This window comes from Heterodontus francisci, chromosome 35 (assembly GCF_036365525.1).
Source record: "Heterodontus francisci isolate sHetFra1 chromosome 35, sHetFra1.hap1, whole genome shotgun sequence".
Lineage (NCBI taxonomy): Eukaryota > Metazoa > Chordata > Chondrichthyes > Heterodontiformes > Heterodontidae > Heterodontus > Heterodontus francisci.
Window position 1 is genome coordinate 18498161 of NC_090405.1, and position 52996 is coordinate 18551156.

Sequence of the window (52996 nt, forward strand, 5' to 3'; positions counted from 1 at the left end):
GCTGCTCCGAAACATCCTTGACCCTAGTATTAGGGAGGCAACATACCATCCTGGAGTCTCGTTTGCGGCCACAGAAACGCCTATCTGCACCCCTTATGATAGAATCCCCTATCACAATAGCTCTTCCACCCCTTTTCCTCCCCTGCTGTGCGGCAGAGCCCTCCGTGGTGCCACGGACCGCGCTGTTGCTCTTTTCCCCTGGGAGGTCTTCCCCCCAGCAGGAACCAAAGCGGTGTATCTGTTTGAGAGGGGGATGGCCACAGGGGACTCCTGCACTACCTGCCTGCTCCTACTATTCCATCTGGTGGTCACCCATCCCTTTTCTGCCTGTGCATCCATTACCTGCGGTGCGACCACCTCACTAAACATGCTATCCATGACGCCCTCAGCTTCGTGGACGCTCCACAGTGAAACCACCCGCAGGTCCAGCTCCATAATGCGAGTAGCCAGTAGCTGCAGCTGGATACACTTCCTGCACACATGGTCATCATGGAGACTGGGAGGGTTCCTGAATCCCCACATAGCGCAGGAGGAGCATATCACGGGGCTGAGCTCTCCTGCCATGACTTACCCTTAGATTAATTAGTTACTCCCTTAATTAAAAAATACTAATGACACTAGGGGCATTGCTCTACCCACTACAATCTAAAGTCCTTCATAAGCTACACTGAATAAAAAAAACACTTTAGTAGTACTCATCTTATCAGCAGAGGTTTTTTTTTCAAGTAAAAAAACTTTGCCCTTTTCTTTAAGATATTTAAATACACTAACAGCAGTGACTCACCAAACAATCACCTTGCAGCTCTCCTCTGACATCACAGTTGGCTTCTTTTTTTTCAAAACTCCAGCACACTGGAAGATCTCCACTCCACTCCTGGAAGGTAAGAGACTGGGCCTCGATCCTCGGATTGGATTTATAGGCTCCGCTCTCAACGTTCTCCTCATATCGGTCCATATAGGTCTGCTCCGCTCCGCTCCTCTCCGCTCCCGGAAGGTAATTCACCAGCTTTTGCAGAAAAGTCGGTCTTAAGCTGTTGCAGTACCTGTTAGAAAGATAGTCTAAGCTATTCTGAAGTCATCTTCCAATGTCATCTACATGGAAGCAGGATTTTAAAGGATAAGATGTAGTTTTTAAAAGTCACTTCAATCTTGCTCAAGAGTCTTTGCAAAGAAGCCAAGTAAATCTTGATAAAAAGTCATATACATTTAGAGATCTTTTAAAAGCACTTCAATCTTGTTAATAAAAAGTCAGATGTAAATTTAAGAACTCTGATCAGGCTATGCTAAAAAGTTACATACAATTAAGAAATAAAATACAACATTTAAAAGCTCTGAACTCCTTCTGAAAGTTGACCACTGCTGCTGCCGGTGTCTTCCTGGAATAGTGGAGCTGTTGTGTCAACAGAAAAGTCCTTCCCGAGCAGCTCTGAGCCTGTTGGTACCGGCTTTAATCAAACTCAGGTAAAAATCAGGGTACATTGTGGGCAACGAGCACAAATTGCTGAACTACAGGTCCCTGTCACTTTAAAGAGTGGGCTGGTGCGATTATGATCAGAGGCTCCTTCTAAGCACATTTCTCACCACCACAACTTCCAGATGCTGGTGTTAGTGTGTGCATGTACCAGCAGTTGCAGTGCTGTTCAGACCCTCAATAGCAGTGAAAGTCTCAGAATTCACCGCTATTGGGGCTGTAAAATCCAGGCCGATATCTCACAGTCCTGTTAGATTTGCTCTCCCTCTGTACAAAATCAAACTCCACACATTGTCTTTCACTCACTCCTGTTTCCAGCCCTGATGGTGCAGAAATCCCCTCTCAAAGGTACACAATCCAGTTGATTTCTGATCAAATACCTCCTTCCTCATTCAATAGAGGAAACAGAGACATGAACAGGAGTCAGGTGCAAGAAAGTTTCACCAACAGAGCAAAGAAAGGCACCAACAAAAGTCACACCTAGTTTCCAATTCATTTCACTGGAATATTCTTTCACTTGTTTTGTCGGATGACTGCAATAAATCTGAAAATGAGCACCATGAGGTTTGTGTTCACTAGTCACTTGTTCTCCTGTGTTTGTCTGTCAGGTTTGTAATTCAATTTGTATTGGATATTGAAGAGAATCTCTTTTCAAGATGATTACACATCGTACTGTGTTTAAAGCAACCAACTTGTAAAATGGAAGATAATGAATGTTTCAATACCTGTGTGACCAGATTCTTCCAATGCTTTTCAACAGCTCGATTGATGATGCTTGTAATCTGTATCCTGTGGAGAATGGGAGAGGAGAATAAAAACATGGTGCATGAACAGGACAGACTGTGTAAAATGGGAGCACAGAAATACTGCCACCTCATTGAAAGTTAATGAGATTTATTCGAAGTCAGACACCTGTCCACAATGAACAAGTGAATACATTAATTGTCCACTTTCAATCTAAATGGGACTGAGGTTCCAACAGAGAAGTTTTCTGGAAAATACCTGCTGCAGTTTTAAAATTGATGAACTGGAACATCTTATACTAACTTTCAAATAACTGGAGTGATTGTATAGTTCTCATAGTGGAGAGAAGGAGTTGTTTATAAATATAAGCAGAAAGACACATTTGTGGATTGGTGAATGAGCTTTATCTTTCTGAAATGTATTTGTCCATTGGTTGCAGGTCACTGGAAATTCTTTTTTACATTTCAATTGTAGCAGCAGCAGTTAGCAGCAAAATGTCTGATTAATCAGAGTAGTGGGTCTGGGAAATACTTAAACAGCCGAGACCCTGTAAAACAGAACTCCAAGTAATAGTTTAAATAAGGCACTGAACTGACAGAGCGGTAAAGGCCTGCTCAGGTCAGGAAAAAAAACCTGACACGAACCTGACAGAACCACATTGGACCCGAGCCCGACCCGGCCCGAGTATCTCCATTTATTCCCGTGCCCGAACCGACCCGAGCCTTACCCGACCACCGGAATGTTCACTTTATCTACCTCCTGATTCCGAATCCACAGGAAGCTGCAGCATGAGCGCAATGACGTCATAGAGATGCTCACTTGCTCACTGAGCAGACTCAGAGTTTCCCTCCTTGATGACCCGGACTCCCAGCTTAGGTTGGCTTTTCAACTTTTGACACTTATTAAACTCAACTTCCCAGCAGAGTTAAATGTAATACTTACTGTGTGTGTCCGACACGGACTCAGCCCGACCTGGACCCAGCCCGACCCGAACCTGGCCCGACCTGACCCGAGCCCGAAAGCCAGACCCGGAAGAGCGACCCAACACGACCCGGACCCGACACAGGTCGTCGGGTCCCGTTGGGTTCAGGTCGGGTGGCCGGCCTTTCCAGAGCGGAGGTCAGATGAGGATTGAATTAATTTCAATCACTGAATCTAAACAAGAACTAAATCTGCCAGGAATGGAAGACTTTGCTTTATCTGTGAGCTTGTGGTGCAACAGTAGCGCGTCTGACTCCAGATCAGAAGGTTGTGTGTTCAAATCACGTCAGTCTCAGTTGTATTTTACAGCAGTTCAAGTTCCTGGATTTTATATTAGAAGAGAGTTCGTTCTCTTGGAATGTTCGTGCATGGTAGAATTTCAAGATCAACTTTAATAGATTAAAGTCCTGATTTCTGGTTCCGTTCCATTTCCATGCTCAGTTCTTATTTCACACTGTTTTATATCAGAACAATGTTTCAGGGATGTGATGTGTCCATTGTTTGTACAATCGCTCTGTCACCCAGTGTGAGAAATAAAACACAAACCGCACAGCGTGCGGCTCAAACCCATACCTGGCTCTGTCTATAGGCCGCTTAGTTCAGTTGGTTAGGACGCAGTGTTGATAACAACAAGGCTGTGGATTTGATCCCCATGTGTGCTGTCACATGGTCAGTCATTAATTTGACACATTTTTGTAACACTTAAAATCCAACTTTTAGATGCAAACAAGTTTACATAAAATGTCAAAGGGAATTTATTTTGAATAACATCCATTGTATCTTTGTCACTGGTCTGGAGTAACACAGAATTCTTTCCAATTATCTTCCGTTTGCTGATAAACATTGAACTCGTGGCCTGTTCTCGTTAATGGTCACGAGCAGCAAAAACAGACAGAGCGAGTCTGACCGCCCAGAGATGTGGAAAAGGCTTCAGTTTGGGACATATGCAGCAAATCAAATGTTCACCCGGCCCCGAAAGATTCAAAAACTGGGGAAAAGGACACAAGGAGATAGAGAATAAGCTAAAGCAGACAATGTAAATATTTCCCATCCTTGATATCTCTCTATTCCAATCCAACCTTCAGAGTTGGGGAAATAATTTCAGTGTAAATTGTGCAGCTCAAGAGTCAAAACCAAAGGGCGATGCAGAATAAAGGAGAACTGCCAAAACCCCAGATTGAACCAGGGATCTTCAGTCTAACACACTCCCAACTGAGCTATTTCAGTCTCACAGGCTTGGGATGATAAGTGGCAAGTAACATTCGCACCACACAAGTGCCAGGCAATGACCATCTCCAACAAGAGAGAATCTAACTATCTCCCCTTGACATTCAATACCATTACAATCACTGAATCCCCCACCATCAACATCATGGAGGTTACCATGGGTAGCCATACAAATAATGTGACTAGAAGAGCAGGTCAGAGGCTTGGAATCCTGAGATGAGTAATTACAGTGCAGCTGTTGGCACCACCCCAGGGGCTGAATTTGTTCTGTAAACCATGAAGCAGCTTCCTCTCAAATCCCAGGTTTATCAATAAATCCTCTTACAAAAGCCCCAAAGTGTGATATATTCCTCTCACTCATCCATGACTCCTGACTCCCCAAAGCCTGTCCACCATCTGCAATTCACAAGTCAAGAGTGTGATGGAATACTCTCCACTTGCCTGGATGGGTGCAATTCCAACTCAAGAATCTCAACACCGTCCAGCACAAAGCAGCCCACTTGATTGGCACCCCATCTACAAACATTCTCTCCCTCCACCATCGGCACACAGTGGCAGCAGTGTGTACCGTCTACAAGATGCACTGCAGCAATGCACCAAGACTCCTTAGACAGCACCTTCCAAACCCAGCGACCTTTACCACCGAGAAGGGCAAGGGCAGCAAATGCAGGGGATACCACCACCTGCAAGTTCCCCTCCAAGCCACACACCATTCTGACTTGGAACTATATCGCCGTTCCTTCACTGTCGCTGGGTCAAAATCCTGGAACTCCCTTTCTCACAGCACTGTGGGTGTACCTACCCCACATGGACTGCAGCGGTTCAAGAAGGCAGTTCACCACCACCTTCTCATGGGCAGTAAATGCTGGCCTAGCCAGCGATGCCCACATCGCATGAATGAATGAATAAAAAAGTGAAGTATCCCTTGTGTCATTGTTTTGGTAGAAAATATAACCCTGGTGGAATTGCCCCTCCCAATCACACCTCACTTCATAGAACATAGAAAATGGAGAACATTTATGGCACAGAATGAGACCATTTAGCAATCGTGTCTGTGCCAGCTGAAAAAGAGCGATCCAGCCCAATCCCACTTTCCAGGTCTTGGGAATGGGATCTGAACAGATCTCAGAGCTCACATTATGTGAATGTTCTGTTGAAGTGTTGGTGAGCTGATATACCAGGGGAGATTCACACTGTTGGACACAGTGTGAAATACATTCAAGTATTTATAAAACATTACAACATGTGAGTAATATTCCCCATTGATTTCTCAGCACTGATGGATTGTGAAGTGGGAGACAGCCAGAAGTCCCAGTGATCCACACTGACCCTGAGCTGAGAATGAAATGAGAAAAAGTTCAATCTTCAGCAGCGAGATGCTGCAGAGAGGTAAGAGTCCTGAATCAAGGAGAGATTTTCTCATCCTGCTGTTGAATCTCATTTCAAACACTCCTTGAACTCTCTGCCGAGGAATTCAGAGCTGGATAACGCCTGTAAAATCAGCCTAAAAAGGAAATAGAAAACACCCACCGTGGGCTCAAACTCAAAAACTTGAGATTCAGAGTTTCATGCTTTCATCGACTGAGCTCACCAGGCCTGAGACAGTGTCCCCGTCCTGTCTGTTATTGGACGGTGCAGCTGTTGGCTCCACCCCAGGGGCTGAATTTGTCCTGTAAACCATGAACCAGCTTCCTCTCAAATCCCAGGTTTATCAGTAAATCCTCTTACAAAAGCCCCAAAGTGTGATATATTCCTCTCACTCATCCAGAATAAAAGTTACATCTTTTGCTCTTTTTACCTTCCAAACATTGACTTCTATTTTACTCAGCATTTATTTCTCTCTCCTTTTTATGTTGTGCATTTCCTAATAAACATTTCATTTCAATTATTTATGAGGGATGAAATGAACAGAAAAGATTTTCTGCAATGGTACCGGGGTGTGGGACAGAGTGAGTGGTTCGGATCTGGAATACACTGCCTGAGAGTGTGCTGGAGGCAGATTCAATCGTGGCTTTCAAAAGGGAATTGGATAAACACCTGAATAGAGAAAATTTGCAGGGCTACAATGAAAGGGCAGAGGAGTGGAATTAGCTGATCTGCTCTTGCAAAGAGCTGTCAAGGACATGATGGACTGAATGGTCTCCTTCTGTACTGTAACCATTTGATTCCTTGATTCTAACTCTGTCAAAGTTGTTCTGAACTTGCTCTGCTCCAAGGAGAACAACCCCAGCTTTTCCAGTCTCTGCACATAACTGAAGTTATGAGGAACCATGGGGAACCCACTGTAAACCTTCCTCCAGACAGAAATACAACTGTTCACCACCACACTGTGACCCAGCTGTTCACATGATTTGGATGCGGGGACCAAATGTAGTATTTCCAAGTTTGCAGATGACACAAAACTAGGTGGGAATGTGTGTTGTGAGGAAGTTGCAAAGCGGCTTCAAGGGAATTTGGACAGACTTAGCGAGTGGACAAGAAAGTGGCACATGAAATATAATGTGTAAAAATGTGAGGTTATCCACTTTGGTAGGAGAAACAGATGTGCAGATTATTTGTTAAATGGTAAGAGTGTGAATGTACAAAGGGGCCTGGGTGTCCTTGTCAATAAGTGACTGAAAGCTAACATGCAGGTGCAGCAAGCAATTAGGAAGGCTAATGATATGTTAGCCTCTATCGCAAGAGGATTTGAGTACAGGAGTAGTGAAGCCTTGCTTCAATTGTATATAACCTTGGTTGGTCTGCACTTTGGAATACTGTGTGAAGTTTTGTTCCCCTTACCTTAGGAAGGATATCATTGCCATAGAGGGAGTGCAACGAAGGTTCACCAGACTTGTTCCCGGGATGGCGGGACTGTCAAATGAAGAGAGATTGGGGAAACTGGGCCTGTATTCTCTAGAGTTTTGAAGAATGAGAGGTGATCTCATTGAAACTTACAAAATATTTAAAGGGATAGACAGGTAGATGAAGCTAAGATGTTTCCCCCGGTTGAGCAGTCTAGAACCAGGGGACACAATTTCAACGTAAGGGGAAAGCCACTTAGGACAGAGATGAGGAGAAATTTCTTTACTCAGTGGGTTGTGAATCTTTGGAATTCTCTACCTCAGAGGGCTGTGGAAGCTCAGTCATTGAGTATGTTTAAAGCAGAGATTGACAGATTTCTAAATACAAATGACATAGGGGATATGGAGATAGTGTGGGAAAAAGGCATTGAAGTGGACGATCAGTCATCATCATATTGAATGGCAGGGTGGGCTCGACGGGCTGAATGGCCTACTCCTGCTCCTATGTTCCTATCAGTCTGCAAACTTCATATGCATGCTGTCATTGTCCCTTTTATTCCATGGGCTTCAGTTTTACTGGCAGTCTAGTATGTGACATCATCAAGAAGGTTTTTAATAAGTTAAATAAGGAGAAATTGTTTCCAGTGGCAAAAAGGTCAGTAACCAGAGGATGTATTTATCAGGTGATTGAGAAAAGAACCAGAGGCGAAATGAGGAATGATTTTTTATACAGTGATGTGTTGTGATCTGGAATGCACTGTCTGATCGGGTCTTGAAAGCAGATTCAGTAGTAACTTTGAAAAGCAATTGGGATAAATACTGGAAGGAAAAATGTACAGATTACAGGAGACAGCACTGACACAATGGACCAAATGGTCTCCTTCTTTGGGTATCATTCTATGGTTTTATGAACATAATGTTGATACAATTCGCTGAGTTGGAAGGGAAGTGAACTCAGATTCCGGGTATTCTAAACACCAGACCCAAACCAAATGAACAAGCCCGTTGTTTAATCTCTGTTTTTCACACCAGCTTCTCCTCGCTCTTTCTGTGTTTCCTGCCTGGTCTGTTCCTCTAACCTTCATTCCTGACACTCTATTGAGAATGGCCAACTCACTGCACCTCTCACTCACACCGTCACTCCACCCCTTCACCCACTTCCAAACCTCTCTGTTCAACAGTACCTCACATCTGCTCCTCTGCTCCATTAATATAACAGGAAAACATTTTCAAACAGACATTTCCAGACAGTGAACGTTCCAGTAAGACAAGGTAAAGATCAGATTCATTCACTTTAAACACAGAGAGAGCAGCTCTCCCTGTTCAGTCTAAGGAGCAGATGTGGTATCACTCCCATTAGTCTTAGAGACATGGGCCAGAATTTTAAGGGACCGTTGGAGACGGGAATGGAGGCCGGGGAGGGGGAGGGGGGGGGGGTGTATAAAATAGGGATGGAAGACGTTGGACCGGATTTTTCTGTCAGCGGCTGACATGGAGGGCAGACTTCGCACATCCACACGGCAAGAAGGCATTTAAAGTATTTATGAATCCAATTGTCAGCAATTTTATTGACTGGATCCAATTGAACTAATAGCACACGGGAACCACGGGGCTTCAGTACCTCGCCTGGTTAAAGGAGGTGACTGGGAGGTGGGAGCTGAGTGTTGTCTTCACTGGGAAGCTATCGGGTGAGGCAGCGTCACTTGGCAGCAAGGGTGGAGGGGGAAAGGGAATCGGGAAACACTGTCAGGAGTGGGGGCCAATGTGCCAGCTCTGCAGAGGGAACAACACCAGGGTGCCATTGGGGCAGTGCCACTTCATTGAGGATGACAAATGAGGTAAATGTGGCTGGGTGTTGTTTACTGTGAAGGCCTTGCACTCAGGGAGGGGCAACCTGTCATGGGCCTCATTCGAGGCTCCCATTGAGGAGGAGGAGGAGGAGTAGAGAGGAAGGGAGGGAGGCGCAGGCACCAGCAGGGGCACCACAGCAGCTTGGGGGCCCACAGGAAGGCCAGCCTCGAACAGGAGGCTGGAGAAGGAGGCATAGGAACACGTCAGCCGAGGTTCAACTACCTGCAGATGTCCGAGTGACAGTGTCTCCGCAGACTGCACCTCTCCACGGAGGTCGTCACTGATCTCTCTGCCATGATGCAGCTGTGCCCCATGCGACTTGGTGGGCACCTGATGCCAGTGTCACTGAAGGTCACCGTGCCACTGAACTTCTGCACCACCAGATCATTGTGGGGATCCACTGGAGATATGTGTGGAATCTCACAGTCTGTAGTGAATCAGTGCATCAAGGAGGTCACCAATGTCCTGTTCAGGAGGGCCGGTGACTATGTGCACATTGATCCAAACAGTCAAGCTGAGAGAGCTATAGGATTTGGGGCCATCGCTGGATTCCACCAGGTGTAGGGTGTCATTGACTGCACCCATGTGACCATCAAGGCTCCTGCAGACCAGCCAGCAGCCTTCAACAGGAAGGGCTTCCACTTGCTCAGTGTGCAATTGGTCTGCGACCACTGCAAATGGATCCCATAGGTGTGTGCACAAATCCCGGGAAGCAGCCACAACGCCTGCATACCAAGGCACTCCCAGGTGCCAGAACCTTTCCGCGGCCCCATCCACTTTCAGAGATGGATCCTTGGAGACAAGGGCTACCCACTGAGGACATGACTACTGACGTCTGTGAGGAACCCACGCACGGATGCAGAGGAGAGGTACAACACCTGCTGCGGGTCAACCCGAGCGACCATCAAGGAGGCCATTGGTCTCCTGAAGATGAGATTCAGGTGCCTAGATCGATCCAGTGGAGCCCTTCAGTATGTCCCGGCGAGGGTCTCGCATATCGTGGTGGTTTGCTGTGCACAGCACAATCTGGCATTACAGAGGGGTGAGGTGTTGACTAGTGAGGATATCGTGGAGTGTGATGTCTCCTCTGATGATGAGGATGTGGAGGAGGATGCTGCCCAAGCAGTGCCAGATGAAGAACCTCACGCACAGCAGGAAATGGGCCATGAGATACACACAAGGGAGACATGAGACACCCTTATACATTCAAGTTTCCTTTGAGCCTTACCACCTTCTGGAACCACAGCAATAAAGTCTTAGCTTTAAGCAGCCCTGTTGTCGCCTCCTTCCTTCTGCACTGCAGAGTCCAGGTACACATCGCACAGTGACAAGGCCGAAGCTTTGTGAACTCAGGGCTTGGTCCCTCACTTCCAGCCCCTTGGGAGGAAGGGTTTAAATGAAGTCCCAAAGGGCATCAACAATAGGAAGGAGATATAGTGAGAGAACATCATTTCTTTCTTCCGTGTGACACCAAACGCAACCCTATCCATCTGGAATGCACATTCACCATGAACCCTAAGTGAATCTAGGTGCTCTTCTGAAATCTTTTCCGGGTGCTCCTACGTGGTGCTCCCCCTGCTCTGTCAGCTGAGATGGAGACAGGCTGCTGACCTTGCTTGGGATGACATTGGTGGCCGTCCTCTTGCTGCCTGAGGCCTGGAGGGCCCCGGCACACTGAGGGCCTCCTGCACAGGTACAGAGACCCCCCTCTGTCATCGAGGGTGATGGAGGCAGGCACTGGCATCACTGGTGTCACTGGCAGAGGGGCTTTAGAGCTACTGTCCACACCAGGAGCACCCAGAGAGGAGACCCAGATGTAGCAGCCAGCTGCTCCTCCCCAGTTATAAGACACACTTGTACCTCCCTGCTGACCTGAGAGGGACGTGGACCTGGTGGAGAGTTCAGGTGCCTCGTCCCCCCTCTCGCCTTGTCACCACTGGATGGAGCTCATGGACAAAGTGATGGAGTGCAGGTCTGCGCACATCTCCGGCAGCCACTGATTGGTCGGCTGGATCTGGCTCTCCATCAGAGTCACCAATCTCTCAAGGAAGGAAGCCAGACACACCCCCATCGGAGACAGTGCAGCATGCAAGGCCTGGATGGACTCCTCCATCATCCGAGCTTGGGTACACATAACCTCCGGCAACTCTGCCAGATGTTGCCTGACCTCTTGCTGCAGCTGCAGCATTTCCCGTGTTGCTGGTGACACCAGAGGCACGTCATCAGCCTGGGACTCAGCATGGGCCTGGCCTCCCACAGACTCCCAACTGCCAGTGGCCTCGGCTGTCACAGCCTCCGTCAGCTGCCCGGGCCTGTCTGTGACGTGCTCACCAGCTTGTGTGACCAAATCTAACAGCGAGTGGATTCCCACCGAGTGAGGGTTTCTGTGCTGGTGGAGGGTGCAGGGGAATGATGTGACGGTGCACCCTCTGAGGCTCCCACCTCCTCCTCAGAGGTGTCCGGCTGTCCCCCAGTCTCTCCAGCTCTTCATGCTTGTCGTTCATCCTAGCCTGCATGAAAAAACAGTGACATTGAAGGGTTAGGGTCTGCCCATCGCGACATTCCAACCACCCCTACTGTGCAGCTCCATTGATGCAGTGGTGAACAGATGTGCAGTGTGGTTCCTTTGCAGCGGATGCTCCCTTGTGCCCCAGGAGATGTTCAGTCACTCTCTTGGGTAGGTGACCCTGTCTCTCCATCAGCTATGGAGCAGCTGCTTTGCTGCCCGGCCTGTTCCATGGCCTCCTCCTCCATCGGGATGAGGACACGGAGATAAGGCACTCCACCGCCAGTCTTGACACGCTCTTTCCGATTGTGGGCTGTCTTCTCCTGCAGCCACTATGATCAACAAAATTAGTCTCCCAGCGGGGACAAACCCAATATCTCTGATGGTGATAGTCCAGCAGTCCATGATGGGGACACACATATTCCTCCTGCATGTGGCCCCCTCTCGAGGGACTGTGTGAGTTTATACAATGACTGACGTGCACCTCTCACCGAGATGCAGCCAAGCCTCAGGCAGCATGTCCTGCTGCCCTTCCCCAATACACATGACTTAGTGGTCACTCCCTTTCCACCAAACACTCCCTCTCACTCTGCCACATGCAATGTCCAAAGGGTCCAAAGTGTTTGGAGTTCTCACCTGAGCAGCCTGGATCAGGTCATTGACCCACTTCCTGCACTGGATCCATGTCCTGGGGGTGACCCCACAGCTGCTGACTTCACCTACTATCTCCAGCCAGCTTTACTTGGTCAGGTGGGCAGGTCTTCACCTCCCATCCCTGGGAAAGAGGATCTTCCACCTATCTCTTGCCACCTGGAGGCGAACCTGCAGGAAGGCATCGCTAAACTGTGGGACCATGGTCACTGCAGGCTCGCATTCAGCTCCTTACCTATCAGGCAGCAGAGACAGCAGAACGGGTCCTGGGGCAGCAGATGCAGCAGAACAGGTCCTGGGGCAGCAGAGGCAGCAGAATAGGTCTTGGGGCATCAGAGGCAGCAGAACGGATCCTGGGGCAGCAGAATGGGTCCTGGGGCAGCAGAGACAGCAGAATGGGTCCTGGGGCAGCAGAGGCAGCACAACGGATCCTGGGGCAGCAGAATGGGTCCTGGGGCAGCAGAGGCAGCAGAACGGGTCCTGGGGCAGCAGAACGGGTCCTGGGGCAGCAGAGGCAGCAGAACAGATCCTGGGGTAGCAGAGGCAGCAGAACGGATCCTGGGGCAGCAGAGGCAGCAGAACGGGTCCTGGGGCAGCAGAGGCAGCAGAACGGGTCCTGGGACAGCAGAGGGCTCTCAGGAAGACACTCCTTTAAACCAGGCAGCAGTGAATGCAGGTCTGGCAGCCCTTTCAATATGGTGCCAGCACCTGCCGTTGTGTCAGATGTCGGTGCCATCGGTGCCTCGTTCCCTGCCTCTGGTCCTTGTTTACATGGGCCCCACGCCTCCCCTTCATTAATTGGTCGGCTGCTCCGTGATCGGGGTCGGTCGGCCACATTTCACTCGTGTGGTGATGACACCCGCTTCCGGTGCCTCTGCCGAGAGCCGCACCGTTAGTTTAAAATTCAGCCCATGGGATCAAGAGTGGAAAATCTCCCCTCTGATTCTCTCTACTTAAACTGATGGAGACACCAAATTAAAACTGATGAAACCAGGGATTGTATCCTGGTTCTTCAATCTAGTGTTCTCCCAACTGAGCTATTCCGGCCTCACTGTGAACTCATCTTCATTGGAGACAAATATAACTCCAGGCGGAATTTCCCCACCCGTTCATTCCTCACTTCAGGGGAATGGGACCCGACCAGATCGCGGAACTCAGATTATGTTAATGTTCTGCTCTTGATATCTTAATATTATCTTGAGTTTGAGCCACTTTTAATCAGGTTCACGGACAAATTCTTCCATCATCCCTTCTCCCACATTCTCTCTCTCTCATTCATTCTTTATTCCTCACAGTCCAGAAAGGGTTAGGAATCAGAGCTCACCTGCAAACCCTCTGCACACAGACCTCTGTCTGTTACCCTGTTTGATCCAAGAGACCAGTCAATAAATTACACTCTTTATAAACACAGAAAGCTGCCTCACAGTGTTGGACAGAGTTAAAGACACTGAAGTCTTTTGAAAAAAGTTCATCTTACGGGTTGTTACTGAACCCACAGAGCAGGACGGGCCCAGGCTCCAGCTCCAGCCCCAGCCTGTGCTGTGTTAGCTGATGCCACCTGGTGTGATACTGAGCCACACGGAGCAGGAAAGGGCCTGGTTATATTCATGGCCTGTGTTGAGTTAACTGATCCCACTCAGTGTGGTAGGAGCCACACATAACAGAATGGGCCCAGGCTCCTTCCTCAGCCTGAGGGATGATAGTTCTTCTCACACGTTGTTGTACAGAGCCCCACACAGAACAGGGAAATCTCAGGCTCCATCCCCGGCCTGTGGTATTTTACTTCATCGCACCTGGTATGGTACGGAGTCCCCAGAGCAGGAAAGGTCCAGCTTCCATCTCCGGCCTGTGCTGAATTAGCTGATCTTACCTGGTTGGCACTGAACCACAATCAGAGAAGGATGGGCCGAGGCTCCATGGCCTGTGGTGTGTTAGTTATTCTCATTTGGTGAGGTACTGAGCACCATATAGAGCAGGATGGGCCTGTGCTCAGTGAGCTGATCTCACCTTGTTTGGTCCTGCGACCCATACACAGAGCAGGACAGGCCTAGGCCTAATCCTCAGCCTGTGTTCAATTAGCTGATCTCATTCAAAAGATTTTGATAAGGTTCCACACAAGAGGCTTCTCTATAAGATTAAAGTCCCTGGTATCAGTGGTAATATATTGATCTGGATTGGGAACTGACTGGCACGACGTAGGCAGAAAGTAGTTACAGATGGATCTGGATCTGTTTGGAGACCAGTCACCAATGGTATCTCACAGGGATCGGTGTTGGGACTGTTGCTCTTTATTATTTTTATTAATGATCTGGATGTAGGTGGAGGGGGCACCATCTGTAAATTGACAGATGATTTGAAGATCTGTGCGAGTGTTTAGACTGTAGACGATACTCGACTGTTTCAGGCTGATCTTAATGTGTTGGGAGATTGGGTTCATGACTGGTAAATGATGTTTAATTTGGGTAAGTGCAGTGTTATTCATGTGGACAGGGCGAATGCTCAACATTCATACACGCTTCAGGGAAAAACATTAAAGTAGGTGGAAAAAAGAAAATAATTTTGAGCAGAGATCTGGATGTTCTAGTGCACAGATCTCTAAAGGTACAGCAGCAATGCTGTGAAGTGATAGTTGGAGCAAATAGGGGGTTGGGCTGCATTCAGAGGACAATTGAGTATAAGATGAGGCATATTCTTTCATGGGATGTGAGCGACACTGACAAGTCCAGAATTTGTTACCCATCCCTAATTGTCCTTGACAAGGTGGCGGTGAGCTCCCTTCTCGAATTGCTGCACTCCATGTGGTGTAGGTACACCCACAGTGCTGTTAGGAAGGGAGATCCAGGATCTTGACCCAGCATCAGTGAATGAACAGCGATATATTTGCAGATCAGATGGTGTGTGACTTGGAGGGGAGCTTGCACATGGTGGTGTTTCCATGCATCTGCAGCCCTTGTCCTTCAAGGTGGTGGAGGTCTTCGGTTTGGAAGGTGCTGTCTGCGGAGCCTTGGTGAGTTGCAGCAGTGCATCTGGTAGATGGTACACACTACTGCCACTGTGCGTCAGTGGTGAAGGGAGTGAATGTTTAAGGTGGTGAATGGGGTGACAATCAAGGTGGCTGCTTTGTCCTGAACAGTGTCGAGTTTCTAGAGTATTGTTGGTGCTGCACTCATCCTGGTTTGTGCCTTGTAGATGGTTGACAAGTTTTGGAGAGTCAAAAATCACAAAATTATTACAGTGCAGAAGGAGGCCATTCGGCCCATTGTCTCTGCATAGAATCATAGAACATAGAAAGTTTACAGCACAGGCAGGCCAAAAAACGAGCCACCCAGCTGAATCCCATTGCCCAGCATTTGGACCGTAGCCCTGCAGGTTCAGGTACTTGAGGTGCACATCCAGACACCTTTTAAGTGAGTTGAGGGTTTCTGCCTCAGCTACCCTTACAGGCAGTGAGTTCCAGACTCCCACAGCCCTCTGGGTGAAAAAACCTTTCCTCATCTCCCCTCTAATTGTTCAACACATCACTTTAAATCTATGCCCTCTAGTCACTGACCTCCCTACTAAGGTAAATAGACCCTTCCCATCCATTCTATCCAGACCCCTCACAATTTTGTACATTTCAATCAAATCTCCCCTCAGCCTCTTCTATTCCAAGGAGAACAACCCCAGTCTATCCAATCTTTCCTCATCGCTGCATTTTTCCAGCCCTGGCAACATCCTCGTAAATCTCCTCTGTAACCTCTCTCGTGCAATTACATCCTTTCTGGAATGAGGTGACCAGAACTGCACACAGAACTCAAGTTGTGGCCTAACTAATGTTATATACAGTTCCAGCATAACCTCTCTGCTCTGATATTCTATACATCGGCTAATAAAGGAAAGGATTCCATAAGCCTTCTCAACCAACTTATCAACCTGTCCTGCTACTTTCAGGGATTTGTGGACATTCACTTCAAGGTCCCTCACTTCCTCTACACCTCTCAGCATTCACCCATTAATTGTGTATTCCTTTGCTGTGTTTGACCTCACCAAAGGCATCACCTCACACTTCTCCAAGTTGAATTCCATTTGCCACTTTTCTGCCCACCTGACCAGTCCATTTCTCCAGCTCTCCTAATGAGCATTTCACCACGTGCCTTGAGCTGAGTTACTCATCACAGAATTCCCACTATCTGATTTACTCTTGTAGCCAGAGTATGTATATGAATGGTCCAGTTAAGCTTTTGTCAATGGTAACCCCCAGGATGTTGATGGTGGGGGGATTCAGCGATGGTAATGCTGTTGAACGTCAAAGGGAGATGGTTACATTCTCTCTTGTTGGAGATGGTCATTGCCTGGTACTTATGTGGTGTGAATGTTACTTGCCACTTAGCAGCCCAAGTCTGAATGTTGTCCAGGTCTTGCTGCTTCTGGACATGGACTCCTTCGGTATCTGAGATGTCCCGAATTTGTCCTTTTATGAAACCTTGGTCAGGACTCACTTGGAATATTGTATCCAGTCTTGGTCTCCTCACATGATGGGTGATATTGAGGCTTTGGAAAGGGTACAGAGGAGAGACATTCGACGAATTCCCAGTATAAGACATCTTGGTTATCAAGTTAGACTAAAAGATTTGGGACCCTACACCTTAGAGAAACCTAGACTGAGGGGTGATCCGATTGAGGTTCATAAATAATGAAGGGTCCAATTTAGCATGGGAGAGGAGTCATAACTTTCTATTGGAAAAGGCCAGATGGCACCCGGATCACATTAAATTTCATTTTCAGTGGTGGGTTAACGGACCAGGATGGCTGAGTGGTTAAGGTGTTGGACTTAAGATCCAATAGACATGTGTCTGCGTGGGTTCAAACCCCACTCCTGGTATCTGTGCTTACAAAATGTAACTTATTCTGTCCCTGACTTTTGCCTTGCACCATCATCTCTTCTGTCATTTAATCACTCTTGCCTTCCAACTGATCACAACTGCCGATTATTTGATCTGCCCCAGCACCGTTCCTTGGCTCTGCGCTTGCTTATAAACTGGTAAATCTTTAACTTAATCTCCTCTGTACCCTGACAATGACCTTCTCATCCTTCCTTGATCGTGGTTCCTCACAGGATCCGCTGCCTCTCCGACTCCCCTCCAGGTCACTGAAGGCCCTGAGCCTTGGTCTCGCTTTATACGCTAGCTGGTAGTTGATTCCTTGCAGGTCTGCCACCGCTCAGGAGAAGCTCAAGACCCAGATCAAGCGAAGTATCAAGAGGAATGTGAACAAAGGCTCCCTGGTGCAGAGCAAGGAACAGGGCGCCTCCGGCTCCTTCAAAATCAGCAAGAAGGAAAACCCAGTGAAAGGTGGGAAAGAAGGTGAAGAAACCAGCAGCCAAGAAATCTTTAGTGAAGAAACCAGCAGACAAGAAATCTTTAGTGAAGAAACCAGCAGACAAGAAAGTGACAACAAAGAAAGTAACAGCCAAGAAAACGAGCAGCAAGGCGGCGGCAACGCCAAATAAGGCGGTGAAGAAAGCAGTGCTTCAGAAAAAGTCTCCTGCGAAGAAGGTCAAAAAAGGCAAGAGTGCGGCGGGCGGAAAGGCGCTGAAGAAAGTGCAGACATGGAAGAGCAAGGTCAAGACGAAAGCAGCGAAGTCTCAGAAAGCAGGGTCTGGAAAGAAGTGAAAGCGCGGGAAACTTGTAAACATCTGAACACAAAGGCTCTTCTCAGAGCCACCCACATCTCTCAGGAAAGAGCTGATCCCCTGATCAAATGATCCCTGTCCCGGCCCCGCCTGCAGATTCCACATGGAAATGATTTGGAGTAAATCCAGGATCCCTGGTGACTCCCCTCCACCCAGCCCTTTCCCCACTCTCTGTAATAAAACAGAGGGATATCCGGCCCTCACTCTAACTGGGGATGTGTTCGGTGCAGTCTCAGTTCACAAATTCAGGGGGAGAGTCTGTAAGACAGTAACACTGGCGGAGAAACCCCACCTCACAACTCAAACCCCAACACGAGTTTCTCCAATTCAGCTGGAGTCGGGTGACAACAGGAGCTGGGATAGGCTGTGATCGGGAATGTTAGGAATGGATTTGTTCAGGGAGGAATGTACCTGGAATCTCCGAATATAATAGTTCCTTATTTCCCCAGATGACACATTCTGCAGTGAGAGTGAAAAGTCTCTTCACTGCTTCACATTTACTAATTGTTTGGTTCTAGATGAATAATGAGTCAGAGAGTAATGACAGGATCTGAAGCTTCTCTCACACCAGCCCTTGAATGACTCAGTGTGAAGTGTCCAATGTGTGAAGCTACTGCCAGGGTTTGTCAATCTGAACAGTTTCAGCTCAGTTCCTGGGGGCCTGAAATTCCAACAGTTTAGATTAGATTAGAGATACAGCACTGAAACAGGCCCTTCGGCCCACCGAGTCTGTGCCGAACATCAACCACCCATTTATACTAATCCTACGCTAATCCCATATTCCTACCAAACATCCCCACCTGTCCCTATATTTCCCTGCCACCTACCTACACTAGTGACAATTTATAATGGCCAATTTACCTATCAACCTGCAAGTCTTTTGGCTTGTGGGAGGAAACCGGAGCACCCGGAGAAAACCCACGCAGACACAGGGAGAACTTGCAAACTCCACACAGGCAGTACCTGGAATCGAACCCGGGTCCCTGGAGCTGTGAGGCTGCGGTGCTAATCACTGCGCCACTGTGCCGCTCTGTCTCTGATTGGTCACCCGCTTCTCAATCCAATTCTTAACCAATCGGAGTGTCACATAAATTAAATAGAAGTTCTCATTGGCTGAAATTTTCCAATTGGAAAAAGCCCGGCAATTCCAGAGCAGGAAGGAATTGAAGTGATGGAAAATTTCAATTTTCAGGCAACAATTTTAAAACCTCTCATTTTATGTTCTGTTTTACTGTATTTACCGTCACAAAATCCTGACGCGATTTTAGGAATCGTTTTCATTTGTCAATCTGTTAACTGTAAGCGACGGGAGGAAGGTCCGGTTCAGCAATTTAAAACGGGACAAATATCAGCTTCCTCTCTGTAAAAGGAACAAATTAGCGATGAACCGCTTCTCACAGGCTTCTCGGGGACTGACAGAAACGAGCGGTTTCTGATCTTTTCTCCTGAAAGAGGCGGATAATGCTGCAGGGAGCAATGAACTGCCCTTCACTTTCTGGCTGCTAATACACCCCTGACTTTAAACAGTTCAAACAGCGACTGATGCTTCTGTCGGAAAATGAGCAGATTCACCAGAATGATCCCGGTCCATCATGGCCAAAGACATCCAGCTGGCCCGCCGCATCCGCGGGGAACGCACCTAAAACCCAGCTTCAGTAACAAGTGTAACAAGGGCTCTTTTCAGAGCCACCAAATCAGCAAAGGAAAGAGCTGCCATCTCTGTTCATCATCAAACCCATTAGATTGGAGGGGCGGTCACATGGTTTCTGTTTTGTCACATCACTTTCCCGAAAGGCCTGTTGGACTGAGAGCTAATCTGGAATTTAGAAAGCAGCATTACCGGAGACTCATTGCTGCTCAGCACAATCTCAACCCCGCTCCTGGGATCCGTTAGCTGGCATTTGGGGAAAAGAAATGGATCCCAGTTTTATTTGGAAGGCATTAATGGAGCCGGGTCCATTCACATGAGGGTTATTTACAAACATTACCCAATGAGTTCACTAATATTTGAATCCATTGCAGATCAGTACACAGGATATGTGAGGCAGCTCGGTCACTCTGACTGAAACCGCCAGTTCCCCGGGGCTGCAGACCCTGACACTGCGGGGAGAGAATCCCCGACTCTCTCCCGCCGCCGGGGGAAACAGACAGCTCTGTGTCCGGAGAATAGGGAGGGCCGGGGGGAAGGCACATATTAAAGCGCTGCAATGGACTCAGCTCCTGTGTGTGCACAACTCTCACTGATTCCGTCCTCTGGGAACAATGCGGTCGAAACAGATCAGGTTAGGAGAGAAACACACAGCCCGAGAATGGCCTCTTCCTTCCTGCATTTACTCTGTTCCGGGAGCAGATTCTCATTGAGAAGCGGCGCTCAGATCACCAGAGAGAAAAAAAAAACACAATTCAAACTGTCCAAATGAAAAACAGAGAATTAACCCGGACACTTCCATTATTAAATTAATTCATCAGCTCCGAACCAGTTCCCGTTAATGTACCGGGATAATCTCGGGATTTATAAAATCGAAGGCAGCGGGATTTATTAAATTGTTGATTCTGACACCCTGTAGTTCACTTCTTCACTTAACTGGAGGGGGAGATGTGTGAGCAGAGAAACAGAGCGAAATCCAGAGAGGGAACTGAAAACTTTTTTTTTATTTCCAAAATATACTTTATTCATAAAAATCTGTAAAAATTACATTGCCAAACAGTTTCCAAACAGCACCAAAAAATACAAACATTGCAAGGGAGATCAGTTTCCTTCAATACTGTCATGAGTTTCTTCCCAACCCTTCCGTTTCACAATTGTCATATCAATTACAGTTTTACATTTACAGCAATTGAGAATATTAACGATACAGTTCGAGGGGTTTCCCATGGATCCAGCCCCTCAGTCTAGCTTGGTGGGGGAACCTTACACTGTGGTCTTTCCCCATTGAGCCTTTGCTGCAGCTGCTCCAAGCTTTAGTGCGTCCCTCAGCACGTAGTCCTGGACCTTGGAATGTGCCAGTCTGCAACATTCGGTGGTGGACAACTCTTTGCGCTGGAAGACCAGCAAGTTTCGGGCAGACCAAAGGGCGTCTTTCACCGAATTGATAGTCCTCCAGCAGCAGTTGATGTTTGTCTCGGTGTGCGTCCCTGAGAACAGCCCGTAGAGCACAGACTCCTGTGTTACAGAGCTGCTTGGGATGAACCTTGACAAAAACCACTGCATCTCTTTCCACACCTGCTTTGCAAAGGCACATTCCAGGAGGAGGTGTGCGACCGTCTCTTCCCCACCACAGCCAACGCGGGGGCACTGTGCGGAGGGGGCGAGACTTCGGGTGTGCATGAAGGATCTGACGGGGAGGGCCCTTCTCACCACCAGCCAAGCTACGTCTTGGTGCTTGTTTGAAAGTTCTGGTGATGAGGCATTCCGCCAAATGACTTTGACGGTCTGCTCGGGGAACCATCCGACAGGATCCACCGTTTCCTTTTCCCGTAGGGCCTTGAGGACATTCCGTGCAGACCACTGCCTGATGGACCGGTGGTCGAAGGTGTTTTCCCGCAGAAACTGCTCCACGAAGGATAGGTGGTACGGCACGGCCCAACTGCATGTGCGTTCCGCGGCAATGTGACCAGGCCCATCCTTCGCAACACCGGGGACAGATAGAACCTCAGCACGTAGTGACACTTGGAGTTTGCGTACTGGGGATCTACACACAGCTTGATGCAGCCGCACACGAAGGTGGTCATCAGGATGAGGGCCACGTTGGGTACATTTTTCAACTGAAATCACACCTGGACAGATGTGTAACAGGTCAATCCACTGTGACAATAACTCCATCACTGACTCCCTCCTGACAGTAACCAGCCCTTTCACAGAGACTGTGGGTGGCTCTGAAAAGAGCCTTTGGGTTATTAGATGACATTTTGGCCGCTTTACTTTTTCTGGGAGCTCTGAGCGCTGGTTTTCTTGCGCAGCAGCACGGCCTGGATATTAGGTAGCACCCCGCCCTGAGCGATGGTCACTCCTCCCAGCAGCTTGTTGAGCTCCTCGTCGTTGCGGACGGCCAGCTGCAGGTGTCTGGGTATGATGCGGCTCTTCTTGTTGTCCCGGGCCGCGTTACTGGCCAGCTCGAGGATTTCAAGCGGTCAGATACTCGAGCACAGCAGCCAGATAGACCGGGGCTCCGGCACCCACACGCTCAGCATAGTTACCCTTTCTCAGGAGCCTGTGAACACGGCCCACCGGGAACTGCAGTCCAGCCCGGGAGGAGCGAGACTTGGCCTTGGCCCGAGCTTTCCCGCCGGTCTTTCCTCTTCCAGACATTTCCACAATCTCACAAATACTTTCACAAAGAATGAATAATTTCCTTAGCATTAATAATAGCCAGTCGGCGGTCAGGATGGCCGAGCAGTCTAAGGTGCTGCGTTCAGATCGCAGTTTACATTAGAGGCGTGGGTTCAAATCCCACTTCTGACAAGTTGTGTTTTGACTGAACTGGAGGCGTTTGGGAGCAGCGGTGAAGAGCAAAGAGAAAGCAGGAAAGAACATGGACAAACAAAGTAACAATGGACCCAAAGATGTTGCATCAAAACATTAGAGTAAGAGGCAACGAAGCAAACAGCAGGGCACAGAAAAGATCAAAAATGTAACCTTTGTATCGGGGTGGAAGATGTTGCCAATATCCTTAATGAATACTTTACTGTTTTTCCCGAATGAGAGGGTGATGCAGATATTGTTATTAAGGAGGAGGAGTGTGAAGTATTGGACGTGATAACTTAAGGAGAGAGGAAGTATAAATGGGATGAGCATCCTTGAATGTGGATAAATCACCAGGACCAGATGAAATGTACCCCAGGCTGTTGAAAGAAGCCAGGGAAGAAATAGTGGAAGGTCTGACCATCATTTTCCAATCCCTCACTGCATACAGGTGTGGTGCCAGAGGATTGGAGGTCTTGTAACGTTGCAATAAAAGCAAAATACGAGGCAGATCAAGCATGGCTGATCCTTTCGAGTAGAGAAACAGGGCTGAATTCCCTGAACCAGTGCTACAGCTTTCAGAATAGAAGGAGCCTATACACACCTGATGGGTTCCACTTAAACAAAAGAGCTGGAGGTGTTGACAGTCAGAACAGATAAAATGTGGAGGAGTGTTTGAAGCAGATGCTGTGTGGTTACTGTAGTTGTACTATGGAGTTATTTCAAGGAGGTGATTCTGAATGTAATGGATCAACGTGGACCCGTCCAAGGCAAAGGTTCTAAGCTTCCCTGTGGTCCAGCCTGGTTGAATGGAACTGAAGCAAACAAATCATCCAGAAGTGGAAAAGAAATATAAGGCCATGAAAGCACAGAATTCAGATGGATGCAATACCAGATGGTATGGCAAGAGTGTAAAACAGCAACAGACTGGTGAATAAAACTTTCCCATTGAATAAGACAAGAGAAGAGAAGGGTAATAATGGTGTCAGAGGTGAGTTGTGACACTATTCACATTCCACCTTGATCTGAATAGGACTGTTGAAGGGAGTGATTGAGAAGAATAGAGGAGAAATGAAAAGAAAGGAGAAATAAACAAAAGGTCTTTTGATTTTAGAATGCTTGTGTTTGGAAATGACAGAATGTAAAGTGTGTGTGTCAGAAGATATAGAGCGAAGTTGGGTATGACAAGATCACAGGAAAGTTGTGCCCTGAGACAAGGTGTGTGTTGACAGGAAAGCTGCTTTCTTTTGCACAATATGTATTTTATTCATATAATTTGTGCAATTACATTGCAAAGCAGTTCAAATTTAATATTACATAAGGTACAATACAGATCAGTTTCCTTCAATAATGTACATGATGTATCTCACTATCCCTGCCTGCACAGGTTATATTTACAGTATTTACATTACACATCAAACATTCTCTGGTGCAAACAGCCCGAGGGGTTTTACACGGGTTCCAGCCCCTCACTGTACTATGGCCTACTAGGGCCTTAGACTGCAGCCTTTCCCCATTGAGTCTCCATGGTGGCTTCCCCAAGCTTTAATGCCATCCCACAGCACATAGTCTTGGACGTTGCAATGTGCCAGTCTGCAACACTCGGTCATGGACAGCTCTTTGCACTGGAATACCTGTCCCACGGCCGGGCTCGTTCTCAAGAGAGATCATTTCAAATGAACATTTCCTAAATCCGTGCTTTCTCTCTCGCAATAAAGAGAACAGGATGTCTGGCAGATTCAGTGTGAGACAATAACACTGCCGGGTAAAGGCCGCTTTCCAACTCCAATCTTAACATAGGAGATTCCCCAAACAGCTGCAGTAAGGTGCTGTAAACTGCTGGAAGCGGATGTGTGTGGAAATGGTGATGTTACTGAGGAGGTTTCTTGTTATAGAATGGACTGTGTTTTGGTGGGAATATTACTGAGTGTTAATTGCATCGGGACCATATTTAAAAGCTCCGGCTTTCTGGAAAGCCTTGACTATGAAGGCCGAGTCTGGAAGGGTTTGTGTGGAGAGCTGGGTTTCGATTCTACTGTTAATAAAGGGTTTGAAATTGGCAGCCCGGAGGAAACTGGAGGTGGAGCTGAAAGATGAGGGGCCGTTCTCTCTCTGTCTGTCACTCTGGGTGTCTCCTCCATCTAGCTCTCTGTTTAATCTTCACTCGTGTCTCCTCCCCTCGCTGCTCTCACTCTGCCTTTCTCAGCCAGGTCCAGGTGGCCTGTATAAAAAGGAGCCTGACAGAATCAGTCTCTTTTATTGTGCACTGATTTGAGGAAAGAATCAACATGTCTGCCAGTAAACAAGAGTATGCTCCAGGCTGGCAGCATGTTAGAATCCATGAGGAAAGGCATCAGCACCCTCATCGACAAGCAGAAGGGGGAGAGGACAGAAATCAGAAATTGGTGGCCCAATTTCTGCTTAATGCTGACTGCAAGATTCTGTCAAAAGACGTAGCCAGTTGATTCAAGTCTGCTCTGGAGTTGGTGATTCACCCTGATCAGACCTATACTATACCAGGCAGGACAATCTCTGATAGCATTGCGCTACTCAGGGATATGATCACCTATGTACGGGACAGGAGGGTGGACACCTGCCTCATCAGCCTGGACCAGGAGAAGGCTTTTGACAGGATATCACACACCTACATGATGGATGTGCATTCCAAAATGGGGTTTGGGGAGGGAATCTGCAATTGGATCAAACTACTCAGCACAAACATCAGTAGTGCAGTCTCAATCAATGGGTGGGAATCAGAAAGTTTCCCGATCCAATCTGGAGTCAGACAGGGCTGTCCTCTCTCCCCTGTCTTTGTTTGCAGTATTGAACCCTTTGCTGAGTCTATTGGGAAGAATGCGAGCATCAGAGGGGTGACAATCCCAGGCAGCGGAGGCACTCAGGTTAAAACCTCCCTGTACATGGATGACGTCGCCGTTTTATGCTCGGATCCACTGTCTGTGCGCAGAGTGATGAGCATCTGCGACCAGCTCGAACTAGCCTTGGGAGCCAATGTTAAACACGGCAAGAGCGAGGCCATGTTCTTTGGGAACTCGGCTGACCGATCCTTTGTCCCCTTCACCGTTAGGTCAGACTACCTGAAGGTGCTGGGGATATGGTTTGGAAGGGCTGGGACGTGCACCAAAACCTGGAAGGAGCGAGTAGCCAGGGTACAACATAAGCTGAGCATGTGGGAGCAGCGATCTCTCTCCATTATGGGTAAGAACCTGGTCATCAGGTGCAAGGCGCTCACATTGCTGTACGTGGTGCTGGTCTGGCCCATACCGCATTCCTGCACTGTGGCGATCACCTGAGCCATTTTCCGCTTCATCTGGGGATCCAAAATGATCCGAGTCCGGAGGGACACGATGTTCAAACCTCTGGATAAGGGCGGGAAAAATGTACCCAACGTCGCCTTCATCCTTATGGCTACCTTTGTGTGCGGCTGCATCAAGCTGTGTGTAGATCCCCAGTTTGCAAACTTCAAGTGTCACTACGTGCTGAGGTTCTATCTGTCCCCGGTGTTGCAAAGGATGGGCTGGTCATATTGCCGCGGAATGCTCCATCCAGTTGGACTGTGCCGTACTGCCTATCCTTCATGGAAAAGTTTCTGTGGAAAAACACCTTTGACCACCAATCCATCAGGCAGTGGTCTGCACGGAATATCCGCAAGGCCCGACGGGAAAAGGAGATGGTGGATCCTGTCGGATGGTCCCCTGAGCAGAAGTCCAAAGTCATTTGGCAGAATGCCTCATCACCAGAACTTTCAAACAAGCACCAAGATGTAGCCTGGCTGATGGTGAGAAGAGCCCTCCCTGTCAGATCCTTCCTGCACACCCGAAGTCTCACCCCATCCACACGCAGCCCTCGAGGTGGCTGTGGTGGAAAAGAGACGTTGCCCACCTCTTTCTGGAATGTGTCTTTGCAAAGCAGGTGTGGAAAGAGATGCAGTGGTTTTTGTTGAGGTTCATCCCAAGCAGCTCTGTAGCACAGGAGTCTGTGCTCTACGGGCTGTTCCCAGGGACGCACACCGAGATAAACATCAACTGCTGCTGGAAGACTATCAATTCGTTGAAAGACGCTCTTTGGTCTGCCCGAAACTTGCTGGTCTTCCAGCGCAAAGAGTTGTCCATGACCGAATGTTGCGGACTGGCACATTCCAAGGACTACGTGCTGAGGGACGCACTAAAGCTTGGGGCAGCCGCAGCAAAGGCTCAATGGGGAAAGACCACTGTGTAAGGTCCCCCCACCAAGCTGAACTGAGGGGCTGGATCCATGGGAAACCACTCGAACTGTAGCCAGAAAATATTTGTTTGCTGTAAAATGTACATGGCATGACAATGAAATGGAAGGGTTGTGAGGCAACTCACTCCTGTATTGAAGGAAACTGATCTCCTTTGCACTCTTTGTATTGTTTGCCTTGGTGCTTTTTGGAACTGTTTTGTGATGTATTTTTTTTTTACAGATTTTTATGAATAAAGTATATTTTGGAAATTAATAAAAGAAAGTCTGGCAGAGGTAAAGGAGGGAAAGGACTGGGCAAAGGCGGAGCAAAGCTGCACCGCAAAGTGCTTCCTGATAATATCCAGGGCATCACCAAACCAGCAATCCGCCGCCTGGCTCACCGTGGCGGGGTCAAGCGGATCTCGGGTTTGATCGATGAGGAGACTCGCGGGGTGTTGAAAGTTTTCCTGGAGAATGTGATCAGGGATGCGGTCACTTACACTGAACACGCCAAGCGCAAGACGGTCACTGCCATGGATGTGGTGTACGCTCTGAAACGGCAGGGCCGCACTCTCGACGAATTCAGCGGCTGAACAACTCGACCCTTTCCAGCAAACACAACAAAGGCTCTTCTAAGAGCCACCCACCGCCTCACAGAGAGAGCAGTGACCTGGAAACGGGAGCTGGGATAGGCTGTTTAGAAATGTCTGGAATAAATCTGTGCTGTGTTCGGGTATAAAACTGGAATCCCCAAATTTGACATTTCATTTGTAGCAAGGACGTGCAGTGGATTTGATTTTCGAAACGGGCTGTGTAAACAGTGCCTGAGGCTCCACATTTAGTTATTTCCCCCGTCCACACATACCCTCAGTGAAAAGCCACATCACTCCTCCAGAATCACTCATTGTTTTCATAGAATTTCAAAATGATTTCGCTGCCATGAGGGAATCCGGGAGTTTTGCAGCAGCCATTAAATCGGTCACTGGAACCAGACCCACTTGTGATGTTATTTCCCCCGAGACGGTGTTTCCTGCACTGAAACTGACAGGGTTTGTGAAACTGATCAGTTTCAGCTCAGTCATTCAGGGACCTGGAATTCCCGCAGTTTGAGCCCGCGCTATCCAGAGCCCACTTCTGATTGGTCACCCTCTTCCCATTCGCATGTCTTAACCAATTGCCGAGCCTCGAATTAGAAAATACAGCAAATCATTGGCTTAAATTGTCGTCCTGGCAGAAAGGTTGAATTCAAAAAAGCTGCCAATTTCAGTGTTGGGCAGAATCGAATTCCTCAACGAATCTCAATAACGAATTGGCAGCACATTTTATACTTTCCCCGATTTTCCTTTCCATCGATTGGGGTGCTAATTCATTCGGGTGCGTTTGCTAATACTAACTGTAATCCTCAGATCCATTTAACATTTCAGTAATCCTATTAAATACAAAAGGAATTTTATGATTGAATTTCCATTGGAAGATAGTGAATTAGTACCCCGATCGATGGAAAGGAAAATCGGGCAGAGGATAAAATGTGCTGCCAATTCGTTATTGTGATTTGTTTATATAACTGACCAGGACTGACTTCACCCGAACGCAGCTACTAGCTCCCACCTCACTGACCGCTCTCCCCCCTCTGCAACTCGCTTTCTCCCCCTCCTCCCTACTGGCGAAATTCCGCACTCTGGCTGTTCGCTCTCCGCACCCCCACCCCCCACCCTGTCCCAGCCCAGCCCACAGCTGCTAGCTCTGGCCGTGACACTCGCTCCCACATTTCTTCACCAGGCGCCACCTGTAGAAGCAGGAGGGCCTCAAGGGGTGACGGGGCGACGTAGGAGTGAGTGGCTGAGAGGAGGGAAGCGGCACGGCCTGGAGCGAGTGGCCAGAGAGTGGGGTGGTACGAAGCGAGGAACAACTGGCCAGGGGAGTGGGGGGATGGGGGAGCAGCGAGGTCTGGAGCGAGCGGCTGAGGGGGGGAATCGTCGAGGCCTGGAGTGAGTTGCCGAGGTGGGAGAGCTACAGCTTCAAAATCTCCCATTCAGCCACTTCCTCCAGCCAAGTGGTGGGGGGATGGGGTGGCTAGATACCCAATGACGCTTTGTCACACATGCACGAAGATGGATTTGTTGCGGAAATGTGATGACGTTGGCGATGCAAAATGACATCATCCCGTGCACGCGCCACTCAATCCTGGCAAGATGTCAAAAATCACTGTGATTTTTTTGGTCTTTTCAGTGCACTCCTCTTTCTTTAGTTGCCTCTTACCTTAATGTATTGAAGAAACATCTTTGGGTCCATTTTCATTTTCCTTGTCAATATTCTTCTATGCTTTCCCTTCACCGCTGCTCCCAAATCCCTCCAGTTCAGTCAAAACACAACTTGGTAGATTTGGGATTTGAACACACGCCTCCAGAAAACACTACGACCTGAACACAGCCCCTTAGACCACTCAGCCATCCTGACTGTTTTAAGCTTATGATAAAAGCTGAGAAATTATCCATTCTTTGTGAAAGTATTTGTGAGATTGTGGAAATGTCTGGAAGAGGAAAGACCAGCAGGAAAGCTCGGTCCAAGGCCAAGTCTCGCTCCTCCCAGGCTGGACTGCAGTTCCCGGTGGGCCGTGTTCACAGGCTCCTGAGAAAGGGCAACTATGCTGAGCGTGTGGGTGCTGGAGCCCCGGTCTATCTTGCTGCTGTGCTCGAGTACCTGACCGCTGAAATCCTCGAGCTGGCCGGTAACGCGGCCCGGGACAACAAGAAGACCCGCATCATCCCCAGACACCTGCAGCTGGCCGTCCGCAACAACGAGGAGCTCAACAAGCTGCTGGGAGGGGTGACCATCGCTCAGGGCGGGGTGCTGCCTAATATCCAGGCCGTGCTGCTGTCCAAGAAAACCAGCGCTCAGAGCTCCCAGAAAAAGTAAAGCGGCCAAAATGACATCTAATAAACCAAAGGCTCTTTTCAGAGCCACCCACAGTCTCTGTGAAAGGGCTGGTTACTGTCAGGAGGGAGTCAGAGATGGAGTTATTGTAACAGTGGATTGACCTGTTGCACATCTGTCCAGCTGTGTTTTCATTTCGCTCTGTTTTTCTGCTCACACATCTCCCCCTCGAGTTAATTGCAGAACTGAACTACAGGGTGCAGAATCAACAATTCCCAGGATCGGGGGTGAGATTGTGCTGAGCAGCAATGAGCCTCCAGTAATGCTGCTTTCTAAATTCCAGATCAGCTCTCAGTCCAACAGGCCTTTCATATTTTAAATATCACAACAGAGCTGAGCGGGGGTGAGCGCAGCCTCAGCTGCACCGAGTCTCAGGGGCTCTCAGGACCCCAATCAGAGCCACCAGGCCTGGCGGACGTGCAGCGAGGACCCCGGGGGAGGGAGGGTGCACCATTAAAGTGATGGTGCAGCACCTCCCCCATCTTCGCCGCCACTTCCCGGTTTCTTCTCCCGTTTATCTCAACATTAAGAAGACGCTTTTGCTCTGGACTACACTGGTTATAAAGTAAGACCCAACTTTGTCTCTGAAAGTGATGAACAGCAGCAACAACAGCAGAATCCAACCCCTGCAGTTACATGTGAACTTGCTGATGTTGCAGCAGATTGAATGACTGAGTGAATCCCTTCCCACACACATGGCAGGGGAACGGCCTCTCCCCAGAGTGAATGTGTTGGTGTTTCAGCAGATCATTACTGCTTTTCAAGCTCTTCTCACAGTCAGGACATTGAAAAGGTCTCTGATCAGTGTGAACAAGTTGATGTTCAGTGAGGTTGGATGACTGAGTGAACCCCTTCCCACACACGGAGCAGGTGAATGATCTCTCCCCAGTGTGAACTCACTGGTGTTTCAGCAGGTTGACTCTGGCTGGGTTCAGTTCTACACTCACTGGTTCCTCTCTCTCTCCTCCCCTGAAGGTGCTGATTCTGACTGTATGTACATGCTCTCTCCCCCTCCGACCCTCCCTGTCCAATGTAGTATCTCCAGTTTTGGTGATGTGCTCTCCCTGACCTGTCTCCATTTCTCCTTCTTATACAGACTTGCCCTGACTGTCACTATTTCATAGAATCATACAGCACAGAAGGAGGCCAATCAGTCTTTTGTGCCTGTGCTGAATCTGTGAAAAAAATGATGCAATTAGTCCAACCCCCTGCCTATTTCCCCATAGTCCTGGAGAAATTCACTTTGAAATATTTGTCCAATTCCTTTATGAAAGTTATAATTAAATCTGTTTCCACCACCCTGTCAGACAATTCATTCCAAATCCGAATCAGTTACTTCTTAAATGTTGTGAGGGTTCCGGCCTCTACCACCTCTTCAGGGAGTGCGTTCCAGATTCCAACCACCCTCTGGGTAAAATTTTTTTCCTCAAATCCCATCTAAACCTCCTGCCCCTTACCTTAAATCTATGCCACCTGGTTATTGACCCCTCCGCTAAGGTAAAACGTTTCTTCCTATCTAACCCATCAATGCCCCTCATAATTTTGTAAACCTCAATCTTATCTCCCCTCAGCCTTCTCTGCTCTAAGGAAAACAACGCTAGCCTTTTCAGTCTCTCTTCATAGCTGAAATGCTCCAGCCCAGGCAACATCCTGGTGACTCTCTTCTGTACCCTCTCCAGTGCAATCACATCCTTCCTATAGTGTGGTGCCCAGAACAGTACACAGTACTCCAGCTGTGGCCTAACTAGCATTTTATACAGCTCCGTCATAACCTCCCTGCTCTTATATTCTCTGCCTCGGATGATCTATATTGGCCTGTAATCTAAGGCTTTCCTCCTCACTATTTACGACACCACCAATTTTTGTGTCATGTGTGAGAAAGGGTTTGATTCTATCCCTATCAGTATCCGTTACATGCATGTGTTTTTAATCTGCACCCCCTCTATTTTATTCTCTGTACTTGTCAGCCTCTTGTAGGTGAGTCTGTGTTTTGCTCTTTATCTCTCAGTCTTCGAAGTATGAGCCTGGGTTTGTACCTAATTTTCTTTGTACCTTGCAGTATGGATATTGAAGAGAGGTTTTTACACATTAACTGCCAAATCCTGATAAGTGATTTTTGGGTTTCACACAGTATCTGTCAGTTTCTTGTCTAGGACTGTTGGTTTTACTCTGTCCCTGGCATTTGCTGGTTTGTTAGTGTGGGGTTTACACTGTACCTGTCAGTTTCTCATATGTGAGTGTTGGTTTCACTTTGTATAGAATCATAGATCACAGAATACTTACAGCACAAAAGGAGGGATTCAGCTCATCGTGCTTGTGCTGCCTCTCTGCACAAGCAACTCAGCTCATGCCACATCCTCATGTATTCCATGAAAAGCTGATTTTTTTTTCCCTTCAGATAATTATCATATATCCTTTTGAAAGCTATGGTTGAATCTTCCTCCGTCACACTCTCAGGCAGTACATATCAGATCTTAACCATTTGCTGCATAAAAAAGGTTTTTCCTCATGTTGCCTTTGGTTCTTTTCCCATTCACCTTAAATCGGTGTCCTCTGCTTACTCAGCCATGAGTAATATTTCCCATTGCTTTCACAGTACTGATGAATTGTGAGGTGGGAGACAGCCAGAAGTCCCACTGAGCCGCACTGACTCCCAGCTGAAAAAGAAATGAGGTAAAGTTCAATCTTTCACAGCGAGATGCTGCAGAGAGTTAAGAGTCCCGAATGAAAGAGAGCGTTTCTCATACTGTTGTTGAATTTCATTTCAAACACTCCTTGTACTCTCCGCTAATGAAGCCTAAAAAGTGGAAAAACTAAATGGCGCTCAAACTCACAACCCTGAGATTAAAAGTCCCATGATCGACAGACTGAACTGAATATGTCACTTCTACTGTACCTCTGTTTGGATGGATGCAACTGTATGCTCCAATGCAAGGGCAGCTTTCAAATCCTCCCATGGGTCCACACGTCAGACTAAGTTCCATGTTGTAAACTCAAGCAAAGGAAATCTGCTCACTTCCAAAACTATCAGCAAATTGAAGCTGATTACGATCAACATCATCAGAGGTCAGAACTACCTGGTGAAAGAAGACACCCTGAAGAAGGATCCACAATTATTCAAAGGCATCGACAAAGTGAAAAATAAGAAAATCGATGAGTCAATCCAAGCTAAACAGAAACACTGAAGAATTCCATTCCAGACCAGAACACAATTAGAGGCATTTTTTGTATTCAAAGCTGGGCATTAGTATTTAATAGTTGATATATAATTTTGAATATATTTGAATTTCTTTATTCATTTGGCACTGCTGAACATGAAGCAGTCTTAAATCATTTAATTTTTTTTTTAATCTGACCTACCAGATTAAAATATTAGATCAAGGGAGAAATTTCAAAGATTACTGGACCAGTAATCCAGAGGCCTGGACTCAAGATCCAGTGACAGCCAGGACGTCAAGGCGGGAAACACTCCGCACTAGTCTGCAGTGAGCGATTCCATCGAAGGTAGAGCACAATCTCTTTAATATAAGAATGTATATTTTATAATAATTAATCACTCAAGACCTTCCTGGTCTCTGCATCTCAGCTGCTCTCTGGATAAACTTGCAGAAAGTATTTCAACCTGTAAAGCAGGAGTCTAGGGAATGTATAATGATATTTTCTAGCCTTCGGGCAATATTTTAATCAATACAGTGTGGGACAACCTGTCTGGGCACAACTCCATGAGTTTCTCTTGAACTAGTGACCTCACAATCACTAACTTCTATGGTAACAATCTTCAGCTCATCACCTCCGGTACGTAGCTCTAATCTTAATGTACATTTAAACAACCTTTCAAGTCCAGTTACAGTTTTTGTTGCTTACCTGCACAAGCTTAAAAAGTGAAAAACGGAAGCAAGTTTAACTGAACATTCTGGTGGTCAGTTCGGGCATGGGAAAAAAATGAAAGGACTCGGACCAGGTCGGATGCGGTGCTGTCAGGCTTGGGTCGGGTTTCATTTGCTGACCCGAGCAGGCCTTTAGTTACTGTTGCAACCTTATATTCCCACTTGACAATCTGTATATTTTGTTCATTTCAATTTTGTCGACAAGCTCTTTGAATCCAGTTCCCCGGTCCTCAAGCAGGCTCAGTTTGGAAATCGATTTCGCTTTCTGGAAGGCTGAAAGCAATCGATGACCTGAAACTAAAAATGGCAACAGAGAAGGGCTCGTCTGGGATTTGAACCCAGGACCTCTCACATATTAATCACTTATATACCCAAAGCGAGAATCATACCCCTAGACCAACGAGCCACCGTTGGCATAGTTTTTATTCACTCCTGTGGAATTGCACTGGCACCCACAGCCGATCATGCATTTTTTTCAGATCAAAACAATATCCTACAAAGCTGAAATAAAAACAGAAAGTGCTGGAAATACTCAGCACCTCTGACAGCATCTGTGGAGAGAGAAACAGAGTTAACATTTCAGGGTTTTCACCTTTTGTTTGAGCCATCTTTTCAGACTGCTTCTGTCCATCCAATCTCACTTTTTACTCTATCCACATTCTAAGGGTGGTGCAGTGGTGAGCACTGCAGCTTCACAACTTCAATGACCCCGATTCAGTTCTGTATACTGCCTGTGTGGAGTTTGCAAGTTGTTTATGTGGGCTTCCACAAGGTACTCTGGTTTCCTCCCACAACGAAAGACTTGTGGGTTGATCGATAAATTGACTGTTGTAAATTGGCCCCAGGGTAGGTGATAGGAGAAATGTGGGGATGTGGTAGAGAATTCTGGGTTAACATAGGATTAGTATAAATGGGTGGTTGATGGTCAGTGCAGACTCAGTGGGCCAAAGGGCCTATATCAGTGCTGTATATCTCTCTAAGCAAATGCATTTTTCATGAATTCCTCATTTCTTTTATTAACGACAATTTTATATTTCCGGCCCTTGCTTCATACGATACCACAAGTGGAATCATGTTTCCATCAACCCGATCAAACCCCTTCACTATTTCCTCATATTGCAATGTTTCTTTAACCCTGACAGACTGTGGAGTTTCTGCCGCTTGATTGCAGTTCTTGCTTCCCGCCAGTAGATGTCACCTCACTCCAATATAGTGAAGTTTACAAATCTGAGAGAGACACAACAGGAAATAATTGTTCACATTATAGTGAATGTGTGGGATTTAGAAATACTAGGAGTGGAGGCGAGTTATTATTGAATTTGTCAAACAAAACATATGTTATAATGTTGTGTTAAATCTGTCACTCTGTTGTCTTGATTCTGAGAGTGACATAGACTCATCGAGTCATTGGGTCATTTGTGGTATGGAAGGAGGCCATTTGCCCCATCGAGTACAGGCCAGCTCTCCATGGAGCGATCCAGTCAGTCCCACTCGTCTGCTCGATCCCCCTAGCCCTGTAAATTTATTTCCTTCAAATGCCCATCGAAATTCCTTTTGTAACCAACGATTGTCTCCACTTCCTCCGCCCTCGGGGGCAGCGAGTTACAGATCATTACCAATCACTGTGTAAAAAAGCTCTTCCGCACATTCCCCCTGCATCTCTTGTCCAAAACCTTCAATCTGAATCCCCTAGTCCTTGTACCAATAGTTAATGGGAACAATTTTTCCTTGCCAACTTATCTAAAACTGTCAGAGCCTTCGACACCTCTATCAATTCTCCCCTCAATCTCCTTTGATACAGGCAGAAAAAACCCTGTTTTTCTAACCTAACCTTGAAACTAAAACCCTCCATCCCTGGAACTATTCTGGTAAATATCCTCTGCATCCTCTCAAGAATCCGCACATCCTTTCTAAAGATTGGTGAGCAGATCTGAATGCAACACTCCAATTGGGGCCTAACCAGAGTTCAGCATAACAACCCTGCTTATGTACTCAATGTCTCTATTTATAAAGCCCAAGATCCCACATGCTTTGCTAACCACTCTCGCAATATGTCTTGCCAACTTCAAAGAATGATGGACATGTACTCCAGGCCCCTCTATTCCAGCACACTCTTCAGAACTGTAGCATTGAGTATATATTGCCTCTCCCTATTCCTTCTGCTAAAATGCATCACCTCACACTTGTCACTATTAAATTCCATCTGCCACCTGTCTGCCCATCCTACTAGCCGATAACTATCCTGTTTCAGGCAGTTCATATCATCCTCACTGTTTGCCACTCCTCCAAGTTTGGTGTCATCGGCATATTTTGAGATTCTACTCGATATTCCAAGATCCAAGTCATTAATCTGTAGCAAAAAAAAGCAATGGTTCTAGCACTGACCCTTGGGGAACACCACTGTCGACTATCCTCCGGTCTGACCAAGAACCATTTCATATGACTCGCTGTTTTCTGTCCTTAAAACAATTTCCTATCCAAATGGACACTGACCCTCCTAATCCATGAACCTCAATTTTGTTAACCACCCTTTTATGTGGTACTTTATAAAATGCTTTTGTAAAATCCATATAAACAACATCCACTGCATTCCCTTCATCAACTTTCTCAGATAGTTTATCAAAAAATGCAGTTAGATTCATCAAGCATGAACTTCCATTTATAAATCCATGCCCACTCTCCTTAATTAACTCAAATCTCTCCAAATAACTTGATTTTTTCCCTGACCTGTTGGTCTTGTGCTTATAGCAAGCTCACCACAGAGCATGTATTTGGCAATGTGACTGTCATTCATTTGGCCCAGTCAACAGAGCCGCCTCTGACTCAAGAGGGCAAACATGCTGTGGATCCCTGCACGCTGGTGTACTTCCTCATTCGGCATTCTGTCCTGCCAGGAGATGTCCAATATCCATCTGAGGCAGTGGAGGTGGAAGCTGTTCAGCTGCTTTTCTTGGCTTGTATAAGTTGTTGATGATTCTCTACTATAAAGGAGGGTGCTGAGAACACAAGCCTGGTACACGTGGAGCTTTGTATTTACGGTCAGTTTGCTGTCGGTTCACACCCGTCTTCTCAACTTTGACATGACAGCTGCAGCATTGGCAATCCTGGTGCTGATTTCAGCATCAAGGGACAGATTGCTGGTGATTGTTGATCCAAGGTATGTGAAGCTGTTGACAACCTCCAAAGTGATGTTGTCAATGTTGATGGAAAGTGGAGTCTCTACGTCCAAGTCTCTACATCCAAGTGGAGTCTTGCCAAGATGAACAGCTTGTCGTCAGCTCTGATATACAGGTGAACACCCCCATCTGAGTCACTGAAAGTGTACAATAGCAGCATGGAGACGAATACACCAATTATAAAGGATGTGATAAATAGACAGTTAGAAAATAATGATATGATTGGGCAGAGTCAACATAGATTTATGAAAAGGAAAACAGGTTTGAAAAAACCCGTTGAGTTTTTTGAGGATGTTACCTGGAGAACAGATAAAGGAGAACCAGTGGATGCTTTGGTAATGTCCCACACAGGAGGTGAGTAAACAAAATTAGAGCACATAGGATTGGAGATAATATACTGGTATGGATTGAGAATTGGTTAACAGACCGAAAACAGAGAGCAGGAATAACGGGTCCTCCTCAGGATGGCAGGCTGTTACTATTGGGGTACTGCAAGGATCAGTGTTGGAGCCACAGCTGTTAACAACCAAAATAAATGATTTGGATGTGAGGATTAAATGTAATATTTCCAAGTTTGCAGATGACACAAAGCTAGGTGAAGTGTGAGCTGTGAGAAGGATGCAGAGAGGCTTCCAGGGAACCTGGAGAGGCTGAGTGAATGGGAAAGAACATGGCAGATGGAATATAATGTGAGTAAGTGTGAAGTTCTCCACTTTGGTGGAATAAACAGAAAGACAGAGTATTTCTTAAATGGTGAGAGGTTGGGAAGTGTTGATGTCCAAAGGGACCTGGGTGTCCTTGTTCATGAGACACTAAAAGCTCTTGTGCAGGTGCAGCAATCAATTAGGAAGGCAAATGGTATGTTGGCCTTCACACGAGGGGTCATGAGTACAGGAGTAAAGATGTCTTGTTGCAATTGTATAGAGCCTTGGTGAAACCGCGCTGGAGTATTGTGTATAGTTTGGTCTCCTCATCTAAGGAAGGATATACTTGCCATAGAGGGAGTGAAACAGAGGGTCACCAGACTAATCCCTGGGATGGTGGGATTGTCTTATGAGGAAACTGGGCCTGTATTCCTTAAAGTTTCGAAGAATGAGAGGTGATCTCATTGAAACTGATAAAATTCTTATAGGGCGTGACAGTGTGGATGTAGATAGGATGTTTGCCCTGGTTGGTGAGTCTAAAATCAGGGGACCAAGTCTCAGAATAAGGAGTAGGCCATTTAAAACTGAGATAGGGTTGAATTTCTACACTCAGACGGTGGTGAATCATTGGAATTCTCTGCCCCAGAGAGCTGTGGCAGTTCAATCATTGAGCATGTTCAAGACAAAAATTGGTAGAAATCTTGATACTCATGACATCAAGGGATATGGGGAGAGCACGGGAAAGGGGCGTTGAGGTAGATGATCAGCCATGATCGAATTGAATGGCAGAAAAGGCTCGACGGGCTGAATGGCCTACTCCTATGTTCCTCTGTTCCTAAGAGAGTTGGCGCCAGCACGCAGCCTTGCTTTACCCCACTGCTGATCTTGAAAGTGTCTGATGTTGCTCCATTGTAACTGATGGAACTGTGCATGTTCTCGTGGAAAGAAGAGATGATGCCCAAGAGTTCAGGAGGGCAGCCGAGTTTCCATCGCAGTTTGAAGAGTCCGTCTCTGCTGACAAGATCAAAGGCCTTGGTGATGTCTATCAAAATATGTGCGGCTCTGTGGCGCAATGGATAGCGTGTTGGACTTCTAAATAATGATAAAGAAGGCATTCAAAGGTTGTGGGTTCAAATCCCACCAGAGTCAGATTTTGGACCAGAGACAGAAGAGCACGACGGAACAGAGAGTTGACAAGTGTGTCAAAAGCACCGACTCAGAGACAGAGTGAGAGAGAGAGGAGCACAGCAGGAGCAGAGCTGGGGTAAAAAAATCAAGGAGTGACATTACAATGGAGAGTGAGAGCAGGGGAACAGAGAGCCGCTGGGGTGAGTTCACAGGATTTGGTTCTTGCTTCGGTGCGGTGGAAGGAGCTGTTTGGTGAGGATCTGTTGAGCTGTGACATCACAGGCAAGCAGGCAGTTGATTGGTTTGGAAAAAGCTGCATGTTTGATGAGTATCTGGTAAGTGATTGAGGTCCATTTTAGTCCTAATGTTTAAAATAGTAAACAGCTAGTGGTAAGCTTAATAAAATATACAACAAAATAAACAATTGAATAAAATAATTAAGTAGTTAATTGAAACACGTTAAGGATGACAGGACAGGTGATGTGTCACAGCTGCAGCATGTGGGAGCTCCTGGATGCCAGTGTGATCCAGGGCAAACACGTCTGCAGTAAGTGTTTAGTTTCTGCGGCAAAACACCTTTGACCACCGGTCCATCAGGTAGTGGTCTGCACGGAATGTCCTCAAGGGCCTACGGGAAAAGGAAACGGTGGATCCTGTCGGATGGTTCCCCGAGCAGACCGTCAAAGTCATTTGGCGGAATGCCTCATCACCAGAACTTTCAAACAAGCACCAAGACGTAGCTTGGCTGGTGGTGAGACGGGCCCTTCCCGTCAGATCCTTCCTGCACACTCGAAGTCTCGCCCCCTCCGCACAGTGCCCCCGCGTTGGCTGTGGTGGGGAAGAGACGGTCGCCCACCTCCTCCTGGAATGTGTCTTTGCAAAGCAGGTGTGGAAAGAGATGCAGTGGTTTTTGTCGAGGTTCATCCCAAGCAGCTCTGTAACACAGGAGTCTGTGCTCTCAGGGCTGTTCCCAGGGACGCACACCGAGACAAACATCAACTGCTGCTGGAGGACTATCAATTCGGTGAAAGACGCCCTTTGGTCTGCCCGAAACTTGCTGGTCTTCCAGCGCAAAGTGTTGTCCACCACCGAATGTTGCAGACTGGCACATTCCAAGGTCCAGGACTACGTGCTGAGGGACGCACTAAAGCTTGGAGCAGCCACAGCAAAGGCTCAATGGGGAAAGACCACAGTGTAAGGTCCCCCCACCAAGCTGAACTGAGGGGCTGGATCCATGGGAAATCCCTCGAACTGTATCGTTGATATTTTCTTTTGCTGTAAATGTAAAACTGTAATTGGCATGACAATAGTGAAATGGAAGGGTTGTGAAGAAACTCATGATAGGAGAGAAGGAAACTGATCTCCCTTGCAATGTTTGTATTTTTTGGTGCTGTTTGAAACTGTTTGGCAATGTAATTTTTGCAGATTTTTATGAATAAAGTATATTTTGAAAATAAAAAATGTGTTTGCGGCTCAAAGAGTGAGAAAAAAGGAATGTAGTGGTAGTAGGGGACAGTATAGTAAGGTGGATTAACACTGTTCTCTGCAGCAAAGAGCAAGAGTCCAGACGGCTGTGTTGCCTGCCGGTGCCAGGATTCAGGACGTCTGCTCAGGGCTGGAGCGAAACATACAATGGGAGGGGGAGGATCCAGTCGTCGTGGTCCATGTCGGTACCAGCGACATAGGCAGGACAAGGATAGAGGTTCTGCAAAGTCAGTATGAGGAACTAGGCACCAAATTAAGAAGCAGAACCTCAAAGGTAATCATCTCTGGATTATTACCTGAGCCATGTGCAAATTGGCAAAGGACAAATAAGATTAGAGGAAGTAATGTGCGGCTGAAAGACTGTTGTGGTAGTAGTGGGTTCTGGTTCGTGGGGCATTGGCACCAGTACTGGGGAAACAGGTGGCTGTACCGTTGGGACGATCTACACCTGAACCGTGCTGGTGCTGGTGTTCTCGCGAGCCACATAACGAGGGACGTAGAGACGGTTTTAAACTGAATAGTGGGGGCAAGGGATCAAATTTGGGAAGATATGGTGAATCAAGGAGGAGAGGCAAGGCAAGAGAGAAAGGTATAAATATGGGAAATGATAAACAGACTGTGACAGGAAGGGACAGAATGTACAAATCTAAGAGTAAATCAACAGATAAGGCTAGAGGTTACAAAAATAATAAAAGGACAAAACTAAGTGCTCTGTATCTGAATGCATGGAGCTTTCGAAACAAAACAGATGAACAGAGAGCACAAATAGAATAAATAAGTACGATCTGATAGTCATTACAGAGACATGGCTGCAGGGCGACATAGATTGGGATGAGAATATTGGAGGTGACATGGCATTTAGGAAGGACAGGAAGCTTGGAAAAGGTGGTGGGGTAACTCTGTTAATTAATGATGGTATTAGCGCAATAGAGAGGGATGACCTAAGTTCAGGAGATCACGATGTAGAGTTGAGATGAGAAATAATACAGGCAAGAAGTCACTTGTGGGAGTGGTGTACAGGCCACCTAACATTAACCACACTGTAGGATGGGGTATAAAAAAAGAAATAATGGCAGCTTGTCAGAAAGGTACAGCAATAATTATGGGGGATTTTGATATCCATATAGACTGGAAATTCTGATGGGCAGAGGTAGCCTAGATGAGGAGTACATAGAATGTTTTTGGGATAATTTCTTGGAAAAATAAGTTCTGGAGCCAACCTGAGAGCAGGCTATACTAGACCTGGCATTGTGCAACGAGATAGGATTAATTAATGACCTCATAGTTAAGGTGCCCCTCGGTAGTAGCGATCATAATATGATTGAATTTTACATTCAGTTTGAGGGAGAGAAGAGTGGGTCCCAAACGAGTATTTTAAACTTAAATAAGGGCAATTATAAGGGCATGAAAGCAGAGCTAGCTAAAGTGAACTGGCAAATTAGGTTAAGGGATAAGTCAATAGAGATGCAGTGGCAGACATTTAAGGAAAATTTCAGAATACACAGAATAGATACATTTCAACGAGAAAGAAAAATTCCAAAGGTGGGACTCACCATCCATGGTTCACGAAAACAGTTAAAGATACTATCAAACTTAAAGAAAAAGCCTATAATTGTGCAAAGATGGGAGGCAGGTCAGAAGATTGGACAGAATATAAAAAACAGCAAAGAATGACTAAAAGATTGATAAGGAAGGTAAAATTAGAGTACGAGAGAAAGCTAGCGAGAAATATAAAGACAACTAGTAAGAGTTTCGATAGATATTTTAAAAAGAAAAGAGTTAACAAAGTGAGTGTTGGTCCTATGGAAAGTGTGTCTGGGGAATTAATAATGGATAATTAAGAGATGGCAGATGAATTGAACAGATACTTTGGATTGGTCTTCACTATTGAGGATACAAATAACATCCCAGTATTAGCTGTAAGTCAGGAAATGGAAGGGAGGGAGGAACTCAAGAAAATTACAATCACCAGTGAAGTGGTACGAAACAAATTGTTGGAGCTGCGGGCTGACAAGTCGCCAGGTCCTGAATTGGCTAGTGAGATAGTTGATGCGCTGGTTTTAATTTTCCAAAATTCCCTCGCTTCGGGAAGGTTCTGTTAGATTGGAAAGTAGCGAATGTAATTCATTTATTCAAAAAGGGAGGGAGACAGAAAGCAGGAAACATCAGGCCAGTGAGCTTAACATCTGTCTCAGGGAAAATGTTAGGAGCGATTACTGAAGATGTTATAGCAGGGCATTTAGAAAAAATAAAGGTATTCAGGCAGAGTCAACATGGTTTTGTGAAAGGGAAATCATGTTTAACCAATTTATTGGAGTTCTTTGAGGGAGTTACATGTGCTGTGGATAAAGGGGAACCGGTGGATGTATTGTACTTTGATTTCCAGAAGGATAAGGTGACATATCAAAGGTTATTGCAGAAAATAAAAGCTCATGGTGTCAGGGGTAACATATTGGCATGGATAGAGGATTGGCTCGCTGACAGGAAACAGAGAGTCAGCATAAATGGGTCATTTTCTGGTTGGCAAGAAGTAATGAGTGGTCCACAGGGATCTGTGCTGGGGCCTCAACCTTCTACAATTCTCGAAATGACTTTGATGAAGGGACCAAAAGTATGGTTGCTAAATTTGCTGATCACAAAGATAGGTAGGAAAGTAGGTTGTGAAGAGGACATAAGGGGGCTACAAAGGGATATAGATAGGTTAAGTGACTGGGCAAAGACCTGGCAAATGGAGTATAATGTGGGAAAGTGGGAAATTGTCCACTTTGGCAGGAAGAATAAAAAAGCATATTATCTAAATGGTGAGAGATTGCAGAGATCTGAGATGCAGAGGGATCTGGGTGTCCTAGTGCACGAATCGCAAAAGGTTAGTCTGCAGGTACAGCACGTAATTAGGAAAGCTAATAGAATGTTATCATTTATCGCCAGGGGAATTGAATACAATAGTAGGGAGGTTATGCTTCAGCTATATAGGGCATTGGTGAGACCTCTTCTGCAATACTGAGTACAGTACTGGTCTCCTTATTTATGGAAGGATGTAAATACATTGGAGGTAGTACAGAGAAGGTTTACTAGACTAATACATGGAATGGGTGGGCTGTCTTACGAGGAAAGATTGGACAGGCTAGGTTCGTATCCACTAGAGTTTAGAAGAGAAAGAGGCGACATGATTGAAACATACAAGATCCTGAGGGGTTTTGACAGGGTGGATGTGGAAAGGATGTTTCCCCTTGTGGGAGAATCTAGAGCTTGGGGTCACTGTTTAAAAATAAGGGGTCACCCATTTAAGACAGAGATGAGGAGCAATTTTCCCCTCAGAGGGTCGTGAGTCTTTGGAATTTTCTTCCTCAAAAGGCGGTGGAAGCAGAGTCTTTGAATATTTTTAAGGGAGAGATGGATGGATTCTTTATCTGCAAGGGGGTGAAAGGTTATCGGAGGTAGATGGAAATGTGGAGTAATCAGTTCAGCCATGAGCTTATTGAATGGTGAAGCAGGCTCGAAGGGACGAGTGGCCCACTCCTGCTCCTAATTCGTATGTTCATATGTAAAGACAATGTAGAGTGGTCTGTACTGTTCACAGTACTTCTCCTGTAACTGCCGAAGTGAGACAATCATGTCGACTGTCGATCTACCAGCTCTGAAGCTGCACTGAGACTCAGGATAGATGTGTGATGCCAGGGTCTGCAATCTGGTCAGAGCAATGCGAGCAAAGACCTTCCCCACAATACTTAGCAAGGAGATGCCTCGCTAATTGCTGCAGTCACTGCGATTCCCCCTTATTGTTGTACAAGGTGACAATGTTTGCATCACGCATGTTTTGAGGTGCAGATCTTTCCTTCCAACAGAGACACAGAAGTTCATGGAGATGCTGCAGTAGAGCCGCTTTTCCACTTTTGATGATTCCAGGTGGAATACCATCATTTCCCGGGGATTTACCACTGGCAAGATGGTCAATGGCTTTGTTGAGCTCCACTATGGTGGGTTCACTGTCCAGCTCCTCCATGACAGGGAAGTCTGGAATGGCACTGAGAGCCACTTCAATGACAATATTCTCCGTTATGTAGAGTTTAAGGTAATGCTCCACTCACCTTTCCATCTGCTTGTTAACAGATGATTCCACTTTGACACCGCACTGAGACCTTGAGCATTGTTGTCTGAAAGAGCCTGATCGAGGATGTTGAGGAACTCCTGGGTCCTTTCTGGATCAGTGGTTCGGCAAGTGTTGATCTGAGGACGACGTTCTTCTTGGATGGATGAAGCTTCCTTGGCTGAAGCCTGACCTTGTTACACACCAGGGAGTGGTCAGTGTCACAGTCAGCGCTGTGATAGCTGTGAGTGATGAGGACACTGCTGAGGGTGGTATGTCTGGTGATGATAAGGTCTAGCTGGTGCCAGTGGTGTGATCTCAGATGTCTCCAGGACACCCTGTGGCACAGCTTGACCTGGAAGTAGCTGTTCATCACACAGAATCCATGGTGACAGCATAGCTCCAGCAACCTCTGTCCATTTTCATTCATCTTGCCAATCCCCTGGTGCTCTATGCTCGTTGGCCAAGCTGTAGTCAGTACCCAAGCTTGCGTTGAAGTCTCCTAGAAGGTACAGTCCCTCAGTGCTGGGAATTCTACTGATGGCAGTATCAAGTGTCACATAGAATTGATCCTTGACATCTGGGGTGGAGGTGAGTGTCGGGACATAGATGCACATGAGATTAACTGGGCCCACACTTGTTGACAAGTGAAGAGTAAGAAGTCTCTCTGAGCCTACTGTGGGTGGTTCACTCATCTCAAGTGGCGTGTTTTTTACTGTGAAAACCACTCCATGCTCACGAGTTGCCTCTTGGGCTTTCCCCTGCCAGAAGAAGGTGTAGTGTTTCTCTTTGAGGGATCCACTTTGGACGAGTCTAGTTTCTTGCAGCACAGCAATGTCCACATTGAGCCTTGTGAGTTCTTTGTCCATCAAAGCTGTCTTGTGTGTGTCATCAACCTGCAGAAGGTTGTCGGTAAGGCCAGGACACATGGTCCTCACATTCCAGCTTGCGATGCGAAGGACTGGTGGCTTCTTTGTTGAGCTTGTTTTTCTTGGTGCATTGATTATCGATCCGCCTGTTGAGAGATGACTCTCTAAGCTCCAAGCACCCATTGAAGCAAGCAGGTTGTGGCAGGACAGCACCTAACTGATTGGGGGCTGCCCAGCTTGGAGTGGGTGGTAGCTATCCAATGAGATGCGATGATCTCTTCAACTGTCAGAAGTAACCCCTGGTGCTCATACTCTGCACCAATTGAGTGAGAGCTTATAATCGGTAACCGTTTCTTCCCGTGTTGTGCGAATGTTTAAGCACAAATAGTGTCCTCTACACGGCACATTAGTACTGAACACAAAATGGCTCCTTTGGTCATGTGTTAATTATAAAATGGCTTTCTTGACCTTGTTAGTTATTACAATGGATACATTATAAAAATGGTCAAGTTAAACTAAGATCGAACTACCCAAGCTTACCTGCATCCTCCAGTCCTCTGGCAACATTCCCATATTCAAGGAGGATTGAAAGATTGTGGTTCGAGTCTCTGATATTTCCACCCTTACTTCCCTCAGCAACCCAGGATGCAGCCCATTCAAACTGGGTGACTTTTCTACTGTGAGTGCTGCCAACCTTGTAATTGTCTCCTCTTTATCTATTTTCATCCTGTCCAATTTCTTCACTTCCTCCTCCTTTACTGTGACATTTGCAGCATCCGCTTATTTTGTGATACTTAATTAGTGCCTCAGCCACACCCTCTGCCTCCACAGGATCTCCTAATTGACCCACCCTTTCATTGACTGTCCATATGTTGGTAAAAGACTTCAGTGTTCCCAGTTATGTGACCCGCTAATCTTTTCTCATACATTCTCTTGCTGATCTCATTTCCTTTTTCAGCTCTCCTCTGTACTTTCTATATTCTGCTTGTTTCTCCTGCATATAAATCCTCACATGATTTCGATATGAATGATTTTTTAACTATTTTGTTGAAGGATTGAGTTTTGTAAATTTCTCCCTAGCTCCCCTCATGGTCAGGCAGAAAGTTTAACTGCTGTGTTTTCAAACAGCAACAGCTTTATTTGAAAAGCCATTGGGACAGGATTCCGGGTTTTAATCCAGTCACAAATCTGGTTCTGATGTCTTGTGGCTCCAGCTGTCACATGACCTGTCAGAGGATGACCTCATAATTGACCCAGTCATGGAGCTGTGGGTTGATGTTTAAATTGTTTCAAAATAATTTTCCAGAAGGACAATTAAAATGAATCGATATATAAAAGGTAGATTTTGTGAATTTGTGCTCCCAGTGGAAATCCCTGCAGAGTCTGCTGGTTTTCATATCCCCAATTCCCCACAGGAAGCTCTGTGTCGGAATCTGTATTCATTATATCAATATTATACAGAATCATTTCATGGGAGACCCCAGTGTGAATTGTAGACAGGTGGGTCAGTTTTAACTTTCAAATTAACACAGAAACAAAATACTGCAGATGCTGGAAATCTGAAATAAAAACAGAAAATGCTGGAAATACTCAGCAGGTCTGGCAGCATCTGTGGAGAGAGAAACAGAGTTAACGTTTGTGGTCTGTGACCTTTCATCAGAACTGGGCTGAAATTGTCTGAGGGCCAAGTGGCCTCTTTCTGTGCCTTAAACTTTCTATGAGTCTAAGATTCTATGAGATTCTGGAATCAATTTCAGGGTCGACGACATTGCACTCTGTAAGGATAGGAAGATAGAGATTATTAAGTACAGTGCAAGAATATAGATGCTTTTACATTATTTTAATCAAAATTGATTTAAACTTTGTGTTCACGAATCCTATCTTTTGATCACAATGACACTGATAACAATGGAAAAAGCAAGACTTGCATTTCACGACCACAGGACATTGCAAAGCCTTTTATAGCCAATGAAGGACTTTCCAAGTGTAGTCACTGTAGTCATGTAGGAAACATGGTGGCCAATGTGCGCACAGCAAGCTCCCAGAAACAACAATGTGATAAAAACGAGATAATCTGTTTTTAAGTGATGTTGATTCAGGGTTAAACAATGACCAGCACCCCAGAAATAATTCTCCTTCTATTCTCTGAAATAGTGCCATGGTACCTTTAACATCCACCTGAGAGGGCAGAGGGATCCTCAGTTTTCTGTTTCACCTGAAAAACAGCATTTCTGATAGTGCAGCACTGCCTTAGTACTGTACTGGAGTGTCAGCCATTTTTAAAGGGCTGTTAGTCCTACTGGAAAATATTTAAAGGAAGATTAAATGAAATGAAATAAATACATTGCTTTTGCCTCTCTCCCATCCCCCCAATAACAGTTAAATTAATTATTTGCCCTTTCCCTCCCAAAACCTACCTTTACCATCTGACCTTCCGCCCAAAACTGCACAAATTGTAAACTATCACCCTTCCCACCATCCCCTACACCCATGACATTAATTTGACTCCGTCCCCCCACCCTCACACTGAGAAACTTACCTTCTGCCCCCTCCCCATCAGTGTTGCACCTCATTTCCCCGGATGGGGCTCCGAAGGCACGGCATTGCCAGTCACTGGGCTGAAGATCGCAGCGGGATATCAGGAAGTGATGGGATAATAATTAATGCAGGTTTGTGGTCCCGTTGCCGAGCGGTGGGGGTCCCCCACAAGGCCTTGCCGTCGCCGGCAATATTGAGCCAGGCCCTGCCGGCGTTGAGGTCCGTGGCGGGCCTCATCCGGGGCCATCTTCAGGCGGCTCCCACCCCACCCCCACCACAGATCTTGACGTCGAGGGCTCTATAGAATCCAGCCCATTGTTTCTGTCAATCTCAACTCCACAAGGATTTGTCTGTTAATTGTAGAAAAATTAAAGCTCAATAACCTTTTGATAAAAGGGGGTTCAAATCCATTTCCAAACAAATGATAGTTCTCATTGTATCTAGAACATGTTTTCTTACATACAAACATACCAATTAGGAGCAGGAGTAGACCACTCGGCCCCTCGAGTCTGCTCCACCATTCAATAAGATCATGACTGATCTGATTGCAACCTCAACTCCACATTCCCACCTGCACCCGATAACCTTTCACCCCCTTGTTTATCAAGAATCTATCTGCCTCTGTCTTAAAATATTTCAGAATTTCTGTCGTCCAGCAACTCTCACTTTGTTTCCTGGATTTCACCTGAGAAATGTATTTCCACACTTTGGATATCCTGTACTTCATTAATGTTTTTTCTCTCTCGGGATCTCCCTTTAATTATATTCACCGCTGGTATTTTACTGCCACACACTGACTGAAAGTGTCCCATCTTTCTGCAGGAAAAACACTCAGCTTCTTTGGCGAGGCAGTTTTCCCACTTGTGTCTCTCTCGGCCACACCTACTGCAATTGGTTGCAGCTACCACTAGATGCTCTTCCCGTCTTTCTTGTCTTTTACCACTAATTTTTCCTTTTGCTTTCTGAACAAATTCAATTGAGTCTGCAACTCTCGAGATCAGACTCTCCCTGTCCCCTCGGACAACGGATTGGTTAAACTTTCTAACCTCTGTTTGTCTGCTCAATTGAAACTCTTTCGTTAATGTGAGATCAGCCCTGGACTGTAGATGATCTGAAAGGGTGTTGTCTAATACCCCGAACATAATCCTGTCTCCATTCAGCTCTTCTCTTAAGTTGCTGTATTCACAATCCTCCGTGAGTTTGTACAAGTCATTGATAAATGAATGAATACTCTCCCCTTTCTGTTTTGTACGCTTATTAAATTCAAAGTGATTCCTGACAATGCAGCAGCCAGGCGACGTCATCAGCGCGCTCCAAGCTGCGCACATGCACAAACAGTCTCCTGCGCTCTGAGATGCTGCGCATGCTCAGCCTACGTCTTCCAGGACGAAGTGGCGCATGCGCGGGAAAACTCTCTACCTCCTCTCAGCCACTCACTCCAGGCCGCTCGCTGCCCGCTCCTCGCTACCCCGCTCCCCCGCCCTCCGGCCACTTGCTACCCCCCCACCCCCGCACTGCCCTCTCTCCGTCCACTCACGCCCCGCTTCCCCCCCACGTCCCTCCAGACACTAGCTCTAAGCCATGCTGCTTCCCTCCTCTCGGCCTCTCGCTCCAACATTCGATCATTCTTCACCGCACCACCCGATAAAGCAAGGCGAGCCTCGAGGGGTGATGGGGCAATGTTGGAGCGAGTGGCCGAGAGGAGGGAAGCGGCAGAGCCCATGGCCTGGAGTGTGAGCGGCCAGAGAGCAGGATGGGGGTGGTGGTGGGTGAAGCGGGGAGTGAGCAGTCAGAGAGTGGGATGGGGGGAAACGGGGAATGATCGTCCGGAGAATGGGATGGCACTGTTTAGAGGGGATTTGAGGAAAAAATGTTTCACCTCGAGGGTGGTTGGAATCTGGAACACATTGCCTGAAGGAGTGGTAGAGGCAGGAACCCTCACAACATTTAAGAAGTATCTAGATGAGCACTCAAAACACCACAGAATACAAGGCTACGGCCACGTGCTGGAAAATGGAATGAGAATAGATAGGTACTTGATGGCCGGCACGGACATGATGGCCGAAGGGCCTGTTTCTGTGCTGTATAACTCTACGACTCTATGAAACCTCACTGAATTACAGAGGGTGTGCAGCACTGTCAGAGGTGCTGTCCTTCTAATGAGACTTCAAACAGCGCAACGTTCTCCGAGTATCAACCAAAACGTGTCCTTTGTGTAGATATTTTTTTTTAGAGATACAGCAATGAAACAGGCCCTTCGGCCCACCGAGTCTGTGCCGACCATCAACCACCCATTTATACTAATCCTACACTAATCCCATATTCCTACCACATCCCATCATTTCCCTACCACCTACCTATACTCGGGGCAATTTATAATGGCCAATTTACCTACCAACCTGCAAGCCTTTTGGCTTGTGGGAGGAAACCGGAGCACCCAGAGAAAACCCATGCAGACACAGGGAGAACTTGCAAACTCCACACAGGCAGTACCCAGAATTGAACCCGGGTGGCTGGAGCTGTGAGGCTACAGTGCACGCCACTGTGCCACTGTGCCATATTTGCTTATGAAATGACAGTCACTGCTCCGAAAGTAATTCACTTTCGGTGAATTAAGATGACTTGGTACTGTATAACTGGCAAATGCGCAAGAGGGAGCGGGGGGCTGTTGAGGGTGGGATGGAGGCGGCGATGGCAACCTTTGAGGGGATTTTTCGGTCGAAGTTGTTTTCTGTGATAAATTGAGTAGCTCCATCTTTAATCCTGGCAGCTGCCTGAATGTCACAGACAGTGACGTTTCAGTGGAAGAGGCTGCATTTGCGCATGTGCTAGTACAGCGTCACCTGGTGGTTGCGTTGTCAGCAAATGCAGCGTTTTAACTTTGGCTCCACGATGACATTTTTTTCCTCAATTAAAATAGGTCTTGAGTGCCTTAATAACTTCTTCACACGTAGCCTTCTGTTCTTCATGAGGATGTTGCCTGCACACTCCCTCCATTGCAGACAATAGCGTACTGACCTGCTCCATGTCTGGCTTCTGCACGAGACCCGATGCAGTACAATACCTTGCAAAGTTCTGGAAACATCTCGGCCACTCCTCGGCTTGGTTCAGTCCAGTGACCTTTTCAAAGGTACAGGCAAAGATTTCTCCATCTTCGCTTTGGTTTACTGCGGCCCCCATATAATATTTTGATATCTGTCAAGGCTTAGTACACAATTTATAAGAATCTGACGGTTAAAATAACCTGAGTTTACTCTGCACATCTTGCATTGAAGGTTTCATCGACAACTCTCCATGAGGTGCCGTACAGATTATATTACATCACTTCCTGTGATGATGCACATAGTCTATTTATATAATCTGCCCAGTAACAACCCAATGTCCACTCTTATATTATTGTACAGATGTGAGAAAAGCTGAGGATGGGAATGGAATGTCTGAATGAAGATTTCATGATGCTGATGATGGAAATGAGGCTGATCTGTTCCCCATTCCACAATCCCTCTTTATTTCTGTGCATGTTTCTCGATGCTGTTTCAACCAAATTGAAAAAGAATCACAAATCCTCCTCTGGAGCCTCAGGTGTCCATTAATAAAAGGCATGGTGGCCAAGTGGTAAGGCGTCAGTCTTGTAAACTGAAGATCACAGGTTCAATCCCCATACATGCCTCATGATTAGTTTCTCACTTTAAATGTGATGTTTCCAGAAAAGATGTGTGTTGCATTTGTTTTGGCCATCTGGAAATCAGTGTGATGTTGCACTTTGTCCTGGACACTGGGAAGAACATGAGGAGTAGCCACATGGTCCCTTGAGCCTTCTCTGCCATTGACAGAGTGAAAATATCTGAGGTCCAAGCACTGAACCTTAATACTGTGCATTTGCTTGATATTTAACAGAGCTATTCTATTAATCCCACATCCCGCACTCCTGTCCTTTCCCCCATTGCCCTGTTATATTTTCCATGTCAGGTATATATCCAATTCCATTTAGAGTTAACATTGAATCTGCGTCCACTGACCTTTCAGGATTGCATTCCAGACCAGAACAACACACTGCTGAAAAAACAACTTCCTCATCACAGTTCGAATTCTTTTGTCAATTACTTTAAATGTGTTTCCTCTGGTTACTGACCCTTCTGTCACTGGCAACACTTTCTCCTTCTTCACTCTATCAAAACTCTTCAGGATTTGCATTTCCTGCTGCCTTTGCTGATATAACAAAGCTGAGCACACATCACCAAAAGGAATATGATTGGCTCTGAATCACATTTATCCTTCCTGTCAATCTGATGTGGACCTTGTATTTTCCCGGAACCAAACAATCTGAGCAGCAAGTGTGGGTTCCAGTGATTCCCACCGCTCTGAGAGAGAAAGGATGTGATAATGAGCCAGATAGAAGAAAGGAGTGAGATAGAGAGTAAAATAGCCCTGGTCTGTTTCTACTAACCCCCGGCCCCCTACTTAAAATGGCATCATTTTCTCCTGCCTCTCCACATTCTAATCCATTGATTAATGCAATCCTTTCATCTGGAACATAGAACATAGAACAGTACAGCACAGTACAGGCCCGTCGGCCCACGATGTTGTGCCGAACCTTTAACCTACTCTAAGATCAAACTACCTACATACCCTTCATTCTACTATCATCCATGTACCTATCCAAGAGTCGCTTAAATGTCCCTAATGTATCTGCTTCTACTACCACCGCTGGCAGTGCATTCCACGCACCCACCACTCTCTGTGTAAAGAACCTACCTCTGACATCTCCCCGAAACCTTCCTCCATCACCTTAAAATTATGGCCCCTGGTGATAGCCCTTTCTGCCCTGGGAAAAAGTCTCTGGCTATCCACTCTATCTATGCCTCTCATCATCTTGTACCCCTCTATCAAGTCACCTCTCATCCTTCTTCGTTCCAATGAGAAAAGCCCTAGCACCCTCAACCTTTCTTCGTAAAACATACCCTCCAGTCCAGGCAGCATCCTGGTAAATCTCCTCTGCACCTTCTCTAAAGCTTCCACATCCTTCCTATAATGAGGCGACCAGAACTGAACACAATATTCCAAGTGTGGTCTAACCAGGGCTTTATAGAGCTGCAGCATAACCTCGCGGCTCTTAAACTCAATCCCCCTGTTAATGAAAGCCAACACACCATATGCCTTCTTAACAACCCTATCAACTTGGGTGGCAACTTTGAGCGATCTATGGACATGGACCCCAAGATCCCTCTGTTCCTCCACACTACCAAGCATCCTGTCTTTAAGCCTGTATTCTGCATTCAAATTCGACCTTCCAAAATGAATCACTTCACACTTTTCCAGGTTGAACTCCATCTGTCCCTTTAATTCCTGTTTCCTAATCCATTGATGTTTCACAATGTACTGAACTGTCCCAATCCATTGATATAACTCAGTCTATAGAATTTCCCAATCCACTGATATTTTCCAGTCCATTGACTTTCCCAATCCATTAATGGTTCCTGACCATTGACATTCCCAATCCATTTATATTGCCTGTGATTTCAAAGCAACTGTGGAATACAAATAGTATCAGTATTATCAGATACATCGAGACGAGGTGCAATAGCCAAGTGGACAGATGTTGGGTTTATAAAGAAAAAAGCACTGGCTCGATATTTGTCCAGTCTATCACTGGATCTGAACTCTCAACCTACTGTTTTTC

The 52996-nt window shown here is 46.6% G+C and overlaps 4 non-coding genes across 4 annotated transcripts; 3 read left to right on the forward strand and 1 right to left on the reverse strand.

Moving 5' to 3' along the window:
• The first annotated feature begins 16992 nt into the window (after positions 1-16992).
• On the forward strand, positions 16993-17075 carry trnal-uaa (transfer RNA leucine (anticodon UAA)). Its single transcript has one exon. It is a non-coding gene; the product is annotated as a tRNA-Leu (tRNA).
• Positions 17076-22264: 5189 nt separating this feature from the next.
• Positions 22265-22347, forward strand: trnal-cag (transfer RNA leucine (anticodon CAG)). The gene has a single exon. It is a non-coding gene; the product is annotated as a tRNA-Leu (tRNA).
• An 11359-nt stretch (positions 22348-33706) lies between these two features.
• Positions 33707-33795, reverse strand: trnap-ugg (transfer RNA proline (anticodon UGG)). The gene is given in 2 exon segments: positions 33707-33742; positions 33760-33795. It is a non-coding gene; the product is annotated as a tRNA-Pro (tRNA).
• A 4472-nt stretch (positions 33796-38267) lies between these two features.
• On the forward strand, positions 38268-38358 carry trnar-ucu (transfer RNA arginine (anticodon UCU)). The gene is given in 2 exon segments: positions 38268-38304; positions 38323-38358. It is a non-coding gene; the product is annotated as a tRNA-Arg (tRNA).
• Positions 38359-52996: the final 14638 nt, after the last annotated feature.